General features: G+C 37.8%; 1 protein-coding gene and 3 non-coding genes across 4 annotated transcripts; 2 read left to right on the top strand and 2 right to left on the bottom strand.

The window, feature by feature from the left end:
* Positions 1–2,714: 2,714 nt before the first annotated feature.
* On the bottom strand, positions 2,715–2,822 carry LOC130978289 (small nucleolar RNA R71). Its single transcript, XR_009085941.1, has one exon. It is a non-coding gene; the product is annotated as a small nucleolar RNA R71 (small nucleolar RNA).
* A 29,550-nt stretch (positions 2,823–32,372) lies between these two features.
* On the bottom strand, positions 32,373–44,275 carry LOC130975366 (uncharacterized). The gene is made up of 2 exons (XM_057900174.1): positions 43,998–44,275; positions 32,373–33,219 (listed from the first exon to the last, which is right to left on the bottom strand). The coding sequence occupies exons 1-2, from the start codon at positions 44,273–44,275 to the stop codon at positions 32,373–32,375; spliced, it is 1,125 nt and encodes a 374-aa protein (XP_057756157.1).
* On the top strand, positions 39,993–40,096 carry LOC130978815 (small nucleolar RNA R71). The gene has a single exon (XR_009086428.1). It is a non-coding gene; the product is annotated as a small nucleolar RNA R71 (small nucleolar RNA).
* A 26,191-nt stretch (positions 44,276–70,466) lies between the features above and the next one.
* On the top strand, positions 70,467–70,570 carry LOC130977631 (small nucleolar RNA R71). The gene has a single exon (XR_009085316.1). It is a non-coding gene; the product is annotated as a small nucleolar RNA R71 (small nucleolar RNA).
* Positions 70,571–72,089: the final 1,519 nt, after the last annotated feature.

The following is a 72,089-nucleotide window of genomic DNA, read 5'->3' as shown; positions in this document are numbered from 1 at the left end:
AACTGACAGATGATTAGCCGTGTTGTGACAGAGCATTTGGACTATTTTCACTGAGAGGATGGGATGTAGCCATTGACAACGGTGATGCCCTACATACAGCTTGCCATGGAAAGGAGTAAGAAGGATCAAAGGAAGGCAGTAAGAAAGCAGAGATTCAACAGGGACAAAGCATCTCCACACACTTATCTGAAATTCTCACCAATGATTTACATAAGTATTTATATCCTTATTTTCTATTTATTTATTATTATTATTCGAAAACTCCATAACCATTTATTATCCGCCTAACTAAGATTTACAAGATGACCATAGCTTGCTTCATACCAACAATCTCCGTGGGATCGACCCTTACTCACGTAAGGTTTATTACTTGGACGACACAGTGCACTTGCTGGTTAGTTGTGCGAAGTTGTGAAGAAAGTGCTGAGTTATAAATGCGCATACCAAGTGATCGCCATTGTTAGAGATCACAATTTCGTGCACCAAGTTTTTGGCGCCGTTGCCGGGGATTGTTCGAGTTTCGACAACTGACGGTTCATCTTGTTGCTCAGATTAGGTAATTTTCTTTTCATTTATTTTCAAATTTTTTTTTCAAAAATTTTTCAAAAAAATTTTCTCCCTCTGTTTTCGAAAAATCCTTCAGAGTTTTTAAGAATGAATTCTAGAGTTTCAAAATGGTATGCTGAAACTTGGCTGGCCATCAAGCTTTAGACTAACCTGGTATGATTCCTGGAATTTTGATTGAGGACTTTGAATTCATTACTTCCTTTTTCCTATATGTTTTCGAAAAAATAAAATAAAATACAAAAAATTTAATAAAATCATAAAAACAAAAAATATTTTGTGTTTCTTGTTTGAGTCTAGAGTCAAGTCACAAGTTTGGTGTCAATTGCATGTTTTATTTTTTTTTTAAAAAATAATTTTCGAAAATTGCATGCATGCATAGTATTCTTCATGATCTTCAAGTTGTTCTTGATGAATTTTCTTGTTTGATCTTCATAATTTCTTGTTTTGTGTTGTATGGTATTTTTCATATGCATTCTTGCATTCATGGTGTCTAAACATGAAAAATTTCTAAGTTTGGTGTCTTGCATGTTTTCTTTTGTTGAAAATTTTTCAAAAATAAGTTCTTGATGTTCATCATGATCTTCAAATTGTTCTTGGTGTTCATCTTGACATTCATAGTGTTCTTGCATGCATTATGTGTTTTGATCTAAAATTTTCATGCATTGAGTCTTTTTGTTGTTTTTCTCTCTCATCATTAAAATTCAAAAATCAAAAAAATATCTTTCCCTTTTTCTCTCATAAATTTTGAAAATTTGAGTTGACTTAGTCAAAAATTTTAAAAATTTTGCTATTTCTTACAAGTCAAGTCAAATTTTCAAATTTAAAAATCTTATTTTTCAAAATCTTTTTCAAAAATCAAATCTTTTTCTTTTTTTATTATTATTTTCGAAAATTTTTTTAAAATTTTCAAAATCTTTTTCTTATCTTTATTTCAAAATTTTGAAAACTTTACTAACAATTAATGTGATTGATTCAAAAATTTGAAGTTGTTACTTTCTTGTTAAGAAAGGTTCAATCTTTAAATTCTAAGAATCATATCTTTTAGTTTCTTGTTAGTCAAGTAATCAATTTTAATTTTAAAAATTAAATCTTTTTCAAAATATCTTTTTCAATCATATCTTTTAAAATTATCTTTTTCAAAATTTTATCTTTTTCAAAAATTTGATTTCAAAATATCTTTTCTTATCTTCTTATCTTTTCAAAATTGATCTTCAAATCTTTTTCAACTAACTAATTAACTTTTGTTTATTTTTTATCTTTTTCAAAACCACCTAACTAATTTTAGCTCTCTAATTTTCAAAAATTACCTCCCTCTTTTTCAAAATTCTTTTAATTAACTAATTATTTTAAATTTTAATTTTAATTTTAATTCTTCTCTCCAATTTTCGAAAATCACTAACTCTTTTTCAAAATTTATTTTCGAATTCTCTCCATCTCATCTTCTTCTATTTATTTATTTATTTACTAATACTTCTTTTCATCTCAAGAATCTGAACCTATCTTCACCCTTGTGTTTGGATTCTTACCTTTTCCTTCTTCTTCTACTAACATAAAGAAATCTCTCTACTGTAGTAAAGAGGATCCCTATTATTATTTTCTGTTCCCTTCTTTTTCATATGAGTAGGAGCAAGGACAAGAATATTCTTGTTGAGGCAGATCCTGAACCTGAAAGGACTCTGAAGAGGAAACTAAGAGAAGCTAAATTACAACAATCCAGAGACAACCTTACAGAAATTTTCGAAAAGGAAGAGGATATGGCAGCCGAAAATAATAATGCAAGGAGGATGCTTGGTGACTATACTACACCTACTTCCAAATTTGATGGAAGAAGCATCTCAATCCCTGCCATTGGAGCAAATAATTTTGAGCTGAAACCTCAACTAGTTGCTCTACTGCAATAGAACTGCAAGTTCCATGGACTTCCATCAGAAGATCCCTACCAGTTTTTAACTGAGTTCTTGCAGATCTGTGAGACTGTTAAGACTAATGGAGTAGATCCTGAAGTCTACAGGCTCATGCTTTTCCCCTTTGCTGTAAGAGACAGAGCTAGAATATGGTTGGATTCACAACCTAAAGATAGCCTGGACTCATGGGATAAGCTGGTTGCGGCCTTCTTGGCTAAGTTATTTCCTCCTCAAAAGCTGAGCAAGCTTAGAGTGGATGTTCAGACCTTCAAACAAAAAGATGGTGAATCCCTCTATAAAGCTTGGGAAAGATACAAGTAACTGACCAAAAAGTGTCCTTCTGACATGCTTTTTGAATGGACCATTTTGGATATATTCTATGATGGTTTGTCTGAATTGTCTAAGATGTCATTGGACCATTCTGCAGGTGGATCTATTCACCTGAAGAAAATGCCTGCAAAAGCTCAGGAACTCATTGACATGGTTACAAATAACCAGTTCATGTACACCTCTGAAAGGAATCCTGTGAGTAATGGGACGCCTCAGAAGAAAGGAATTCTTGAAATTGATGCTCTGAATGCCATACTGGCTCAGAACAAAATGTTGACTCAGCAAGTCAATATGATTTCTCAGAGTTTGAATGGTTTGCAAAATGCATCCAACATTATTAAAGAGGCATCTTCTGAAGAAGAAGCTTATTATCCTGAGAACCCTGTAATGGCAGAGGTGAATTACATGGGTGAAGCCTATGGAAACACCTATAATCTCTCATGGAGAAATCATCCAAATTTCTCATGGAAGGATCAACAAAAGCCTCAACAAGGCTTTAATAATGGTGGAAGAAACAGGTTTAGCAATAGCAAGCCTTTTCCATCATCCTCTCAGCAACAGACAGAGAATTCTGAGTAAAGCCTCCCTAGCTTAGCAAACATAGTCTCTGATCTATCTAAGGCCACTCTAAATTTCATAAATAAAACAAGGTCCTCCATTAGAAATTTAGAGGCACAAGTGGGCCAGCTGAGTAAAAGAGTCACTAAAACTCTTCCTAGTACTCTCCCAAGCAATATAGAAGAGAATCCAAAAAGAGAGTGCAAGGCCATAACCTTACTTGGTGTGGCCGAACCTAGGGAGGAGGAGGAGGACGTGAATCCCAGTAAGGAAGACCTCGTGGGATGTACTCTGGACAAAAAGGAGTTCCCAATTGAGGAACCTAAGGAATCTGAGGCTTATATAGAGACCATAGAGATTCTATTGAACTTACTTCTGCCATTCATGAGCTCTGATGAGTATTCCTCCTCTGAAGAGGATGAAGATATTACTGAAGAGCAAGTTGCCAAGTACCTTGGAGCAATCATGAAGCTGAATGCCAAGTTATTTGGTAATGAGACTAGGGAGGATGAACCCCCTTGCTCACCAATGAACTGAATAACTTGATTAGACAGACATTACCTCAAAAGAAAGAGGATACCAAAAGGTTCTTAATACCTTGTACCATAGGCACCATGACCTTTGAAAAGACTCTGTGTGACCTGGGGTCAAGCATAAACCTCATGCCACTCTCTGTCATGGAGAAACTGGGAATCTTTGAAGTTCAAGCTGCAAGAATCTCACTAGAGATGGCAGACAAATCCATGAAAAAGGCTTACGGACTAGTAGAGGACGTGCTAGTGAAGGTTGAAGGCCTTTACATCCCTGCTAATTTCATAATCCTAGACACTGGGAAGGAGGAGGATGAATCCATCATCCTTGGCAGACCCTTCCTAGCCACAGCAAAAGCTGTGATTGATGTTGGCAGAGGAGAGTTGGTCCTTCAATTGAATGAGGACTACCTTGTATTCAAGACTCAAGGTTCTCCTTCTGCACACATGGAGAAGAAGCATGAAAGGCTTCTCTCAATACAGAGTCAAACAAAGCCCCCATATTCAAACTCTAAGTTTGGTGTTGGGAGGCCACAACCAAACTCTAAGTTTGGTGTTGAGAGGCCCCAACCATGCTCTGATTATCTGTGAGGCTCCATGAGAGCCCACAATCAAGCTATTGACATTAAAGAAGTGCTTATTAGGAGGCAACCCAATTTTTATTTATTTATGTTATTTCATATTTTCTTTAGGTTGGTGATCATGTGGAGTCACAAAAACAACTGTAAAAATCAAAGCAAATTCAAAAACAGCATTAAAAATAGCACACCCTGGAGGAAGAACTGACTGGCATTTAAACGCCAGTAAGGGTAGCAGGATGGGCGTTAAACACCTACTCTGGCACCATTTTGGGTGTTTAACGCCAGAAATGGGACCAGACTGGCGTTTAACGCCAGAACAAAGCACCAAGTTGGCGTTAAACATAAGGAAATGTATAAAAGCTGGCGTTTAACGCTAGAAACAGGCAACAGTATGGCATTAAACGCCAGAATTGCACTCTAAGGGCATTTTTGCACGCCTAAATGGAGCAGAGATGAGAAGTCCTTGACCCCTCAGGATCTGTAGACCCCACAGGATCCCCACCTACCCCACCTCTCTTTCTCTCTCTCCCCCTCACACATCTCTATAACACTCTATCCAAAACACCACTCACCAATCAAATCCTATCCTCTTCCCTATATTCTCTTCACCAATCACCTCCATATCTCTTCCCCAAACACCCCACCTACCTCACTTTTCAAATTCAAACACTTTTCCCTCCCAAACCCACCCAATTCCATTCGGCCACTCTTCACTCCTTCATTTTTACACATCACAAACCCTCTCCTACCTCCTTGGCCGAACCTATCTCTCCCTCCATCTCCTCCATTTTCTTCTTCTTCCACTTCTTTCTTTCTTCTTTTGCTCGAGGATGAGCAAACCTTTTAAGTTTAGTATGGTAAAAACATTGCTTTTTTTTTTCATAACCATTTATGGCACCTAAGGCTAGAGAAACCTCTAGAAAGAGGAAAGGGAAAGCAAAAGCTTCCACTTCCGAGTAATGGAAAATGGAGAGATTCATCTCAAAGGTCCATCAAGACCAATTCTATAAAGTTGTGGCCAAGAAGAAAGTGATTGGTGCACGAAATCTTAATCCCAATATCAAAATCAAAATTTCTTATGATCTCGTACCACTAACCAGCAAGTGCACTGGGTCGTCCAAGTAATACCTTACGTGAGTAAGGGTCGATCCCACGGAGATCATTGGTTTGAAGCAAGCTATGTTTATTTTATTAGTCTTAGTCAGAATATTAATTAAAATTATCAGTTGGAATTATTAGAAAAATAAAAGAGTGTAAAATAGTTACTTGTTGTGCAGTAATGGAGAATATGTTGGGATTTTTGGAGATGCTTTGTCCTCTGAATCCCTGCAACATAATGCTTACTCACTTTCATAAATGCAAGGCTCCTTCCATGGCAAGCTGTATGTAGGGAATCACCATTGTCAGTGGCTACCTCCCATCCTCTCAGTGAAAATGGTCCAGATGCTCTGTCACAGCACGACTAATCAGCTGTTGGTTCTCGATCATGTTGGAATAGGATCCATTGATCCTTTTGCGTTTGTCATCACGCCCAGCAATCGTGAGTTTGAAGCTCGTCACGGCCATTCAATCCTTGAATCCTACTCGGAATACCACAGCCAAGGTTTAGACTTTCCGGATCCTCAAGAGTGGCCGCCATCAGTTCTAGCTTATACCACGAAGATTCTGATTAAGGAAGCTAAGAGATACTCATTCAATCTGATGTAGAACGGAGGTGTTTGTCAGGCACACGTTCATGGATTGAGGAAGGTGATGAGTGTCACGGATCATCACCTTCTCTATAATTTAGCGCAAATGAATATCTTAGATAGGAACACGCATGTTTGAAAGGAGAAACAGAAACAATTGCATTAATTCATCGAGACGCTGCAGAGCTCCTCACCCCCAACAATGGAGTTTAGAGACTCATGTCGTCAAAGTGTATAAAATTCAGATCTAAAAATGTCATGAGGTATAAAGTAATCATCTAAAAGTTGTTTAAATAGTAAACTAGTAGCCTAGGTTTACAGAAAATAAGTAAACTAAGATAATTGGTGCAGAAATCCACTTCGGGGGCCCACTTGGTGTGTGCTGGGGCTGAGACTAAAGCTTCTCACGTGCTTGAGCTGTTTCTGGAGTTGAACGCCAGGTTGTAACGTGTTTTGGGCGCTGAACTCCAACTTGTAACCTGTTTCTGGCGCTGGACGCCAGACAGCAGCATGAAACTGGCGTTGAACGCCAGTTTACGTCGTCTATCTTCGTGCAAAGTATGGACTATTATATATTTTTGGAAAGCCCTGGATGTCTACTTTCCAACCCAATTGAAAGCGCGTCAATTAGACTCCTGTAGCTCCAAAAAATCCATTTCGAGTGCAGGGAGGTCAGGATCCAACAGCATCAGCAGTCCTTTTTCAGCCTAACTCAGATTTTTGCTCAGCTCCCTCAATTTCAGTCAGAAAATACCTGAAATCACAGAAAAATACACAAACTCATAGTAAAGTCCAGAAATATGATTTTTGCCTAAAAACTAATAAAATTATATTAAAAACTAATTAAAACATGCTAAAATCTACATGAAAATACCCCCAAAAAGCGTATAAAATATCCGCTCATCACAACACCAAACTTAAACTGTTGCTTGTCCCTAAGCAACTAGATGAATAAAAGAGGATAAAAAGAAATCAAGAAGCAATAATATCTCAGAGTTTTAAGTGAAGCTCAGATTCTAATTAGATGAGCGGGGCTAGTAGCTTTTTGCTTCCAAACAGTTTTGGCATCTGATGAGCGGATAATTTATACGCTTTTTGGCATAGTTTTTACATAGTTTTTAATGAGTTTAAGCTACTTTTAGGGATGTTTTCTTTAGTTTTTATGTTAAATTCACATTTCTGGACTTTACTATGAGTTTGTGTGTTTTTCTGTGATTTCAGGTAAATTCTGACTGAAATTGAGGGATTTGAGCAAAACTCTGAAAAAGGCTGACAAAAGGACTGCTGATGCTGTTGGATTCTGACCTCCCTGCACTCGAAATAGATTTTCTGGAGCTACAGAACTCTAAATGGCGCGCTCTCAACGGCGTTGGAAAGTAGACATCCAGGGCTTTCCAGCAATATATAATAGTCCATACTTTATTCGAAGAATGACGATGTAACTTGGCGTTGAACGCCAAGTACACGCTGCTGTCTGGAGTTAAACGCCAGAAAAACGTCATTATCCGGAGTTGAACGCCCAAAACACGTCATAACTCAGAGTTCAACTCCAAGAGAAGCCTCTGCTCGTGTATTGATCAAGCTCAGTCCAAGCACACACCAAGTGGGCCCCGGAAGTGAATTTATGCATCAATTACTTACTCATGTAAACCCTGGTAGCTAGTCTAGTATATATAGGACATCTATCTATTGTATTAGACATCCTGGATTGTATTTTGAATCCGGTGATCACGTTTTAGGGGGCTGGCCATTCGACCATGCCTGGACCTCTTTCACTTATGTATTTTCAACGGTGGAGTTTCTGCACACCATAGATTAAGGGTGTGGAGCTCTGCTGTACCTCAAAGATTAATGAAGTTCTATTTTCTTTTATTCAAATCTCTATCTTATTCTTATTCCAAGATATTCATTCGTACCCAAGAACATGATGAATGTGATGATTAAATAACCATCATTATCATTCTCACTTATGAACGCGCGTGATTGACAACCACTTCCGTTCTACATGCAACAGAGCTTGAATGTGTATCTCTTAGATTCCCCAACAGAATCTTCGTGGTATAAGCTAGATAGATGGCGGCATTTATGAGGATCCGGAAAGTCTCACCTTGTCTGTGGTATTCCGAGTAGGATCCTGGGAATCCGGAAAGTCCAACCTTGTCTGTGGTGTTCCGAGTAGGATTCCGGTAATGAATGACTGTGACGTGCTTCAAACCTGTAACCTGCTGGGCGTTAGTGACAGACGCAAAAGAGGGATTCTATTCCAGTAGGGGAGGGAACCAACCGGTGATTGGCCGTACTGTGACAGAGTGCGTGAGCATTAGCTTTCACTGCGAGGATGGGATGTAGCTATCAACCATGGGTGATGCCTCCAGACTGGTTAGCTGTGCGAGTGACAGCCGCATAGGATATTTCCCCGAGAGGATGAAAGTAGCCACAGCTGATGGTGAACCCCTATACACAGCTTGCCATGGAAAAGAGTAAGAAGGATTGAGTAGAAGCAGTGGGAAAGCAGACGTCCTTGAGCCATACAACATCTCCATGCACTTATCTGAAACTCTCACCAATGAATCTGCATAAGTTTTCTATCCCTTTTTATTACTCCTTTTTATTCATTATCCATTCCAATAAATCCAATTTTAATCTGCCTAACTGAGATTTGCAAGGTGACCATAGCTTGCTTCATACCAACAATCTCTGTGGATTCGACCCTTACTCACGTAAGGTTATTACTTGGACGACCCAGTACACTTGCTGGTTAGTTGAACGGAGTTGTGACTTCAAATAAAGAAAATAAACAGTGCCCTAAGAGTAAACATCCTTAAAGTATAAAAGAACAAGTGATCACAATTTCGTCCACCAAGTTTTTGGCGCCGTTGCCGGGGATTGTTCGAGTATGGACAACTGACGGTTCATCTTGTTGCTCAGATTAGGTAATTTTCTTTTCAAAAATCTTTTTCAAAATTTTCTTTTATTTTTCGTTTTTCAAACTTTTATTTTCGAAAAAATTAATAAAAATCCAAAAAAATCATAAAATCATAAAAATCAAAAATATTTTGTGTTTCTTGTTTGAATCTTGTGTTAATTTTTAAGTTTGGTATCAATTGCATTTTTTTTTTTAAAAATTTTTTCTTGCATTTTTCGAAAATCCCATGCATTCATAGTGTTCTTCATGATCTTCAAGTTGTTCTTGATAAGTCCTCTTGTTTGATCTTGATGATTTCTTGTTTTGTGTCTTTTCTTGTTTTTCATGTGCATTTTTGCATTCATATTTTCCATGCATTAAAGATTTCTAAGTTTGGTGTCTTGCATACTTTCTTTGTATTAAAAATTTTTCAAAATTATGTTCTTGATGTTCATCATGATCTTCAAAGTGTTCTTGGTGTTCATCTTGACATTCATAGCATTCTTGCATGCATTCATAGTTTTGATCTAAAAATTTCATGCATAAAATATTTTTGTTGTTTTTCTCTCTCATAATTAAAAATTCAAAAATCAAAAAAAAATATCTTTTCCTTATTTCCCTCCAAATTTTCGAAATTTTGGTTTGACTTGGTCAAAAATTTTCAAAATTAGTTGTTTCTTACAAGTCAAAGTCAAAATTTCAAATTTAAAAAAACCTTATCTTTTCAAAATCTTTTTCAAAAATCATATCTTTTCCATTTTTTTTATTTTTTTCGAAAATTTCAAAAATCTTTTCAAACTATTTTCAAAATCTTTTTCTTATCTTTATATGTAATTTTCGAAAATTCACTAATAATTAATGTGATTGGTTCAAAAATTTGAAGTTTGTTACTTTCTTGTTAAGAAAGGTTCAATCTTTAAGTTCTAGAATCTTATCTTGTAGTTTCTTGTTAGTGAAGTAAATAATTTCAAAATTTTTAAATTAAATCTCTTTATCTTTTATTTTATCTTTTCCAAAAAAATTTTATCTTTCTCAAATTTGATTTCAAATCTTTTTCAATCAACTAACTAACTTCTTGTTTGTTTCTTACCTTTTTCAAAACCACCTAACTACTTTTCCCTCTTCTATTTTCGAAAATATCTCTCCCTTTTTCAAAAATTCTTTTTAATTAATTAATTGTTTCATGTTTCAATTTTAATTACAACTTATCTCTAATTTTCGAAAATCACTAACTCCTTTTCAAAAATTATTTTCGAATTCTCTCTTCTCTTTTATTCTTCTATTTAATTATTTAATTACTAACACTTCTCTTCACCTCTCTTCATCCATAAATCCGAATCCATCCTTCTTCTTTCTTCTACCCCTTTCTCTTTCTACTAACATAAAGGAATCTCTATACTGTGACATAGAGGATTCCTTTTTCTCTTCTTGTTTTCTTCTCCTTCATATGAGCAGGAACAGGGATAAAGGCACTCTTGTTGAAATTAATCCAGAACCTGAAAGGACTCTGAAGAGAAAATTAAAAGAAGCTAAATTACAACAATCCAGAAACAACCTTTCAGAAATTTTCGAACAAGAGAAGGAGATGGCCGAAAATAATAATAATAATGCAAGGAGAATGCTTGGTGACTTCACAAAACCAACGTCCAAGTTTGATGGAAGAAGCATCTCCATTCCTGCCATTGGAGCCAATAACTTTGAGCTTAAGCCTCAACTGGTTGCTTTAATGCAACAAAACTGCAAGTTTTATGGACTTCCATCTGAAGATCCTTATCAGTTTTTAACTGAATTCTTGCAGATCTGTGAGACTGTAAAGACGAATGGGGTTGATCCTGAAGTCTACAGACTCATGCTTTTCCCTTTTGCTGTAAGAGACAGAGCTAGAGTGTGGTTGGATTCACAACCCAAGGATAGCCTGGACTCATGGGATAAGCTTGTCACTGCATTCTTAGATAAATTCTTTCCTCCTCAAAAGCTGAGCAAGCTGAGAGTGGATGTTCAAACCTTCAAACAAAAGATGGTGAATCCCTCTATGAAGCTTGGGAAAGATACAAGCAGCTGACCAAAAGATGTCCATCTGACATGTTTTCAGAATGGACCATATTAGATATATTCTATTATGGTCTCTCTGAATTTTCGAAAATGTCATTGGACCATTCTGCAGGTGGATCTATTCACCTGAAGAAAACGCCTGAAGAGGCTCAAGAACTCATTGACATGGTTGCAAATAACCAGTTTATGTACACCTCTGAGAGGAATTCCGTGAATAATGGGGTACCTCAGAAGAAATGAGTTCTTGAAATTGATGCTCTGAATGCCATATTGGCTCAGAACAAAATGTTGACTCAACAAGTCAACATAATCTCTCAAAATCTGAATGGATTACAACATGCATCCAACAGTACTAGAGAGGCAGCTTCTGAAGAAGCTTATGATCCTGAGAACCCTGCCATGGCAGAGGTTAATTACATGGGTGAACCTTATGGAAACACCTATAACTCATCATGGAGAAATCATCCAAATTTCTCTTGGAAGGATCAACAAAAGCCTCAACAAGGCTTTAACAATGGTGGACGTAATAGGCTAGGCAATAGCAAGCCATATCCATCATCTTCTCAGCAACAGACAAAGAATTCTGAACAAAACAATTCTAATTTAGCTAATATAGTCTCTGATCTGTCAAAGGCCACTTTCAGTTTCATGAATGAAACAAGATCCTCCATTAGAAATCTGGAGGCGCAAGTGGGCCATCTGAGTAAGAAAGTTATTGAAACTCCTCCCAGTACTCTCCCAAGCAATACAGAAGAAAATCCAAAAGGAGAGTGCAAGGCCATTGATTTAATCAAAGTGGCCGAATGCACTAGGGAGGAGGAGGACGAAAATCCCAATGAGGAAGACCTCCTGGGACGTTCCTCAAGCAAGAAGGAGTTTCCTATTAAGGATCCAGAGGAATCTGAGGCTCATCTAGAGACCATAGAGATTCCATTGAACCTCCTTCTGCCATTCATGAGCTCTGAAGAATATTCTTCCTCTGAAGGGGATGAAGATGTAACTGGAGAGCAAGTTGCTCAATATTTAGGAGCCATCATGAAGCTGAATGCCAAGCTGTTTGGTAATGAGACTTGGGAAAGTGAACCTCCCTTGCTCATTAATGAACTAGATGCTTGGATTCAGAAAACTCTACCTCAAAAGAAACAAGATCCTGGCAAGTTCTTAATACCTTGCACCATTGGCACCATGAGCTTTGAAAAAGCTCTATGTGATCTGGGGTCAGGGATAAATCTTATGCCACTCTCTGTAATGGAGAAGCTGGGGATCATTGAGGTACAACCTGCCTTGTTCTCATTACAATTGGTAGATAAATCCATAAGACAAGCTTATGGAATAGTGGAGGACGTGCTAGTAAAGGTTGAAGGCCTTTACATCCCTACTGATTTCATAATCCTAGACACTAGGAAGGAAGATGATGAATGCATCATCCTAGGAAGACCTTTCCTAGCCACAGCAGGAGCTGGATAGATGTCAACAGAGGTGAGTTAGTCCTTCAATTGAATGGGGACTACCTTGTGTTTCAGGCACATGGCCATCCCTCTGTGACAAAAGAGAGTAAGCATGAAGAGCTTCTCTCAGTTCAGAGTCAAGAAGAGCCCACACAGTCAAACTCTAAGTTTGGTGTTGTGAGGCCACCACCAAACTCTAAGTTTGGTGTTGAGACCCCATATCCAAACTCTAAGTTTGGTGTTGGGAATACCACACTTAAATTGACCTGATCACCTTGTGGCTCCATGAGAGCCACTGTCAAGCTATTGACATTAAAGAAGCGCTTGTTGGGAGGCAACCCAATTTTATTTATCTAATTTTATTTTATTTTGTTTCTTTGTTATTTTTGTGTTTAATTAGGTACATGATCATGAGGAGTCACGAAAAAAAATCAAAAAAATTAAAAACAGAGTCAAAAACAGAAGAAAAAAATTTTTCACCCTGGAGGACGCACGGGCTGGCGTTCAACGCCCAGAAGGTGCATCTGGCCGGCGTTCAACGCCAGAACAGAGCACCATTCTGGCGCTGAACGCCCAAAACAAGCAACAACCTGGCGTTAAACGCCAGGATGGTGCACAGCAAGGACAAACTGGCGCTGAACGCCAGGAACAAGCATGAAACTGGCGTTCAACGCCAGAAACATGCATTACATGGGCGTTGAACGCCCAGAACATGCACCAATGGGCGTTTGAACGCCAGAATGGTGTACAAAGGCATTTTACATGCCTATTTGGTGCAGGGATGGAATTCCTTGACACCTCAGGATCTGTGAACCCCACAGAATCACCTCAGGATCTGTGAACCTCACAGGATCCCCACCTACCTCGCCCTATCTCTCTATATTCATGGTCATCCCTTCTGTTTTTTATTCACCACCCACATTTATCCACTCTTCCCCATACACCCCATCTACCTTTACAATTCAACTTCTCTTTCCCACCCAATCCCACCCATATAGCCGAATCCATCTCCCCTCACTCACCTCCATTATCTTCTTCTTCTACTCTTCTTTCTTTTTTGCTCGAGGGCGAGCAATATTTTAAGTTTGGTGTGGTAAAAGCATAGCTTTTTTGCTTTTCCATTACCATTAATGGCACCTAAAGCCAGAGAAACCTCAAAGGGAAGACAAAAAGCTTCCACCTCTGAGTCATGGGAGATGGAAAAATTAAAAATATAAGCCGTCATAGCTCAGTGGTAGAACATGTGGCTGCAAATCAAGAGGTCCCTGAGATACCTCAGGGGATAAGTTGTCCTCCACACAAATATTGGAAGCAACTAAGGGGAGAACACAAAATTACTATGAATCATTCAACAAGAAGCAAGGAAGAGACATAGAGGAGCTCAAAGAGCACCATTGGACCTTCAAAAGGCGCCACCCTCACTCAGGTGGATTCATTCCTTGCTCTTTATTTCTTTCTGTTTTCGGTTTTTAATTATGTTTATCTATGTTTTGTGTCTTTGTTTCATGATCATTAGTATGTAACCATGCCTTAAAGCTATGAATAAAATCCATTAATCCTTCTCCTCTTAAAGAAAAATGTTTTAATTCAAAAGAACAAGAAGTACATAAATTTCGAAATTATTATTGAATTTAGTTTTAATTATATTGATGTGGTGACAATACTTTTGCTTTCTGAATGAATGCTTGAACAGTGCATATGTCTTTGGATCTTGTTGTTTATGATGTTAAATTGTTGGCTCTTGAAAGAATGATGAACAAAGAGAAATGTTATTGATGATCTGAAAATCATGAATTTGATTCTTGAAGCAAGAAAAGCAGTGAAAAAAAAAGTGGCTAAAAAGAGTATATAGAAAAAGAATGAGCAATAGAAAAAGCCAATAGCCCTTAAAACCAAAAGGCAAGGTAAAAGGATCCCAAGGCTTTGAGCACCAATGGATAGGAGGGCCCAAGGATTAAAATCCAGGCCTAAGCGCTAAATCAAGCTGTCCCTAACCATGTGCTTGTGTCTGAAGGTCCAAGTGAAAAGCTTGAGACTAAGTGGTTAAAGTCGTGATCCAAGGCAAAAGAGTGTGCTTAAGAGCTCTGGACACCACTAACTGGGGACTTTAGCAAAGCTAAGTCACAATCTGAAAAGGTTCACCCAATTATGTGTCTGTGGCATTTATGTATCCGGTGGTAATACTGGAAGACAAAGTGCTTAGGGCCACAGCCAAGACTCATAAGTAGCTGTGTTCAAGAATCAACATGCTTAACTAGGAAAGTCAATAACACTATCCAAAATTCTAAGTTCCTAGAGATGCCAATCACTCTGAACTTCAAAGGAAAAAGTGAGATGCCAAAACTGTTCAGAAGCAAAAGCTACAAGTCCCGCTCATGTAATTAAATTAATATTCATTGATATTTGGAACTTATAGTATATTCTCTTCTTTTTATCCTATTTGATTTTCAGTTGCTTGGGGACAAGCAACAATTTAAGTTTGGTGTTGTGATGAGCGGATAATTTATACGCTTTTTGGCATAGTTTTTACATAGTTTTTAATGAGTTTAAGCTACTTTTAGGGATGTTTTCTTTAGTTTTTATGTTAAATTCACATTTCTGGACTTTACTATGAGTTTGTGTGTTTTTCTGTGATTTCAGGTAAATTCTGACTGAAATTGAGGGATTTGAGCAAAACTCTGAAAAAGGCTGACAAAAGGACTGCTGATGTTGTTGGATTCTGACCTCCCTGCACTCGAAATGAATTTTCTGGAGCTACAGAACTCTAAATGGCGCGCTCTTAACGGCGTTGGAAAGTAGACATCCAGGGCTTTCCAGCAATATATAATAGTCCATACTTTATTCGAAGAATGACGACGTAACTTGGCGTTGAACGCCAAGTACACGCTGCTGTCTGGAGTTAAACGCCAGAAAAACGTCATTATCCGGAGTTGAACGCCCAAAACACGTCATAACTCAGAGTTCAACTCCAAGAGAAGCCTTTGCTCGTGTATTGATCAAGCTCAGCCCAAGCACACACCAAGTGGGCCCCGGAAGTGAATTTATGCATCAATTACTTACTCATGTAAACCCTGGTAGCTAGTCTAGTATATATAGGACATCTATCTATTGTATTAGACATCCTGGATTGTATTTTGAATCCGGTGATCACGTTTTAGGGGGCTGGCCATTCGGCCATGCCTGGACCTCTTTCACTTATGTATTTTCAACGGTGGAGTTTCTGCACACCATAGATTAAGGGTGTGGAGCTCTGCTGTACCTCAAAGATTAATGAAGTTCTATTTTCTTTTATTCAAATCTCTATCTTATTCTTATTCCAAGATATTCATTCGTACCCAAGAACATGATGAATGTGATGATTAAATAACCATCATTATCATTCTCACTTATGAACGCGCGTGATTGACAACCACTTCCGTTCTACATGCAACAGAGCTTGAATGTGTATCTCTAGATTCCCCAACAGAATCTTCGTGGTATAAGCTAGATAGATGGCGGCATTTATGAGGATCCGGAAAGTCTCACCTTGTCTGTGGTATTCCGAGTAGGATCCTGGGAATCCGGAAAGTCCAACCTTGTCTGTGGTGTTCCGAGTAGGATTCCGGTAATGAATGACTGTGACGTGCTTCAAACCTGTAACCTGCTGGGCGTTAGTGACAGACGCAAAAGAGGGATTCTATTCCAGTAGGGGAGGGAACCAACCGGTGATTGGCCGTACTGTGACAGAGTGCGTGAGCATTAGCTTTCACTGCGAGGATGGGATGTAGCTATCAACCATGGGTGATGCCTCCAGACTGGTTAGCTGTGCGAGTGACAGCCGCATAGGATATTTCCCCGAGAGGATGAAAGTAGCCACAGCTGATGGTGAACCCCTATACACAGCTTGCCATGGAAAAGAGTAAGAAGGATTGAGTAGAAGCAGTGGGAAAGCAGACGTCCTTGAGCCATACAGCATCTCCATGCACTTATCTGAAACTCTCACCAATGAATCTGCATAAGTTTTCTATCCCTTTTTATTACTCCTTTTTATTCATTATCCATTCCAATAAATCCAATTTTAATCTGCCTAACTGAGATTTGCAAGGTGACCATAGCTTGCTTCATACCAACAATCTCTGTGGATTCGACCCTTACTCACGTAAGGTTATTACTTGGACGACCCAGTACACTTGCTGGTTAGTTGAACGGAGTTGTGACTTCAAATAAAGAAATAAACAGTGCCCTAAGAGTAAACATCCTTAAAGTATAAAGAACAAGTGATCACAATTTCGTCCACCAAGTTTTTGGCGCCGTTGCCGGGGATTGTTCGAGTATGGACAACTGACGGTTCATCTTGTTGCTCAGATTAGGTAATTTTCTTTTCAAAAATCTTTTTCAAAATTTTCTTTTATTTTTCGTTTTTCAAACTTTATTTTCGAAAAATTATAAAAATCCAAAAAAAATCATAAATCATAAAAATCAAAATATTTTGTGTTTCTTGTTTGAATCTTGTGTTAATTTTTAAGTTTGGTATCAATTGCATTTTTTTTTTTAAAAATTTTTTCTTGCATTTTTCGAAAATCCCATGCATTCATAGTGTTCTTCATGATCTTCAAGTTGTTCTTGATAAGTCCTCTTGTTTGATCTTGATGATTTCTTGTTTTGTGTCTTTTCTTGTTTTTCATGTGCATTTTTGCATTCATATTTTCCATGCATTAAAGATTTCTAAGTTTGGTGTCTTGCATACTTTCTTTGTATTAAAATTTTTCAAAATTATGTTCTTGATGTTCATCATGATCTTCAAGTGTTCTTGGTGTTCATCTTGACATTCATAGCATTCTTGCATGCATTCATAGTTTTGATCTAAAAATTTCATGCATAAAATATTTTTGTTGTTTTTCTCTCTCATAATTAAAAATTCAAAATAAAAAAAAATATCTTTTCCTTATTTCCCTCCAAATTTTCGAAATTTTGGTTTGACTTGGTCAAAAATTTTCAAAATTAGTTGTTTCTTACAAGTCAAAGTCAAAATTTCAAATTTAAAAAAACCTTATCTTTTCAAATCTTTTTCAAAAATCATATCTTTTCCATTTTTTTTATTTTTTCGAAAATTTCAAAAATCTTTTTCAAACTATTTTCAAAATCTTTTTCTTATCTTTATATGTAATTTTCGAAAATTCACTAATAATTAATGTGATTGGTTCAAAAATTTGAAGTTTGTTACTTTCTTGTTAAGAAAGGTTCAATCTTTAAGTTCTAGAATCTTATCTTGTAGTTTCTTGTTAGTGAAGTAAATAATTTCAAAATTTTTAAATTAAATCTCTTTATCTTTTATTTTATCTTTTCCAAAAAAATTTTATCTTTCTCAAATTTGATTTCAAATCTTTTTCAATCAACTAACTAACTTCTTGTTTGTTTCTTACCTTTTTCAAAACCACCTAACTACTTTTCCCTCTTCTATTTTCGAAAATATCTCTCCCTTTTTCAAAAATTCTTTTTAATTAATTAATTGTTTCATGTTTCAATTTTAATTACAACTTATCTCTAATTTTCGAAAATCACTAACTCCTTTTCAAAAATTATTTTCGAATTCTCTCTTCTCTTTTATTCTTCTATTTAATTATTTAATTACTAACACTTCTCTTCACCTCTCTTCATCCATAAATCCGAATCCATCCTTCTTCTTTCTTCTACCCCTTTCTCTTTCTACTAACATAAAGGAATCTCTATACTGTGACATAGAGGATTCCTTTTTCTCTTCTTGTTTTCTTCTCCTTCATATGAGCAGGAACAGGGATAAAGGCACTCTTGTTGAAATTAATCCAGAACCTGAAAGGACTCTGAAGAGAAAATTAAAAGAAGCTAAATTACAACAATCCAGAAACAACCTTTCAGAAATTTTCGAACAAGAGAAGGAGATGGCCGAAAATAATAATAATAATGCAAGGAGAATGCTTGGTGACTTCACAAAACCAACGTCCAAGTTTGATGGAAGAAGCATCTCCATTCCTGCCATTGGAGCCAATAACTTTGAGCTTAAGCCTCAACTGGTTGCTTTAATGCAACAAAACTGCAAGTTTTATGGACTTCCATCTGAAGATCCTTATCAGTTTTTAACTGAATTCTTGCAGATCTGTGAGACTGTAAAGACGAATGGGGTTGATCCTGAAGTCTACAGACTCATGCTTTTCCCTTTTGCTGTAAGAGACAGAGCTAGAGTGTGGTTGGATTCACAACCCAAGGATAGCCTGGACTCATGGGATAAGCTTGTCACTGCATTCTTAGATAAATTCTTTCCTCCTCAAAAGCTGAGCAAGCTGAGAGTGGATGTTCAAACCTTCAAACAAAAAGATGGTGAATCCCTCTATGAAGCTTGGGAAAGATACAAGCAGCTGACCAAAAGATGTCCATCTGACATGTTTTCAGAATGGACCATATTAGATATATTCTATTATGGTCTCTCTGAATTTTCGAAAATGTCATTGGACCATTCTGCAGGTGGATCTATTCACCTGAAGAAAACGCCTGAAGAGGCTCAAGAACTCATTGACATGGTTGCAAATAACCAGTTTATGTACACCTCTGAGAGGAATTCCGTGAATAATGGGGTACCTCAGAAGAAAGGAGTTCTTGAAATTGATGCTCTGAATGCCATATTGGCTCAGAACAAAATGTTGACTCAACAAGTCAACATAATCTCTCAAAATCTGAATGGATTGCAACATGCATCCAACAGTACTAGAGAGGCAGCTTCTGAAGAAGCTTATGATCCTGAGAACCCTGCCATGGCAGAGGTTAATTACATGGGTGAACCTTATGGAAACACCTATAACTCATCATGGAGAAATCATCCAAATTTCTCTTGGAAGGATCAACAAAAGCCTCAACAAGGCTTTAACAATGGTGGACGTAATAGGCTAGGCAATAGCAAGCCATATCCATCATCTTCTCAGCAACAGACAGAGAATTCTGAACAAAACAATTCTAATTTAGCTAATATAGTCTCTGATCTGTCAAAGGCCACTTTCAGTTTCATGAATGAAACAAGATCCTCCATTAGAAATCTGGAGGCGCAAGTGGGCCATCTGAGTAAGAAAGTTATTGAAACTCCTCCCAGTACTCTCCCAAGCAATACAGAAGAAAATCCAAAAGGAGAGTGCAAGGCCATTGATTTAATCAAAGTGGCCGAATGCACTAGGGGGAGGAGGACGAAAATCCCAATGAGGAAGACCTCCTGGGACGTTCCTCAAGCAAGAAGGAGTTTCCTATTAAGGATCCAGAGGAATCTGAGGCTCATCTAGAGACCATAGAGATTCCATTGAACCTCCTTCTGCCATTCATGAGCTCTGAAGACTATTCTTCCTCTGAAGGGGATGAAGATGTAACTGGAGAGCAAGTTGCTCAATATTTAGGAGCCATCATGAAGCTGAATGCCAAGCTGTTTGGTAATGAGACTTGGGAAAGTGAACCTCCCTTGCTCATTAATGAACTAGATGCTTGGATTCAGAAAACTCTACCTCAAAAGAAACAAGATCCTGGCAAGTTCTTAATACCTTGCACCATTGGCACCATGAGCTTTGAAAAAGCTCTATATGATCTGGGGTCAGGGATAAATCTTATGCCACTCTCTGTAATGGAGAAGCTGGGGATCATTGAGGTACAACCTGCCTTGTTCTCATTACAATTGGTAGATAAATCCATAAGACAAGCTTATGGAATAGTGGAGGACGTGCTAGTAAAGGTTGAAGGCCTTTACATCCCTACTGATTTCATAATCCTAGACACTAGGAAGGAAGATGATGAATGCATCATCCTAGGAAGACCTTTCCTAGCCACAGCAGGAGCTGTGATAGATGTCAACAGAGGTGAGTTAGTCCTTCAATTGAATGGGGACTACCTTGTGTTTCAGGCACATGGCCATCCCTCTGTGACAAAAGAGAGTAAGCATGAAGAGCTTCTCTCAGTTCAGAGTCAAGAAGAGCCCACACAGTCAAACTCTAAGTTTGGTGTTGTGAGGCCACCACCAAACTCTAAGTTTGGTGTTGAGACCCCATATCCAAACTCTAAGTTTGGTGTTGGGAATACCACACTTAAATTGACCTGATCACCTTGTGGCTCCATGAGAGCCACTGTCAAGCTATTGACATTAAAGAAGCGCTTGTTGGGAGGCAACCCAATTTTATTTATCTAATTTTATTTTATTTTGTTTCTTTGTTATTTTTGTGTTTAATTAGGTACATGATCATGAGGAGTCACGAAAAAAAATCAAAAAAATTAAAAACAGAGTCAAAAACAGAAGAAAAAAATTTTTCACCCTGGAGGACGCACGGGCTGGCGTTCAACGCCCAGAAGGTGCATCTGGCCGGCGTTCAACGCCAGAACAGAGCACCATTCTGGCGCTGAACGCCCAAAACAAGCAACAACCTGGCGTTAAACGCCAGGATGGTGCACAGCAAGGACAAATTGGCGCTGAACGCTAGGAACAAGCATGAAACTGGCGTTCAACGCCAGAAACATGCATTACATGGGCGTTGAACGCCCAGAACATGCACCAATGGGCGTTTGAACGCCAGAATGGTGTACAAAGGCATTTTACATGCCTATTTGGTGCAGGGATGGAATTCCTTGACACCTCAGGATCTGTGAACCCCACAGAATCACCTCAGGATCTGTGAACCTCACAGGATCCCCACCTACCTCGCCCTATCTCTCTATATTCATGGTCATCCCTTCTGTTTTTTATTCACCACCCACATTTATCCACTCTTCCCCATACACCCCATCTACCTTTACAATTCAACTTCTCTTTCCCACCCAATCCCACCCATATAGCCGAATCCATCTCCCCTCACTCACCTCCATTATCTTCTTCTTCTTCTACTCTTCTTTTCTTTTTTGCTCGAGGGCGAGCAATATTTTAAGTTTGGTGTGGTAAAAGCATAGCTTTTTTGCTTTTCCATTACCATTAATGGCACCTAAAGCCAGAGAAACCTCAAAGGGAAGACAAAAAGCTTCCACCTCTGAGTCATGGGAGATGGAAAAATTAAAAATATAAGCCGTCATAGCTCAGTGGTAGAACATGTGGCTGCAAATCAAGAGGTCCCTGAGATACCTCAGGGGATAAGTTGTCCTCCACACAAATATTGGAAGCAACTAAGGGGAGGAACACAAAAATTACTATGAATCATTCAACAAGAAGCAAGGAAGAGACATAGAGGAGCTCAAAGAGCACCATTGGACCTTCAAAAAGGCGCCACCCTCACTCAGGTGGATTCATTCCTTGCTCTTTATTTCTTTCTGTTTTCGGTTTTTAATTATTGTGTTTATCTATGTTTTGTGTCTTTGTTTCATGATCATTAGTATGTAACCATGCCTTAAAGCTATGAATAAAATCCATTAATCCTTCACCTCTCTTAAAAGAAAAATGTTTTAATTCAAAAGAACAAGAAGTACATAAATTTCGAAATTATTATTGAATTTAGTTTAATTATATTGATGTGGTGACAATACTTTTGCTTTCTGAATGAATGCTTGAACAGTGCATATGTCTTTGGATCTTGTTGTTTATGAGTGTTAAAATTGTTGGCTCTTGAAAGAATGATGAACAAAGAGAAATGTTATTGATGATCTGAAAAATCATGAATTTGATTCTTGAAGCAAGAAAAAGCAGTGAAAAAAAAAAGTGGCTAAAAAGAGTATATAGAAAAAGAAGGAGCAATAGAAAAAGCCAATAGCCCTTAAAACCAAAAGGCAAGGGTAAAAAGGATCCAAGGCTTTGAGCACCAATGGATAGGAGGGCCCAAGGAATTAAAATCCAGGCCTAAGCGGCTAAATCAAGCTGTCCCTAACCATGTGCTTGTGTCATGAAGGTCCAAGTGAAAAGCTTGAGACTAAGTGGTTAAAGTCGTGATCCAAGGCAAAAGAGTGTGCTTAAGAGCTCTGGACACCACTAACTGGGGACTTTAGCAAAGCTAAGTCACAATCTGAAAAGGTTCACCCAGTTATGTGTCTGTGGCATTTATGTATCCGGTGGTAATACTGGAAGACAAAGTGCTTAGGGCCACAGCCAAGACTCATAAGTAGCTGTGTTCAAGAATCAACATGCTTAACTAGGAAAGTCAATAACACTATCCAAAATTCTAAGTTCCTAGAGATGCCAATCACTCTGAACTTCAAAGGAAAAAGTGAGATGCCAAAACTGTTCAGAAGCAAAAAGCTACAAGTCCCGCTCATGTAATTAAATTAATATTCATTGATATTTTGGAACTTATAGTATATTCTCTTCTTTTTATCCTATTTGATTTTCAGTTGCTTGGGGACAAGCAACAATTTAAGTTTGGTGTTGTGATGAGCGGATAATTTATACGCTTTTTGGCATAGTTTTTACATAGTTTTTAATGAGTTTAAGCTACTTTTAGGGATGTTTTCTTTAGTTTTTATGTTAAATTCACATTTCTGGACTTTACTATGAGTTTGTGTTTTTCTGTGATTTCAGGTAAATTCTGACTGAAATTGAGGGATTTGAGCAAAACTCTGAAAAAGGCTGACAAAAGGACTGCTGATGTTGTTGGATTCTGACCTCCCTGCACTCGAAATGAATTTTCTGGAGCTACAGAACTCTAAATGGCGCGCTCTCAACGGCGTTGGAAAGTAGACATCCAGGGCTTTCCAGCAATATATAATAGTCCATACTTTATTCGAAGAATGACGACGTAACTTGGCGTTGAACGCCAAGTACACGCTGCTGTCTGGAGTTAAACGCCAGAAAAACGTCATTATCCGGAGTTGAACGCCCAAAACACGTCATAACTCAGAGTTCAACTCCAAGAGAAGCCTCTGCTCGTGTATTGATCAAGCTCAGCCCAAGCACACACCAAGTGGGCCCCGGAAGTGAATTTATGCATCAATTACTTACTCATGTAAACCCTGGTAGCTAGTCTAGTATATATAGGACATCTATCTATTGTATTAGACATCCTGGATTGTATTTTGAATCCGGTGATCACGTTTTAGGGGGCTGGCCATTCGGCCATGCCTGGACCTCTTTCACTTATGTATTTTCAACGGTGGAGTTTCTGCACACCATAGATTAAGGGTGTGGAGCTCTGCTGTACCTCAAAGATTAATGAAGTTCTATTTTCTTTTATTCAAATCTCTATCTTATTCTTATTCCAAGATATTCATTCATACCCAAGAACATGATGAATGTGATGATTAAATAACCATCATTATCATTCTCACTTATGAACGCGCGTGATTGACAACCACTTCCGTTCTACATGCAACAGAGCTTGAATGTGTATCTCTTAGATTCCCCAACAGAATCTTCGTGGTATAAGCTAGATAGATGGCGGCATTTATGAGGATCCGGAAAGTCTCACCTTGTCTGTGGTATTCCGAGTAGGATCCTGGGAATCCGGAAAGTCCAACCTTGTCTGTGGTGTTCCGAGTAGGATTCCGGTAATGAATGACTGTGACGTGCTTCAAACCTGTAACCTGCTGGGCGTTAGTGACAGACGCAAAAGAGGGATTCTATTCCAGTAGGGGAGGGAACCAACCGGTGATTGGCCGTACTGTGACAGAGTGCGTGAGCATTAGCTTTCACTGCGAGGATGGGATGTAGCTATCAACCATGGGTGATGCCTCCAGACTGGTTAGCTGTGCGAGTGACAGCCGCATAGGATATTTCCCCGAGAGGATGAAAGTAGCCACAGCTGATGGTGAACCCCTATACACAGCTTGCCATGGAAAAGAGTAAGAAGGATTGAGTAGAAGCAGTGGGAAAGCAGACGTCCTTGAGCCATACAGCATCTCCATGCACTTATCTGAAACTCTCACCAATGAATCTGCATAAGTTTTCTATCCCTTTTTATTACTCCTTTTTATTCATTATCCATTCCAATAAATCCAATTTTAATCTGCCTAACTGAGATTTGCAAGGTGACCATAGCTTGCTTTATACCAACAATCTCTGTGGATTCGACCCTTACTCACGTAAGGTTATTACTTGGACGACCCAGTACACTTGCTGGTTAGTTGAACGGAGTTGTGACTTCAAATAAAGAAAATAAACAGTGCCCTAAGAGTAAACATCCTTAAAGTATAAAAGAACAAGTGATCACAATTTCGTCCACCAAGTTTTTGGCGCCGTTGCCGGGGATTGTTCGAGTATGGACAACTGACGGTTCATCTTGTTGCTCAGATTAGGTAATTTTCTTTTCAAAAATCTTTTTCAAAATTTTCTTTTATTTTTCGTTTTTCAAACTTTTATTTTCGAAAAAATTAATAAAAATCCAAAAAAATCATAAAATCATAAAAATCAAAAATATTTTGTGTTTCTTGTTTGAATCTTGTGTTAATTTTTAAGTTTGGTATCAATTGCATTTTTTTTTTAAAAAAATTTTTTCTTGCATTTTTCGAAAATCCCATGCATTCATAGTGTTCTTCATGATCTTCAAGTTGTTCTTGATAAGTCCTCTTGTTTGATCTTGATGATTTCTTGTTTTGTGTCTTTTCTTGTTTTTCATGTGCATTTTTGCATTCATATTTTCCATGCATTAAAGATTTCTAAGTTTGGTGTCTTGCATACTTTCTTTGTATTAAAAATTTTTCAAAATTATGTTCTTGATGTTCATCATGATCTTCAAAGTGTTCTTGGTGTTCATCTTGACATTCATAGCATTCTTGCATGCATTCATAGTTTTGATCTAAAAATTTCATGCATAAAATATTTTTGTTGTTTTTCTCTCTCATAATTAAAAATTCAAAAATAAAAAAAAAATATCTTTTCCTTATTTCCCTCCAAATTTTCGAAATTTTGGTTTGACTTGGTCAAAAATTTTCAAAATTAGTTGTTTCTTACAAGTCAAAGTCAAAATTTCAAATTTAAAAAAACCTTATCTTTTCAAAATCTTTTTCAAAAATCATATCTTTTCCATTTTTTTAATTTTTTTCGAAAATTTCAAAAATCTTTTTCAAACTATTTTCAAAATCTTTTTCTTATCTTTATATGTAATTTTCGAAAATTCACTAATAATTAATGTGATTGGTTCAAAAATTTGAAGTTTGTTACTTTCTTGTTAAGAAAGGTTCAATCTTTAAGTTCTAGAATCTTATCTTGTAGTTTCTTGTTAGTGAAGTAAATAATTTCAAAATTTTTAAATTAAATCTCTTTATCTTTTATTTTATCTTTTCCAAAAAAATTTTATCTTTTTCAAATTTGATTTCAAATCTTTTTCAATCAACTAACTAACTTCTTGTTTGTTTCTTACCTTTTTCAAAACCACCTAACTATGCTTCATGGTAATGGAAAAGCAAAAAAGCTATGCTTTTACCACACCAAACTTAAAATATTGCTCGCCCTCGAGCAAAAAAGAAAAGAAGAGTAGAAGAAGAAGAAGAGAATGGAGGTGAGTGAGGGGAGATGGATTCGGCTACATTATGTTCTACATGAACACAAGCTTGAATGCAAATCTCTTGGATTCCTGGTCCATGCGTTTGATTGCCTCTCCTGACAACAGAGCCTTCAATTCCTTGAGATTAGAGTCTTCGTGGTATAAGCTAGAATCAATTGGCACCATTCTTGAGATCCGGAAAGTCTAAACCTTATCTGTGGTATTCCGAGTAGGATCTGGGATGGGATGACTGTGATGAGCTTCAAACTCATGACTGTTGGGCATAGTGACAGATGCAAAAGGATCACTGGATCCTATTCTAACAGAAGTGAGAAGCAACAGATGATTAGCCCTACGTAACCCGTAGCTGGACCATTTTCACTGAGAGGACAGGAGGTAGCCATTGACAACGGTGATACCCGAACATACAGCTTGCCATAGAAAGGAGTATGAAGGATTGGATGAAGGAAGTAGGAAAGCAGAGATTCAGAAGGAATAACGCATCTCCATACGCTTATCTAAAATTCCCACCAATGAATTACATAAGTATCTTTATCTTATTTTATGTTTTATTTATCTTTTAATTATCAAAACTTCATAACCATTTGAATCCGCCTGACTAAGATTTATAAGATGACCATAGCTTGCTTCAAGCCGACAATCTCCGTGGGATTGACCCTTACTCACGTAAGGTTTATTACTTGGACGACCCAGTGCACTTGCTGGTTAGTTGTGCGAAGTTGTAAAAATGAGTTGAGATTACAATTGTACGTACCAAGTTGTTGGCGCCATTGAGATCACAATTCCGTGCACCACAACACCAATATAAAAATGCAAGATAAAAGAGTGAAAAAGGAATTAAAAATAACAAAGCTTATATAAAATTAAAAATAAATAAAATAATCAAATGGAATAATTTGTAGAATACTGAAAGAGTAGAAGGGAAGAAAGAGAAACCTTAAAGAGAAGTTAGAAATAGGGGAGTAAATGCGAGTAAGAATGAGAGAATTAGGGTAGGAATGGAGGAAGAAAAAGGAAAGAAAATTGTAGCTGTCGGAGTTGGGGGTCTCTGGTGGTGGTGAGAGAAGGGAGGAAGAAAGAAGGAAAAAGTAGGAAGAAGAAGAATGAAAGAGGGAAGAAGAAAGAAGGAGAATTAGGATTTGAAAGAGAAAAGAATAGTGAAAGGAAACAGAATAAGGGCGGCACGTTGGGTTTAGTGATGCGGCGCGTATGACGCGCACGCGTCGCCCACGCGTACGCGTGGGTGGGCAAAAGTCCAGGTAACGCGTAAGCATCGGTCACATGTACGTGTGACCACTGGTCGTGCTAGACGCACGTTACCAGCACCAAGGCTGCGCAACTCTCGGGCCAAATCTCTCATTTATGCCGATTTTCAGCCCACGCGTACACGTCGCTGAGCTTATGCGTGAATGGCCAAAATTGCAGGTGATGCACACGCATCGCCCACGCGTATGTGTGGGTTGGCTTGTGCGCAAGGCATCCTTCCTGCACGCTTTCAGCGTAACTCTCGGGACATTTTTCACTTTTTCGCACGTATGGATGACGCGTACGCGTCATAGACGCTTGCGCGTCATATGCCCCTTTTTTTAATATAAAAATATAGAAAATTAAACGTAAACATGCAGAACTGGAAATTAACACTAATATAAATAAAATGAAACTAATAAAAAGGGAAGATCATACCATGGTGGGTTGCCTCCTACCTAGCACTTTTCTTTAACATCCTTAAGTTGGACAGTCCATAAGCTCAATCATCTTCTTGTGCTGGATCCTTCAAGAGGAATATCTCCAACTCCTTGTTACTCTTCATCTTCTCACCATGATATAGCTTCAACCGGTGACCATGGACTTTGAAGAAGGTGGAGCTTGAAGGGTGACTCAGGTGGAAGACCCCATATGGCTCAGCCTTTTCCACCCTATAGGGTCCTTCCCACCTTGATCTCAACTTACCTGGCATTATTCTCAACCTTGAGTTATATAGGAGGACTAAATCCCCATCTCTAAACTCTCTTTTCTTGATGTTCTTGTCATGCACCGCCTTCACCTTTTCCTTGTAGAGCCTTGAGTTCTCATACGCCTCCAGTCAGAGGCACTCCAATTCCAGTAGTTGCAGCTTCCTTTCAATTCCGGCTCCTCTCAATCCTGAGTTGCATTCCTTCACAGCCCAGTAAGCTTTGTGTTCCACCTCTACTGGAAGGTGACAAGCCTTTCCGTATACTAGGCGGAATGGACTCATGCCGATGGGTGTCTTGTACGCAGTCAGATAAGCCCAAAGCGCATCTGCAAGTCTAGCACTCCAATCCTTCCGATGAGGTGATGAGCGGATAATTTATATGCTTTTTGGCATTGTTTTTAGTATGTTTTTAGTATGTTTTAGTTAGTTTTTATTATATTTTTATTAGTTTTTAGTTAAAATTCATTTTTCTGGACTTTACTATGAGTTTGTGTGTTTTTCTGTGATTTCAGGTATTTTCTGGCTGAAATTGAGGGACTTGAGCAAAAATCTTATTCAGAGACTGAAAAAGGACTGCAGATGCTGTTGGATTCTGACCTCCCTGCACTCGAAGTAGATTTTCTGGAGCTACAGAAGCCCAATTGGCGCGCTCTCAACGGCGTTGGAAAGTAGACATCCTGGTCTTTCCAGCAATGTATAATAGTTCATACTTTGTCCGAGATTTGATGGCCCAAACTGGCGTTCCAAATCAGCTCAAAACTGCCCGGCGTTAAACGCCGGAACTGGCACAAGAATGGGAGTTAAACGCCCAAACTGGCACAAAAGCTGGCGTTTAACTCCAAGAGAAGTCTCTACACGAAAATGCTTCAATGCTCAGCCCAAGCACACACCAAGTGGGCCCGGAAGTGGATTTTTATGTCATTTACTCATTTCTGTAAACCCTAGGCTACTTGTTCTCTACATATAGGACCTTTTGCTATTGTATTTTTCATCTTTAGATCTTTGAATCTTTTGATCCTTGATCATTTTGAGTCTTTTGATCATGTATTGGGAGGCTGGCCATTCGGCCATGCCTAGACCTTGTTCTTATGTATTTTCAACGGTGGAGTTTCTACACACCATAGATTAAGGTGTGGAGCTCTGCTGTACCTCGAGTATTAATGCAATTACTATTGTTCTTCTATTCAATTCGGCTTATTCTTATTCCAAGATATTCATTCGCACTCAAGAACTTGATGAATGTGATGATTATGTAACGCTCATCATCATTCTCACTTACGAACGCGTGCCTGACAACCACTCCCGTTCTACAAGCAAACAAGGCTTGAATGTTTATCTCTTGGATTCCTTAATCGGAATCTTCGTGGTATAAGCTAGAATTGATGGCGGCATTCAAGAGAATCCGGAAGGTCTAAACCTTGTCTGTGGTATTCTGAGTAGGATTCAATGATTGAATGACTGTGACGAGCTTCAAACTCCTGAAGGATGGGTGTTAGTGACAGACGCAAAAGAATCAATGGATTCTATTCCAACCTGATTGAGAACCGACAGATGATTAGTCATGCCGTGACAGGGTGCGTTGAACATTTTCACTGAGAGGACGGGATTGTAGCCACTGACAACAGTGATGCCCAACATACAGCTTGCCATGGAAAGGAGTAAGAAGGATTGGATGAAGACAGTAGGAAAGCAGAGAGACGGAAGGGACAAAGCATCTCCATTCGCTTATCTAAAATTCTCACCAATGAAATACATAAGTATCTTTATTTTATGTTTTATTCATATATCATCCATAACCATTTGAATCTGCCTGACTGAGATTTACAAGGTGACCATAGCTTGCTTCATACCAACAATCTCCGTGGGATCGACCCTTACTCGCGTAAGGTTTATTACTTGGACGACCCAGTGCACTTGCTGGTTAGTTGTGCGAAGTTGTGATAAAGAGTTGAGATTGCAATTGAGCGTACCATGTTGATGGCGCCATTGATGATCACAATTTCGTGCACCATGAGGCTTCACAATCTTCTCTAGTATGCGCTTGATCTCCCTATTGGACACCTCGGCTTGTCCATTGGTCTGAGGATGGTAAGCCGCTGCCACCTTGTGAATGATTCCTTGTTTCTTCAGTAAACCTGTCATTCTTCTGTTACAAAAATGAGAGCCTTGATCACTCACGATTGCTCGTGGTGACCCAAAGCGACAAATAATATTATTCCTAACAAAAGAAACAATGACGTTAGCATCATCAGTATGAGTAGGAATTTCTTCCACCCATTTAGAAACATAATCAACAACTAACAAAATGTACAAGAAACCATTCGAGTTTGGAAATGGACCCATGAAGTCAATACCCCAAATATAAAAAATTTCACAAAACAACATAAGTTGTTGGGGCATCTCATCCCTCTTGGAAGTATTTCCAAACCTTTGGAATTGGTGGCAAGAGTCACAGAAAATTTTAGCATCCTTAAAAAGTGTGGACCACCAAAATTCGCAGTCTAAAATTTTTTCAGTAGTTCTTTGAGGGCCAAAGTGTTCACCACTCTCAGAAGAGTGGTAGGCATCCAAAATTGATTGGATTTCGGATTGTGTCACACACCTTCTAATTATTTGTTCTGCACCACATCTCTACAAATATGGGTCATCCCATATGTAATACTTGGACTCGCTTTTAAGCTTGTCCTTTTGATGCTTAGTAAAATTAGGAGGAAATGTATGACTAACCAAATAATTAGCTATAGGTGCATACCAAGGAACCACCCCAGATATTGCTTGCAAGCTATCTAATAGAAATGCATCATTGATAGAAGTGGACTCACTTTTAATATGTTCTAGGCGACTCAAGTGGTCCGCCACTAAATTCTCAGAACCACTCCTATCTTTGATTTCTAAGTCAAATTCTTGCAGTAACAATATCCAACGGATTAACCTTGGTTTTGACTCTTTCTTAGCTAATAAATAATTTAAGGCTGCATGGTCTGAATATACTACCACCTTAGTTCCAAGTAAATAAGCTCAGAATTTATCCAGAGTAAAAACAATAGCTAACAATTATTTTTCAGTGGTAGTACAATTAGACTGTGCACCATCTAGAGTTTTAGAAGCATAAACAATAATATATGGATCCTTACCTTCGCGCTAAGCCAGCGCCGCTCCTACTGCATAGTTTGATGCGTCACACATGATCTCGAATGGCCTACTCCAGTCGGGCCCTCTTACAATAGGAGCTTGGGTCAAGGCAATCTTCATCTTGTCAAATGCCTCCATGCAATCTTCACTCAACTAGAACTCTACATCCTTCTGCAGCAGTCGGAACAAAGGCAGTACAACCTTACTAAAGAGGGGTAAGGTAAACCAGAAATAACATCTACCTCTGTAGGATCAATAGATATACCAGTATTAGAAACAACATGGCCTAGAACAATACCTTGTTTTACCATAAAATGACATTTTTCAAAATTAAGTACAAGGTTTGAACTAGTACATCCTTTTAATACTCTAGCTAAACTATCCAAACGAAGGTTAAACGAATCACCATAAACACTAAAGTCATCCATAAAAACTTCCATACAATTCTCAAGAAGATCTGAGAAAATATTCATCATGCACCTTTGAAACATAGCCGGTGCATTACATAAGCCAAAAGGCATTCGTTTATATGCATACGTTCTAAAGAGGCATGTAAAAGTTGTTTTTTCCTGATCTTCTGGAGCAATATGGATTTGAAAATATCCAGTATAACCATCTAGAAAATAGTAGTGGGATTTACCTGACAAGCGATCAAGCATTTGATCGATGAAAGGCAATGGGTAGTGATCCTTGCGAGTGGCCTGGTTCAAGCGCTTATAGTCAATACACACTCTCTAGGAATTCTGCACTCTAGTAGCCATAAGTTCCCCATGCTCATTCTTCACTGTTGTGACACCAGACTTCTTCGGAACCACCTGCACTGGGCTAACCCCATTCACTATCCGAGATAGGATAGATGATGTTAGTTTCAAGTAGTCGGGTCACTTCCTTCTTGACAACTTCCAAAATGGTGGGGTTCAACCGCCTTTGAGGTTGATGGATAGGCCTTGCTCCCTCCTCTAGAAAAATCTGGTGCTCACAGACTTGATGGCTTATACCTACTATGTCCACCAAAATCCACCCAATAGCTTTCTTGTGTCTTCTAAGCACACTAAGCAAACGCTCCTCTTATTAGAAAGTAAGTTCTTTTACAATTATGACCGGGAGCTTCTGATTATCCTCAAGATAGGCATACTTGAGGTGAGGTGGAAGGGGTTTCAACTCTATTTTCATCTCATGGCTTGGCAGTTGATCATTCGGAGCCATCGAAGGTAGCAAGGTGTCTTCAGTATCCTCGGAGTGCTTCCCTACACTTGCACCTTGCTCCATGTTCTTCGCTTCTACTGTCTCTTGGTGAACTTCAGCCACAGTCTCATTAATAATGCCATACTAAAAGATGGATTGGTCTTCCAGTGGGTGCTTCATAGCTTCATCAAGGTTGAAGCTCACTACTATTCCATCTATCTCAAAAGAATAGGTACCTGAGAAGGCATCTAGTTTAAACTGCGAAGTCTTCAAAAATGGCCTTCCAAGCAAGATGAATGAAGGTCTTCCTGAGTCACTAGGGGGCATCTCTAGGATGTAGAAGTCAATAAGAAACGCCAGCCCCTTAATGCTCACCAGGACGTCTTCCGCAATGCCAACCACCGAGATTATGCTCTTATCTGCCAAAACAAAACGTGCTACCGACCTTTTTAAGGATGGGAGCCTCAGAGCATCATATACAGATAATGGCATAATACTAAGACATGCACCTAAATCACACATACAGTCAACAAATTGAACACCCCCTATAGTACAAGTAACTATGCATGGACCGGGATCACCATATTTCTTCGGTATAGCACCCATAAGAGCAGAAATTGAGCTACCCAAAGAAATAGTTTCTAAATCATGTATCTTATCCTTATTCATGCATAAATCTTTTAGAAACTTAGCATATTTAGGCATTTGGCAAATAGCATAAAAAAGGAGAATGGTTACCTCAACCTTTTTGAAGATCTCCACCATCTTGGGATCTAGCTCCACTTGCTTCTTAGTCCTCCTAGCAAGGTGTGGAAAAGGAATGGGAATGGCTTTTCTCACAACATCATCTTCCTTAGGTACTCTACTTCTTGGTTGAGCAACTTCTTCTTCACCCACATTTTGTACCTCATCCTCTTCTTCAACATCTTCTACCTCAACAATGTCTTCAACATGAATGTCTTCTCTTGAGCTGGCTCCTCGGGACTCCTCTCTTGCAATGTAGTTCCGGACCTCAAAGTGATGGTATTGATTCCACCCTTGGGGTTGGGTAAAGGTTGAGAGGGAAGTGTCCTAGAGCTTAAAGGTTGATTGTTGGGGGTAGAGGGTGGTTTCATTCGTAATATGAGAGCTTGTAGAGTGGAGGTAAGACCGGTAAGGCTAGAGGTAAGTGAATTCTGAAGCTCTTTTTGTCCTTGAAGGATAGAACGGAGTATTTCATCTTGGTTGGAGGAAGAAGGAGGGTAGGTAATTTGAGGGGCTTGTGATTGGTTGAATTGAGGTGCTTGGGCTTGCCTTTGGTGAGGTGCTCGGTATGGAGGGTTTTGTGGATACCAGTTCTGTTGATAGTTATTGTTATTCCACCTTTAATTTCCACTGTTGTCTCTGCCTCCTTGGTTGTAGTTGTCCCTCCATCCTTGGTTAGAATTATCTCTCCATCCTTGGTTGGGATTATCTTGCCAACTGGTGGACAAAATTGTGATCCTCAAAGTTGGTCTCTTTGTACTTGTATGAAGTTTAAATATTGGCTCTATCAAAAATACCCCAAAGAGATCATGGTATGATGAATTGGGATCTTAATAATCCCTGGTAATGGCACGTGTGATCATAACTCCGTTCAACTAACCAGCAAGTGCACTGGGTCATCCAAGTAATATCTTACGTGAGTAAGGGTCGATCCCACGGAGATTGTTGGTATGAAGCAAGCTATGGTCACCTTGTAAATCTTAGTTAGGCGGATTAAGTTGGTTTATGATAAGTTCGAAAATTAATAATAAACAGAAAATAAAATAGGATAGAAATACTTATGTAAATCAATAGTGGGAATTTTAGATAGGCGTATGGAGATGCTGTGCTCCTCTTGAATCTCTACTTTCTTATTACATTCATCCAATCCTTCTTACTCCTTTCCATGGCAAGCTGTATGTAGGACATCACCGTTGTCAATGGCTACATCCCATCCTCTCAGTGAAAATGGTCCTATGCTTTGTCACAGCACGGCTAATCATCTGTCGGTTCTCAATCAGGTTGGAATAGAATCCCTTGATTCTTTTGCGTCTGTCACTAACGCCCAGCCTTCAGGAGTTTGAAGCTCGTCACAGTCATTCAATCCCGGAATCCTACTCGGAATACCACAGACAAGGTTAGACTTTCCGGATTCCCATGAATGCCGCCATCAATTCTAGCTTATACCACGAAGATTATGGTTAAGGAATCCAAGAGATATGCGCCCGGCCTAAGGTAGAACGGAAGTGGTTGTCAATCACGCGCGTTCATAGATGAGAATGATGATGAGTGTCACGGATCATCACATTCATCAAGTTGAAGTGCAACGAATATCTTAGAATAGGAATAAAGAGAATTGAATAGAAAATAATAGTAATTATATTGAAACTTGAGGTACAGTAGAGCTCCACACCCTTAATCTATGGTGTGTAGAAACTCCACCGTTGAAAATACATAAGTGAAAGGTTCAGGCATGGCCGAATGGCCAGCCCCCAAAACATGATCAATGGCCTCCTAAGATGAAGGATAAAACAAAACTGAGACCAAAGATGTAACGTGGTCAAAAGACGCTGAATACAATAGTAAAATGTTCTATTTATACTAAACTAGCTACTAGGGTTTACAGAGGTAAGTCAGATTCCAACAGCATCAGCAGTCCTTTGTCAGCCTCCTATTAGAGTTTTGCTCAAGTCCCTCAATTTCAGCCAGAATTTACCTGAAATCACAGAAAAACACACAAACTCATAGTAAAGTCCAGAAATATGAATTTAACATAAAAACTAATGAAAACATCCCTAAAAGTAGCTTGAACTTACTAAAAACTACCTAAAAATAATGCCAAAAAGTGTATAAATTATCTGCTCATCACAACACCAAACTTAAATTGTTGCTTGTCCCCAAGCAACTGAAAATCAAATAGGATAAAAAGAAGAGAATATACTAGAAATTCCAAAATATTAATGAATATTAATTCTAATTAGATGAGCGGGACTTGTAGCTTTTTGCTTCTGAACAGTTTTGGCATCTCACTTTTTCCTTTGAAGTTCAGAATGATTGGCTTCTCTATGAACTTAGAATTTCGGATAGTGTTATTGACTTTCCTAGTTAAGTATGTTGATTCTTGAACACAGCTACTTATGAGTCTTGGCCGTGACTCTAAGCATTTTGTTTTCCAGTATTACCACCGGATACATAAATGCCACAGACACATGACTGGGTGAACTTTTTCAGATTGTGACTCAGCTTTGCTAGAGTCCCCAGTTAGAGGTGTCCAGAGCTCTTAAGCACACTCTTTTTGCTTTGGATCACGACTTTAACCACTCAGTCTCAAGCTTTTCACTTGGACCTTCATGACACAAGCACATGGTTAGGGACAGCTTGATTTAGCCGCTTACATTGATGCTCAAAGCCTTGGATCCTTTTTACCCTTGCCTTTTGGTTTTAAGGGCTATTGGCTTTTTCTGCTTGCTTTTTCTTTTTCTTTCTCTCTTTTTTTTCGCCATTTTTTTTTCGCCATTTTTTTTTCGCAAGCTTTTGTTTTTCACTGCTTTTTCTTGCATCAAGAATCAATTCCATGATTTTTCAGATTATCAATAACATTTCTCTTTGTTCATCATTCTTTCAAGAGCCAACAGTTTTAACATTCATAAACAACAAGATCAAAAATATGCACTGTTCAAGCATTCATTCAGAAAACAAAAAGTATTGTCACCACATCAATATAATTAAACTAAATTCAAGGATAAATTCGAAATTCATGTACTTCTTGTTCTTTTGAATTAAAACATTTTTCATTTTAAGAGAGGTGAATGATTAATGGAATTATTCATAACTTTAAGACATAGTTACTAACTACTAATGATCATGAAGTAGAGACACAAAACATAATTGAACACAACATAAAAACCGAAAAGCAGAAAGAAATAAGAACAAGGAATGAATCCACCTTAGTGGTGTCTTCTTCTTGAAAAACCAACAATGTCCTTAAGCTCTTCTATGTCCCTTCCTTGCCTTTGTTGCTCCTCCCTCATTGCTCTTTGATCTTCTCTTATTTCATGGAGAATGATGGAGTGCTCATGATGTTCCACCCTTAATTGTACCACATTGTAGCTCAAATCTTCTAAGGAAGTGTTGAGTTATTCCCAATAGTTGTTGGGAGGAAAGTGCATCCCTTGAGGCATCTCAGGGATTTCTTGATGATGAGCTTCCTCATGCATATCTTGAGATCCATGGAGGGTCTCTCTTGCTTGCTCCATCCTCTTCTTGGTGATGGGCTTATCCTCTTCAATGGGGATGTCTCCTTCTATGATAACTCCAGCTGAGTAACATAGATGGCAAATAAGGTGAGAAAAAGCTAGCCTTGCCATGGTGGAGGGCTTTTCGGCTATTTTGTAGATTTCATTGGAGATGACTTCATGAACTTCTACTTCCTCTTCAATCATGATGCTATGAATCATGATGGCCCGATCCACAGTAACTTCAGATCGGTTGCTAGTGGGAATGATGGAGCGTTGAATGAACTCCAACCATCCTCTAGCCACAGGCTTGAGGTCTAGTCTTCTTAGTTGAACTGGCTTGCCTTTGGAGTCTCTTTTCCATTGAGCTCCTTCCACACATATGTCCATAAGGACTTGGTCCAACCTTTGATTAAAGTTGACCCTTCTAGTGTAGGGGCGTTCATCTCCTTGCATCATGGACAAGTGGAACGCCAACCTCACATTTTTCGGACTAAAATCTAAGTATTTCCCCCGAACCATTGTGAGATAATTCTTTGGACTCGGGTTCATACTTTGATCATGGTTCCTAGTGATCCATGCATTGGCATAGAATTCTTGAACCATTAAGATTCCGACTTGTTCCATGGGGTTGGTTAGGACTTCCCAACCTCTTCTTCGGATTTCATGTCGGATCTCCGGATACTCATTTTTCTTGAGCTTGAAAGGGACCTCAGGGATCACCTTCTTCTTTGCCACAACATCATAGAAGTGGTCTTGATGGCTTTTGGAGATGAATCTTTCCATCTCCCATGACTCGGAGGTGAAAGCTTTTGTCTTCCCTTTTCCTTTTCTAGAGGATTCTCCGGCCTTAGGTGCCATTGATGGTAATGGAAAAACAAAAAGCTTATACTTTTACCACACCAAACTTAAAATATTGCTCGCCCTCGAGCAAGAGAAGAAAGAAGAGAAGAAGAAGAAGAAAATATGGAGGAGAGTGAGAGATGGTGTTTCGGCCAAGGTGTAGAAAAGGGGGTTTGTGTTTTGTGAAAATGAAGTAGAATGGAAGGGTATATATAGGGAAGGGAGAGGGTGTAGTTTCGGTCATTTAGGGTGGGTTTGGGTGGGAAAGTGTTTTTGAATTTTGAAGGTAGGTGGGGTTTTTGGGGAAGAGTGGATGGATGTGAGTGGTGAAGGGGGTAATTGGGAAGAGAGATTGAAGTTGTTGGGAAGTGTGATATGGGAAAGAGTGTTATAGGATTAGGAGGTAAGGTGGGAATATGTTAGGTGGGGATCCTGTGGGGTCCACAGATCCTGAGATGATCCTGTGGGGTCCACAGATCCTGAGGTGTCAAGGATTTACATCCCTGCACCAATTAGGCATGTAGAATGCCTTTGCACACCATTCTGGCGTTTAAACGCCAAGATGATGCAAACTCTGGGCGTTCAACGCCCATGGGTAGCATGTTTCTGGCGTTGAACGCCAGTTCCATGCTTGTTACAGGCGTTCAGCGCCAGCTTTCCTCAAGGCACATTCCTGGCATTCAAACGCCAGAATGTTGCTTGTTTTTGGTGTTCAGCGCCAGATTCATGCTCTGTTCTGGCATTGAACACCAGCCAGATGCTCCTTACTGGCGTTGAACACCAGTCTGTCCTTTCTCTAGGGTGCGAATTTTTTTCTGCTGTTTTTGATTCTGTTTTTAATTTTTATGATTTTTTCGTGACTCCTCATGATCATGTACCTAATAAAACATAAAATAAAAATAAAAATAAAAATTAAATTAGATAAAAATTGGGTTGACTCCCAACAAGCGCTTCTTTAATGTCAATAGCTTGACAGTGGGCTCCCATGGAGCCACAAAGGTGATCAGGTCAATGTTGTATAGTCCTAACACCAAACTTAGAGTTTGGATATGGGGTCTTAACACCAAACTTAGTGTTTGGTTGTGGCCTCCCAACACCAAACTTAGAGTTTGACTGTGGGGGCTCTTCTTGACTCTGAACTGAGAGAAGCTCTTTGTGCTCACTCTCTTTTGTCACAGAGGGATGGCCATGTGCCTTAAACACAAGGTAGTCCCCATTCAATTGAAGGAATAATTCACCTCTGTTGACATCTATCACAACTCCTGCTGTGGCTAGGAAAGGTCTTCCAAGGATGATGCACTCATCCTCTTCCTTCCTAGTGTCTAAGATTATGAAATCAGCAGGGATGTAAAGGCCTTCAACCTTTACTAACACGTCCTCTACTACTCCATAAGCTTGTCTTAATGACTTGTCTGCCAATTGTAATGAGAACAAGGCAGGTTGTACCTCAATGATCCCCAGCTTCTCCATTACAGAGAGTGGCATAAGATTTATCCCTAACCCCAAATCACATAGAGCTTTTTCAAAGGTCGTGGTGCCTATGGTACAAGGTATTAAGAACTTGCCAGGATCTTGTCTCTTTTGAGGTAAAATTTGCTGAATCCAGGTATCTAGTTCATTAATGAGCAAGGAAGGTTCACTTTCCCAAGTCTCATTACCAAACAACTTGGCATTCAGCTTCATGATAGCTTCTAAATATTAAGCAACTTGCTCTCTAGTCATATCTTCATCCTCTTCAGAGGAAAAATAGTCTTCAGAGCTCATGAATGGCAGAAGGAGATTTAATAAAATCTCTATGGTCTCTATATGAGCCTCAGATTCCTTTGGATCCTTAATAGGAAACTCCCTCTTGCTTGAGAGACGTCCCAGGAGGTCTTCCTCACTAGGATTTTCGTCCTCCTCCTCCCTTGTGCATTCGGCCATATTGATTACATCAATGGCTTTGCACTCTCCTTTTGGATTCTCTTCTGTATTGCTTGGGAGAATACTGGGAGGAGTTTCAATGACTTTCTTACTCAGCTGGCCCACTTGTGCCTCCAGATTTCTGATGGAGGATCTTGTTTCACTCATGAAACTGAAAGTGGCTTTTGACAGATCAGAGACTAGATTGGCTAAATTAGAAGTGCTTTGTTCAGAATTCTCTGTCTGTTGCTGAGAAGATGATGGAAAAGGCTTGCTATTGCTCAGCCTATTGCGTCCACCATTGTTAAAGCCTTGTTGAGGCTTCTGTTGATCCTTCAATTCCATGAGAAATTTGGATTATTTCTCCATGATGAATTATAGGTGTTTCCATAAGGTTCACCCATGTAATTTACCTCTGCTATTGCAGGGTTCTCAGGATCATAAGCTTCTTCAGAAGCTGCCTCTTTAGTACTGTTGGATGCATTTTTCCATCCATTCAGACTTTGAGAAATCATGTTAACTTGCTGAGTCAACACTTTGTTCTGAGCCAATATGGTATTCAGAGCATCAATTTCAAGAACTCCCTTCCTCTGAGGTGTCCCATTATTCACGGAATTCCTCTCAGAAGTTTACATGAATTGGTTATTTGCAACCATGTCAATGAGTTCTTGAGCTTCTGCAAGTGTTTTCTTTAGGTGAATGGATCTACCTGCAAAATGACATTTTCAAAAACTCAGATAAACCATAATAGAATATATCTAATATGGTCCATTCTGAAAACATGTCAGATGGACACCTTTTGGTCAACTGCTTGTATCTTTCCCAAGCTTCATAGAGGGATTCACCATCTTTTTGCTTGAAGGTTTAAACATCCACTCTAAGCTTGCTCAGCTTTTGAGGAGGAAAGAATTTATCCAAGAAAGCCGTGACCAGCTTATCCCAGGAGTCCAGGCTATCCTTAGGTTGTGAATCCAACCATATTCTAGCTCTGTCTCTTACAGCAAAAGGGAAAAGCATGAGCCTGTAGACTTCAGGATCTACTCCATTAATCTTAACAGTCTCACAAATCTGCAAGAACTCAGTTAAAAACTGGTAAGGATCTTCAGATGAAAGTCCATAAAACTTGTAGTTCTGTTGCATTAAAGCAACTAGTTGAGGTTTAAGCTCAAAATTGTTGGCTCCAATGGCAGGAATGGAGATGCTTCTTCCATCAAATTTGGACGTTGGTTTTGTGAAGTCACCAAGCATTCTCCTTGCATTATTGTTGTTGGGTTCGGCTGCCATCTCCTTCTCTTGTTCAAAAATTTCTGAAAGGTTGTTTCTGGATTGTTTAGCTTCTCTTAGTTTCCTCTTCAGAGTCCTTTCAGGTTCAGGATCAATTTCAACAAGAGTGCCTTTTTCCTTGTTCCCGCTCATATGAAAGAGAAGAAAACAAGAAAAGAAGAGGAATCCTCTATGTCACAGTATAGAGATTCCTTTATGTTAGTAGAAGAAGAAAGGGGGGAAGAGTGAAGAAGAATGGGTTCGGATTTTTAGATGAAGAGAGGTGAAGAGAAGTGTTAGTAAATAAATAATTAAATAGAATAAGAAAAGAGAGGGAGAATTCGAAAATTAATTTTTGAAAAGGAGTTAGTAATTTTGAAAATTAAAGATAAGATATGATTAAAATTAAAATTTAAAACAATTAAAAAGAATTTTTGAAAAAGAGAGAGGTATTTTCGAAAATTAGAGAGGGAAAAGTAGTTAGGTGGTTTTGAAAAAGATAAGAAACAAAAAAGTCAAATAGTTAGTTGAAAAAGATATTAAAATCAAATTTGAAAAGATTAGAAGATAAGAAGTTAGATAAGATATTTTGAAATCAAATTTTGAAAAAAAAATTTTTGAAGAAGATATGATAAAAGATAAGATAAAAAGATGTGATAAAAAGATATGTTTGAAAAAGATTTAATTTTTAAAATTAAAAATAATTACTTAACTAACAAGTAACTACAAGATATGATTCTAGAATTTAAAGATTGAACATTTCTTAACAAGAAAGTAACAAACTTCAAATTTTTGAATCAATCACATTAATTGTTAGCTAATTTTCGAAAATATGATATAAAGATAAGAAAAAGATTTTGAAAAGATAAGATTTTTAAATTTTTGAAAATTTGACTTGACTTGTAAGAAATAACTAATTTTAAAAATTTTTGACTAAGTCAACTCAAATTTTCGAAAATTATGAGAAAAATAAGGAAAAGATATTTTTTGATTTTTGAATTTTTAATTATGAGAGAGAAAAACACAAACATGACCCAAAACATGCAAATTTTGGATCAAAATACAAGATGCATGCAAGAACAGTATGAATGTCAAGATGAACACCAAGAAGACTTTGAAGATCATGATGAACATCAAGAACATAATTTTGAAAAATTTTTGATGCAAGGAAAACATGCAAGACACCAAACTTAGAAATTTTTAATGCATGGACTCTAACAAACGAAAAATGCATATGAAAAACAACAAACAACACAAAACAAGAAATCATCAAGATCAAACAAGAAGACTTGTCAAGAACAACTTGAAGATCATGAAGAACATTATGAATGTATGAAATTTTTGAAAAATGCAAGTAAAATTTTTAAAACATGCAATTGACACCAAACTTAAAAATTGACTCAAGACTCAAACAAGAAACACAAAATATTTTTTATTTTTATAATTTTATGATTTTTTTGTATTTTTATTAATTTTTTCGAAAATAAAGTTTGGAAAAATGAAAAAAAGAAAAGAACAATTTTGAAAAAGATTTTTGAAAAGAAAATTATCTAATCTGAGCAACAAGATGAACCGTCAGGTGTCCATACTCGAACAATCCCCGGCAACGGCGCCAAAAACTTGATGGACGAAATTGTGATCCTCAAAGTTGATCTCTTTGTACTTGTATGAAGTTTAAATATTGGCTCTATCAAAAATACCCCAAAGAGATCATGGTATGATGAATTGGGATCTTAATAATCCCTGGTAATGGCACGTGTGATCACAACTCCATTCAACTAACCAGCAAGTGCACTGGGTCGTCCAAGTAATACCTTACGTGAGTAAGGGTCGATCCCACGGAGGTTGTTGGTATGAAGCAAGCTATGGTCACCTTGTAAATCTCAGTTAGGCGGATTAAGTTGGTTTATGATAAGTTCGAAAATTAATAATAAACAGAAAATAAAATAGGATAGAAATACTTATGTAAATCAATAGTGGGAATTTCATATAGGCGTATGGAGATGCTGTGCTCCTCTTGAATCTCTACTTTCTTATTACATTCATCCAATCCTTCTTACTCCTTTCCATGGCAAGCTGTATGTAGGGCATCACCGTTGTCAATGGCTACATCCCATCCTCTCAGTGAAAATGGTCCTATGCTCTGTCACAGCACGGCTAATCATCTGTCGGTTCTCAATCAGGTTGGAATAGAATCCCTTGATTCTTTTGCGTCTGTCACTAACGCCCAGCCTTCAGGAGTTTGAAGCTCGTCACAGTCATTCAATCCCGGAATCCTACTCGGAATACCACAGACAAGGTTAGACTTTCCGGATTCCCATGAATGCCGCCATCAATTCTAGCTTATACCACGAAGATTCTGGTTAAGGAATCCAAGAGATATGCGCCCGGCCTAAGGTAGAACGGAAGTGGTTGTCAATCACGCGCGTTCATAGGTGAGAATGATGATGAGTGTCACGGATCATCACATTCATCAAGTTGAAGTGCAACGAATATCTTAGAATAGGAATAAAGAGAATTGAATAGAAAATAATAGTAATTATATTGAAACTTGAGGTACAGCAGAGCTCCACACCCTTAATCTATGGTGTGTAGAAACTCTACCATTGAAAATACATAAGTGAAAGGTTCAGGCATGGCCGAATGGCCAGCCCCCAAAATGTGATCAATGGCCTCCTAAGATGAAGGATAAAACAAAACCGAGACCAAAGATGTAACGTGGTCAAAAGACGCTGAATACAATAGTAAAATGTTTTATTTATACTAAACTAGCTACTAGGATTTACAAAGGTAAGTAATTGATGCATAAATCCACTTCCGGAGCCCACTTGGTGTGTGTTTGGGCTGAGCTTGATCTATCCACAAGCTGAGGCTTCTTTTGGAGTTGAACGCCAAGTTGTAACGTGTTTTGGGAGTTCAACTCCGGGTCGTGACGTGTTTCTGGCGTTTTACTCCAGACAGCAGCATGGAACTGGCGTTGAGCGCCAGTTTACATCGTCAATTCTCAAATAAAGTATGGACTATTATATATTGCTGGAAAGCTCTGGATGTCTACTTTCCAACGCCATTGAGAGCGCGCCATTTGGAGTTCTGTAGCTCCAGAAAATCCATTTCGAGTGCAGGGAAGTCAGATTCCAACAGCATCAGCAGTCCTTTGTCAGCCTCCTAACAGAGTTTTGCTCAAGTCCCTCAATTTCAGCCAGAATTTACCTGAAATCACAGAAAAATACACAAACTCATAGTAAAGTCCAGAAATGTAAATTTAACATAAAAACTAATGAAAACATCCCTAAAAGTAGCTTGAACTTACTAAAAACTACCTAAAAATAATGCCAAAAAGCGTATAAATTATCCGCTCATCACCAACCTTGATTGTAACTACCAACCTTGATAGTTCCCTTGATTCGGACAGTTGTAATAGGCATTGGTGGCTTCCAAGGTGTTGTCTTCTTGGAGTTATGGACACTCATCAGTGTAGTGAGAGTAGCAAGCACAAATTCCATAAACTCTTTGAGGGACTAACTGTTGACATTGCTGCTGTGGAGGAGGAGGAGGTTGTTGTTGATTCAGCTGGAGCTGCTTGAGTATATTGGTCATCTCTCCCAGAGTCTTGGTGAGAGCAGCAGTCTCACTACTGGAAGAAACTTCTGCAATAGCCTTGGGATGATTAGTCCTTTGCCTTGCATTGCGGGTAGACTCAACTAGATCGGTGATCAGTTGCCACGCTTCTGTCACCGTCTTGTACTTCGTCAGAGAGCCATTACTCGCAACATCTAATAGGGTCTTCTCTTGAGGCTTCATGCCTTGGCAGAAATAGCTAATCAACACCAACTGGTCAATCTTGTGGTGGGAACATGAGTCTAGGAGATTCCTGAAGCGTTCCTAGTACTCGTAAAGAGTCTCTGATTCTCCTAGAATGACACAGGAAATCTCCTTCCTCAATCTATCTATAACTTCTGCTGGAAAGAAATTGTCCAGGAACTCCCTTCTGAGCGAGTCCCAATTAGTAACAACAACTTCCAGTTGAGTGTAGAACCACTCCTTAGCCTTTTCCTCCAGAGAAAATGGGAAGGCGTATAGCCAGACGGCAGTCTCATCAACACCATGCCGCCTAGTAGTTGAGCAAGCTGTTTGAAAATCCCTAAGGTGCTTGATAGGCTCTTGAGCAGGTAAGCCATGGAACTTAGGCAGCAGATTGATCAGTGCGGTCTTCAGTTCAAAATCTGCAGTCAGATTCGGATGACGCACTCGATATGATTGTAGTGTAAAATCCGGAGCTCCCGCTTCCTTGAGAGTAATCCGTCTAGGCTCTGCCAAAGTATCTGCACTTAAATCAATAGAAGATGTGTCAATAAAATTAACAGGAGAGGAACTAGTTTCTTCCTTAAATGACGCTTCAGATTTAACCTCAGATAAGACTGGTGAATTGGTAGAAACCCCTTCACCACCCTCAGAGGCTAACCGACGCCGAGCTCACCTAATATGTGAAATAGTTTTTTCAATCTCAGGATCAAATGCGGCTAAGCTCGGATCTGGTAACGAACGCGTCATTCAATGAAAGAAACATATAGCTCATGGTAATAAAATATCTCAAGAAAATTAAATAATAAAAACTACTGATAAACAGAAAGAACACAAATAAAATAAAATAAAAGATACAATTATGTAAATATAAAAATATTTACACCAACAAATAAATTAGCACACTGTTGCAACTCCCTGGCAACGGCGCCAAAAATTGATGGGTGAAAAAATGCCGATATAAGAGTTTCTAAAAGTTGTTTTCTAAAATGGTGTTGCAAGCACAGTCTTAACTGACAAAATTCTCACTCTCAATTTAATTTGTATCACAATTAAGATCAAATAACTAGGAGTAGAATTCTCAGGTTGTTTCTCAAAGAGTTGACACTATGTGCGATTTATTGGTCAGGAATTTTCTGAGGAATTTTTGAAGTGGAGAATGGAAAAATAAATGGTGAGAAATTAAAGCAATAAAAATGACAAAAGGTTTTATAAATTTGAAATAAAAGGCCTTGGCTAGGAGAAGATTAATCAAAGTTTCTATCCTTGTTGATTTTTTCAAGTATAATAGTAAAAGGTTGTTGCTCCCACTTAGTTATCCTCTAACTAATAAAGAAAAGTCAAGTAAGTGACACTAGCTCAGATTCACAAGTCCTAATCACTCTCAGAGAGGGATTAGAGTTAGTGAAAATTGAGTTAGCCAGCAATTTCCAATTACAGATTAATACTTGAGTATTCTAACTCAAGGATTACAATTAATCAACTCCAGAGCCAAGTTGGGAGCTCTACTCCATTAACATGAATGTCATTTTCACAAACATATTAAGGGAGTAGATATAAGACATGGCAATTAAAATAAATTAATAAAATTAAATTTAGTACTAATAATTAATTAAAAGAGATTCAACAAGTAATGGAATTAAATATAAAAATAGTTCTTTGCATTAATAAATTCAAAACTGACAAAATACAAACGTGAGTACCAATAACTAATGGAAAACAAATGAGTAGAGTGATAGAAAGGCAAACTATAACGACGAAGACTTTAATCGAGGGTAGTAGCAGCTCTCTCCAAATCCAATCCAAAAGCAGAACTAAGAAAGTACTAAGAACCCTAGGAGAAGTAGTGTTTTTCTCTCTCTAAAACTTCAAAAACTAAAAACAAAACTAAAGTCAAAAGTAAAGTGAAGTGTCTCCTCAGTCCCAGCTACACCCCTACCTCTAGTCTGTGTTTTTGAGCTTGAAACTAGGTCCAAAACAGCCCAGAAATCGCCCTCAGCGAGTTCTGATAGTGCAGCACGTGACGCTCTGTCACGTGTACGCGTCAGCCACGCGTACGCGTCGCTGGTCATTTACGCTTATCACGCGTACGCGTCGGCCAAGCGTACGCGTCGCTGTGAAATGAGCCAATGCGCGTGCACACGTCAGCCATGCGTGCATGTCGCTGCTCGCTTGTAACCTCTTCAGTTTCTTGTGTTCTTTCCACTTTGACATGCTTTCTCTTCATCCTTTAAGCCATTCATGCCCTGTAAACCTGAAAACACTTGACAAATACATCACGGTATCGAATGGTAATAAAAGAGAATTAAAAATTAACAATTTAAAGGCTTAGGAAGTAAGTTTTCAATCATGGAACAAAATTAGGAAGGAATTGTAAAACCATGCATTTTGTATGAATAAGTGTATGAAGAATTGATAAAATCCACTCAATTTAGTACAAGATAAACCATAAAATAGTAGTTTATCACCAGTCTTCGCTTTGAATCCCGTATCTTTCAAAAGACACTTAATCTCATCCCATTTAGGGTTGTATGTTATGGTGATAAAGTAACTTGGGTTACCCGCATACTTGCAAATTGAAAAGGAATCTTTACAGTTATTAAACATGTATCTAAGTCTTCCAATGAAGCTGCTAGGAAGGATTATCCTCTTCCCAATTGACACAGCATTTGCCTCTCCCCGAACCAAGACTCATGTAGTGCATTATACTTGTCAACCCTTAGTTTTGGTTGATTGTGTCTAATGAAGCTAAGTCGTTCTGCCTTAATCATAGTATATGCATCAACTGAGAATTGCTAAAATAATCTCCATGATTATAAAAGTATTGGTGATTCATTGCATCACATTTGTATTCGGCATGTAAAAAAACTCCCTCATGCTTATAATATTCCTTTTATTATTAGCATCAAGTCCATAACGAATGGATGTCTGGATGCCAACACTAAAACCATCTTCTCCGTAAGGGAATAATAACGGATATTGAAGAGCCAAATACAACGGATGTAGAACATCAATCCTTTGCAACTTGTTTGACATGAATTGTACTATAATATCCCTCTCAATAATTGAGTCATCAATGTCCCCTACAACTAAAATTGCAACATTAGACATAGTTGGTAAGTTATATACTCTTCCATCCTTATCCCGCTTTCTGATTAGCTTCAATTTGATTTTTGGGTTTGAGCCTTTTGCAAATCTATCTCTAGCAAATTGAAAGGTCTTTGCAAGAGGATTGTGCACATCTAACATCTCTTTAAGAATAGTCACAATCTGATAGTCAACAATATTTGATGCTTTTATATAGCTGAAATTAGAACAAACGTGTTTGGTGTGCAAAAAGTGATTTCGTACAGCTTAACCGACAAGTGCACCGGGTCATCCAAATAATACCTCAAATGAGTACGGGTCGATCCCACAAGGATTGTCAGATTAAGCAAGCAATGGTTGTTTGGTTGGACTTAGTCAGGCAAATAAAAAAGGGTTTGTTGATGGTAAAAATGCATAAACAATAGACAAGGAAATAAAGAAAGCAAATAAACAGTTTGGTATGAAAACAGAGTGAGAAAACAGTTAAGGTCTCGGAGATGTTTGTCTTTTTGGATTAAAATGTCTTACCAGCTATTTTAACAATAAATGATTCATTCTATGGTAAGCTGTAATTGTCTAAACCCTATTCTCTTAGTGATTTAGCCTCCTCTAACCTTCATTAACAGCCACTCTCGTGGTCACTTAATTTCGATTAGAGGGTAAAGTTCAGAAAACTAGTTTAGCGCCATGAAAATCCTAATTACTTAAGACTAACAGGATTATATGTCACATATCCAAATTAGTTCATGCAATTAGCGATTTAAGAGGAATTATTTTTCAAGCTATAGTTCAAGCGAGATAACTCTCTCGAGAATCACAAGAACTCATGTAGAAAAGGGTCATACTCTTGTTCCACCTAGTTCATAAGATTAAGAGTGAAAACAATCCTTAGAATTGAATCAAACATAAATTAAAATAGAAGAATAATAGTTCTAATCTATAGAAATAAACAGAGCTCCTAACCTTAACCAGCAGGTTTAGTTGGTCATGACTTACAGAAAAAACAGGGTTCTGAAAAGTGCAGACGAAAGAAGATCTCAAATACAAGTGATCTTTTCCTTTAAATACTAACCTAATAATAAATTGTAAACCTAAAAGATATTGTTTGTAAATAAAAATTATAAAAACAAAATAAAATAAAATTAAGAAGTGCTAAGTCCACTTGAAAGCCCAAAGAGAAGGTGACTTCGGCCTACTGCTGGTGTTTAACGCTAGATATGGACGTTAAATGCCCCAAGGGGAGTGCACGTTTCTGGCCTGAGTCTCCTACTGGTGCTAAACACCAGTTAGACACTTAGTGCCCAGGGTGGGTGCTGCCAGCATTTCTTCCTTTTAGCTCCAAACTCTGCCAAATTGCTCCGAATTTTACCTGAAATCATAAAAACACTAAAACAACTCAAAGTAGCATCCAAAGGGAATTTTTACACTAAAATCAAGCAAAACTAAATAAAATCTAACTAAAATCAACTAGAAAATGCTAGTAAAAAGGGTATAAGATGCTCACGTATCAGTGTTGTATAATGTATTACACGTAGAGATGAACAATTATATTGCACTTTAAGCTGTGTGGATAATAAATTATTTTAACTGCAGATTTATAACATTAAATAGGAATTACCTCATGGCAGTTATCTTGTTTTGCACTTCATTCTTAGTGTCATATATATACAATTGAGCAAACCTTGGCCTATTATTGTCAGAAGGAATTAAGCTTCCAATGGAATGGTAGTTTTGACCACTCAATGAAAAAGTTGGTGATACTGACCCGTTATTGATAGCATGATTGACTTTTCTAGCCATTGATGTAAATGAATAACATGGAGTTCGATTTTTTTATATTTTTTTGGAAGTACCTTGCTTTGAGGTTATTCATATTGCATAGGTCCTGCAGAGTTTGTGGTACCATTTTTAGTATTGGTAGTTCTACTTTACCATCCATGCAACATAGTCCAAATTTTGGTACAATATTTTTCCTACTTTTTTATAGTCTCTCACCTTTTCACATTGATGCATTGTAGTACAAACAACGGTGCATTGGATCACCTACATCCCACGCATCTGAAATTTGAAATGGCATGTTACATGATGATGAATTTCACATCTAAGTTTCATGTGTCAATATAAGTGAATTATATGCTAATTACATCTGCATAAATAGTAAAACTATCGTCAAACCTTCTTTGTGAAAAGCTGCCACATTGTGCACCGAGTGTTGACGGTCTTGATCTGTTGACAAATTTTTTGAACGGGGCAAAAATATATTAAAATACATTTTGTTGAACATTGATATATTTATATTTTGAGATACACAAAAAGTATCTATAATTTGAAACTAAAATTATGTATGTGCATTAGGAAAAAAAGAGTTGAAATAAAGAATATTAATTAAAATTTACTATAGAGGTTAACTTCTTTCAACTAATATAATTATTTTTTTAATTATTTTATTTATCTTAAATTTAAACTCTCAATTCTCTAAAAAATGAGAAATTTTACAATTTAAAAAAATTAATTAATATTAATATTGGTTAACTTAAAGTTGATTCTTATAATTTTTTTCTATTATTTAATATATACTTAATTTTTTTCTTCTCTCAATAAATTTTGGAAAAAAAAAGTTAAAGATTTCACTTATATTTTAAAAATTAAGTATCAGTTTAGTGATTAACTATAGTCATTAGCTAATTGACTAATTTTAAAAAGAACATTATCACTACTTATTATTTTGTTTATTTTACATTGTGATACTAAATTAAATTTAATACGATATACATAACTGCATATTAAATTTAACAAAATAACATAATTATCAACATAGTAATTTATAATTCAAGGTGGTGACAAAGATAATTTAAAAATTAGGTCAAATATATTCATTTATGTATAATTATTAACATTTGTTTTTTCATAACCTAGTGGGGGCAAGTGCCCCCTCTGGCTAAACTAGGTCTTCTTATAAGTATATTCTTTTTTAGATGGATAGTCTTTCCTATTTAAATAATGAACTAATGTACTAATAAATAGAAAGGTACTTACTTTCCAAATGAGCATAATAATGCTCCACGAAGTCAGAGTCTAGCCTAATATTGCCAAAGACATCGGTTGCTGCATTATTAACGGTATCTTGTGGTCACCATGCTAACCTTTTGGTGATGAAATTTAAGGGTAAAATACAATTTAAAGGAGTTAATTGGAGGACCTACTTTGATCTTCCTTCATTAAATAATTGGTATTTTGGGTACAATCTATTGTAGCTGATGCCTCGGGTGCTCCATAAGAAAGGTGTGTCTCTTGTGATAGTGATCCATTTTGCACATTCCCTGCAAGTTTAATACTTAATTATTATGATCCATCAATATAACATTCTACCACACAGAATTTTACACCTAGGATGTAAAACAGAGGTGGCGAGGCGGTACGACCTCTAAAAGAAAATATATTTATATAATATAGTAAGGACATTTTCTTTCTAGGAGCCTTTGAAGAAAAAAGGGGTAAAGCAAAATTCGGTAAAACGAAATGCGCAATGCTTACGAAGCGATAACGTAACGAAACAAGATAGAGCAGGCTAACAAGATTATATCTTAAGAGTTCTAAAATACAGATAACAAAACTCAGGACTCGGCTCGCCAAGGTAAACTGGCCTGAGCACATAAGTATATCTAAACATATACATATATAGGAAATTCAAAAGAACCCAACATATGAAGTAATAGAGCCTGTTTCTCCAAAATAACCTCTAAGAGAAAGCTAATACATCAAATACATAAGCAGTGGAGATATTAAGCATCTAAATGAATACATATAACCAAAATAGAGCTCCAAACGATAAGGATCTTCGCTAATTAGAAGCTTCCAGCATGCCTCAGCGAGGTGTCACCTGTCCTACATCTGAAAATCACAAAATCTGCGTGGGTGAAAACCAGAGGTTCTCAGCATGGTAACAGTACCCACATATCTAACAGATAATGTCCTGGGAAAGCCGAAGGCAATCATAGAACTTCTGACAATAGATTTAAACTTAAAACTAACATTTAAGATCATAAAATAAGGCAAGGTATCTAAAGAGTTCTAACTTATCTCAATTCTAACTTAACCCCTAAATCATCACCTTTTCTCCAATCCTCCAAAACTCCGATAGAACCTCATAGACAAACAAAACAGACAAAGTAAACACAAGTAGAAGGCAGGTACAGCAAAAAGATCATATATCAACTAAGTATAGTAATTTCACAAAGACAATCCCAAATAATTTAAACTCAAACAAGAAAAATAGATGCGTACGATGCATGTTTTTTTTACTGGCCGTGAGCTCATATGTCAGCTACTTTGCCAGAATCTGACACACCCGGCAGTTAACCCGGATATCATCTCTCTATGCCTCCTCACTCTTGGGATATAGTGCTCGTTGCATTTCCTGGGATAAAGTGCTCCCACACTCTTGGGATATAGTTCCCGTCACACTCATGGGATATAGTGCCCGACACACTTTCTAGGATAAGGTGCTCCCACACTCTTGGGATATAGTGTCCGTCACACTCATGGGATATAGTGCCCGACACACCTTACAACAAAGAGAAACTTACACATTCACATCATGAATGAAGTCTCAATCATCAGATTCATTCACAGTCATTCATAATCATTTTACAACCATTCATCATTGCTATGGCATCACATATAATTCTGTATTCACATTTTCCATATATAAGTCATCACTTACCAACCTTACTTGACCATCAAGATACTTCCTCTTCCATAGCTTCATCTCATTACTAGATTTACTACTAAGATCTAGAGCTAAAAGAGTGACAATAGAAGCTTAGAGGTTTGAAATTTGGTTTTAAAAATACAAAACTCATATTTGCTGAAAACTAGGTCATGTGTACGCGTGAGTGCGCGTTTGGACCAAGTCGCGTACACATGCGCACCAGGCAGAAACGACTGGCCACATATGAGGGAGTTCGTGTACGCAAAAACCTCAGGTCACGCGTATGCGCAGACCACGCTTATGTGTGAGCGTACATTTTTGCCCTTTTCGTCCGCGTATGGAATGTATGCGTACGCATACAATGCAGCAGCACCAAAAAGCTGCTAAGTCCAGATTTTTCAGTTTGCACACTAAACTTTGATCGAGCATAACTTCCTCATGTTAAAACATTTTTACTCCGTTCTTCAAACGGCATAAACATCTTAGACCATATTTTATTTCTAAACAAGTTTGACACAAATCGGAGGTCTGGAAACCAAGTTATGCTCTTCCAAAGTTGGGCCAAAATCACAATTTTCACAAAATCAACCAAGCCTCAATTTTCAAACATACACTTTCCAAACCCCTTTAAATTCAACCAAAACCTTTCCAATTCAGCTTCAACCACATTTCAACTTCCTCATTCAATTCACAACACATCAATTATCTATTTTTATCAATCTTATCTCAATAATCCAAGTTCAACAATTCACAATATACATTCTCAATTACCAACCTTCCATTTTCATCTAACCCCGAAACCAAGACTTCCAACTCCACAATGTTCAACATACAAAACCAGTTATCCATATCAAGCACAATTTCAACTTCAAATCAACCCTTATACATACCAAATATCATCATACACAAATCACACGCATCATCAACAAAGACATCAATTCCACTTTCAAAAACCAATAACTACATAATCCATACAATCCATTATAACCAATCAACAACATCTCAAATTCAATTCCTATCCTAGGGTCTCTAGCCTAAGTTTTCACATTACATTACATTTTAGATACAGGAAACCAAAATCATACTTTGGCCGATTCCTTGCTCAACCCGGAACACCTCCAATTCACTTTTTTCTCAAGCTTTCAAGGCTTAACACCTCCCAAATAGATTTTCCAGCACCAAAAGTCTACTTTTAAGCTTCCAAAAACTCAATCAAGCTCCAAACCACTTACATACATATTACCTAACACACATCATAAACACCCACATATACAAACTCAACACCCAAACACAACAAATCAAATATTTCACTAGGGTTGAGAATTCTTACCATACCCAAGGATCAAAAGGGCAAGATTAAGCCTTTCTCTCAAGCTAATTGGATTCTATAACATCAAAGTGCTCAAAATCTCAACACTTTTACCTAAACCTGCAACAATTTTCCCCTTACCTTTGTCACTCATAATTTGTTCTGCTGCATCTATAACATCCTAACTTTTAGCACGTCATGATCGTACCAAAAATAAGGCGTTATTAACTCGTTTTCCTTATTAACTATTTAATATTGAGCCTTTAGTTTGATGTCGCGTTTCAATTTTTAATAAATTGCCTGAAAATTTTATTTTTATTAATTAAAATCATATATCAAATATCACCAAGTAATAGTAATCACATAGTTATTACTAATAATAAATGCTCTATAAATAAATTTAATATAAAACTCGAATACATTACCTATCCCTCTAGGTAAAATAAAATTCTAATCAATAAAGGCGAGGGAACTCTATAAAAATAACTTAACTTTTAAACAATTCCAACTATTCGTCTGCGGCCTCATACTGAGTCTTCGAACCTGTGTCACTGAAAGGGTGGAAGATGTTGGGGTAAGAACAAACCAGACGTTCTCAGTAAGGAATTGGAATGCCATAAAAGTAATGAATCAAATGCGAATAATTAACATACTCAAGGGAACTATAGTTTTATCAAACCTTTTGAAAATACTCTTGGTTTTACTTTAACTAATTAATTACCTCTTTCAAAATCTCTAAGCCCAAAACGAATTTTAAATCTAAGACTAGTCACATTAACCATTTCTCAGCCACATAATTAATTCTCAATCAAAACGTCAATTCCTAATCACATTGATATATTCACAAACTAATAGTATAAGCAAGAGATTCAGTTCAACATACAGGCAAGTCGCAATAAGACAAACAGCACAATTACAAAGAAGTAATACAAGCAAACACAATCAAATACATATGCGCAAACACTATGTTACATGCTTGTCCTAAGCAGGCCATGAGCTCATGTGTCGGTTGCCTACCCGCTCCCGACATTACCCGGGCACGAGTTCCAGATATGACTTTCCAAATGCATACAGTGTGCTTATGCGTCTTACGGCTAGGCCGCATACAGTGTGACTTTCAAATCAATGAGCTTACATTTGGAAAACAGTTCTTAGTGTGTGGGCATCCCACTATACATTTGGCACTAAGGCCCAAACAAAGTCGCATCTGCTCTCTTGTGGCAGACATTCCTTTAATTAATATATTCCTTTAATCTTTGCTCTTTGCTCTCCTGTGGCAGAGATTCCTTTAATTATCTCTCTTTCCTTTACTTTTCGTTCTTCTTCTTTTCTTTCTTATCAAACCAAACTCAAAACATAATTTAAACAAAATTCCTTCTCAAAAGTTTGAGTTTAAAACATTATACTTTTTTTAATAAATTGAATTGAAAACAAAACTCTTTTCGTAATAAATCGAAATAAAATAATATTCTTAAATCAGATTTACTTTTAAATAACACTTTAAATAAATTTTAGAGTTTTATAAAAATTTGGCAACATTTCCTCTAAAATTTGGGCTATGCCACCCTTTTAGGGTCCCAACTAAACAATCTCTCAACCATTTCGAATATCAAATCCTTTGCTCTTGAATCAAACCAATAATTACTAATGAATCAAACTAATATTTTTCTCAACTCTTTTCAACAGTTTCAAATCCAAGTCACCCCGTAATATAATTGTATAACTCAAATTCTGAATACAGAATCCTTTGCTCAGTATGACTAAGTGTACAAACTAGGTCTTTTCCAACATAGAATTATTTCTCAAATCAACAATCCAACCAAGACATTGACATAACCAAAGTTTCCAGCATTAATTACAGCCTCAATTCAAACTCAGTTTATATTTCCCATTCAACAAGCAATACCAAATCTATCACCATTCACAACCACAACATAACAAATATTCATTATAACCAGCTAACAATATGAATTTCCAACATTCCTAAACAATATGAAATCAAACAATTATTCATCAAATTCAATCACAAATACAATTCAAACTTATCATTCAGTTATTCCAAACAATCATAAATTATTTACAAATACCCACTAGACTTCCATGGCATAAAACAGATAATTTCAAGATAAAATCCCTTACCTCGAATGATCGAACCTGAAAGTTATAAAACACACAAAACACCCTTTTCTTTTGGCCTGCAGTAAAAGCAGCCATAATCACAGCTCCATTTCATCTTTACAGCGACAATGATAACTCTAAACACGACATGCAATCACTGTAATTCAACCTATAGCAAAAACACTGCAGAAACCTCAATAATATTTAACGAAAAAGCGATAGAAGAGGTTTTGGAAGCAAGATAGCTTACTCTATTCAGAAAAAAACCAAGGAACGGAGCAGCTGCAGCTCTGGTGATGATTTTCGGTGAGCTAAACAGTGGCAGAAGCTTGCGACAGTGGCAGCTCCAGCAGTTTTGGCATCTCCGATCGACGGCAGCAGCGCTATGTCAGATTCTAGAAACTCGGAGCAGAGGCAGAACAGTGTCTTCTTCCATTGATTCTCGTGACGCTCCTCTTCTCTGTACACATAGTGGAAGTGGCTTCCTCTAGTGGCATAGCATCGGTGACGAGCTTCACAGCGGCCGTTACTAGCATGATGACGGCGTCTGAGCGTAGCTCTTCCAGCTCGCGTCTTCTCCCTTCTCTCGACAGCACTGACGCGACTCGTGGCTCTGTAGACGGCGGCGACGGGGCGTAGGCTCTCTCTCTCTTCTTGTGTGCGACGACAGTAGCGACTCAGTGGAACGGTGGCGACGGCTCCACGGCGATGACCTAAGTGCGACAGGATGCGGTGGAGATGTGAACCCCTCTTCTCTTCTCCCTTCTTCTCTATTCTCTCTTTCCCTCTTCTTTCTTCCCTCTTATTTCTCTTATTCACAGTGTATTTTGTGTTGTTGAGTGCGGTTGAAATTGTGAAGAAAAGAGGGTTGGGGTGGCGGTAGGTGAGGCGGCTAGGTTAGGGTTAAATTTAAATTAGGGTTTTGATTTGGGAATTAAGGTTTTATGTATAAAATTGGAAATTTTGGGTTTAAGTAGAATATTAATTAAAACCAAATTTAATCTAATAATAATATTTATAAAAATACTATTTAATTATCAACTTAAAATTTATTTTCAAATAAATATTCTAATTCAATAATTAGAGATAGTCAAATTAATTTCTCTTAAAATCATAAAATAGAGTTTAAAGTCTAATTATTTAAATTAAACCATATATCTAAAATCCTCATTATTTTTTAATTACTCAAGCTTTAAAATTAAAAATAAGAAAATATCCAATTAATATAAAAGTTTCTGCAAACAATATCCTGAATAAATAAAATAAGTCATAATTAATTTATTATTTAATTTCTAAAGATCTGGGATCTTACAGCATCTGTTTGGGTTTAAGTTGGTGCAGCCTCAAATCCATTTCCTCGGCTGATGTGGACATCTACTAACCCCTCTGCCCCTTCCTTGTCATCATCATTGTCACTAAACACAACTTCAGTTAGGGGTGTTCATGGATCGGATCCGATCCGTATATCTGCGATGTTTATCCGAATCCGATCTGAAAATTGCAGATATGGATCCGGTCCGCACGGTGACGTCGGGATTTTTGCTAGTAAAGAATTTTATAAAAATAGTCGCGCTGTAGATATAGATTCTAAACCAACAGAAATCCCTTCGTGCAAACGTTTTGGTTGTCACAAGTAACAAACCCATTTAAAATTGATAACCGAGTATTTAAACCTCGGGTCGTCTTCTCAAGGAATTGCAGGGAGATATGTTTTTATTATTGGCTATGAAAAAGGTAAAATTGGGATTTTTGGAATTTGGGCAATGGGCACAGGTATATTTTCAAAGCAATAAAAAATAAATAAATAACTGTAAAATAAACTCTTGGCAAGGTATAAGAACTGGAAGTCCTATCCTTATCAATTGTGATGAGAATTGGATTTTAATCCCACTTAGTTAACCTTTACTAGACAAAGGAAGGTCAAGTGGACTAATTAATTTGATACCTAAAGTCCTAGTCTTTCCTTTGGAAAGGCTAGACTTATTGGAACTCAAATTAATTAGCAACTCCCAATTTCAACCGCTGCTTTATTTGACAGCTCAAGCGTCGCCAATTACTCAACCAAAGCCAAAAGGGATAACAGAAAAATCTAAATTATTTATATAAATAAAAGACAGCAATCATCAATCTGAAATACCTCAAAATCATAAATTAATAACTCAATCAAATGTAACATGGGCAGTTATAGCCAAATAAAGAAGTTGAGTTGAACATAGAAATCCATAAATTAAATTGAGAAAATAAATAAAAGGAATATTGAACCTGTAATTGAAGATGAAATAATCCTGAAGTGATAAGAAATCCTAATCCTAAAATAAATTCTAATCCTAATCCTAATCCTAAGAGAGAGGAGAGAACATCTCTCTCTAAAAACTACATCTAAAACTAAAATTATGAATTATGAGAGCATGATCTGAAGTGTCCTTTATTTCTCCACTTTGTAGCCTTTAATCTGTGTTTTCTAGGCTTGAAACTGGGACGAAAATAGCCCAGGATTCGCTGTTTGCGAAATCTGCCATGCTAATTTTCGCAGATGCGACGCGTCCGCGTGGATGACGCGTTCGCGTCACCTATCTGTACGTTCACTATGGCAAATTATATATCAAATCGAAGCCCCGGACGTTAGCTTTCCAAAGCAAGTAGAACCGTGTCATTTGGACCTCTGTAGCTAAAGTTATAGCCGTTTGAGTGCGAAGAGGTCAAGTTGGACAGCTTAACAACTTCTTCAACTTCTTGTATTCCTTCCACTTTTGCATGCTTCCTTTCCATCCTCCAAGCCATTCTTGTCCTATAATATCTGAAAATACTTAACACACATATCAAGGCATCTAATGGTAATAAGAGAGGATTAATAATAAGCAAATATAAGATCAAAGAAGCATGTTTTCAATCATAGCACAAAATCAGGAAGGAAAATGTAAAACATACGAATTGTATGAATAAGTGAGTAAAGAGTTGATAAAAACTACTCAATTGAGCATAAGATAAACCATAAAATAGTGGTTTATCACACGGCTTTTGGATCGGATCGGATCAGATCCGCACACTAATCGGATCGGATTGCAGATTTTGTGTTGGTATCCGCATATCCGCATATCCACAAAAATAAAGAAATAAATAAATAAATATTCTTTTTATATTTTATTTCAACTAATAATTATCATATATGTTGTATTATTTTTTTAATTTATTATTTAAGAAAAGTATGTTTAATATTATTTTAATATTATTTTAAGAGTAAATATATTTAAAAGAATAGAAAAAATGAATTTTATTGATATGTTTTTAATAAAAATAAGCTTTTAAAAATATTTTTGTATTTTCCAGATATATCCGATATCCGATCCTATTTGCGGATCGGATCGGATCGAATCAAACCTTAAAAACTGCGGATATTGGATCCGATCCAATGATTTTAGTGCGGATCAGATCGAAATTTTGGCCATATCCGATCTGATCCGATCCGCGTTCACCCCTAACTTCAGTAGCACTATCATTTGAACCATAACCATTTTTAGAATCAGAACTCCATGAATCATAACTTTCATCTTCATTACCCTTGGGTCCATAGTCCTCGTCCTCACTGCCGTCACTACCCTCTTCTTCCTCATTTGATTCATTTGTTCTATCTTTCTTAGTTTCAATCTCTTCCTTCACATTTGGGCTAGCATTTGTCTCCACTTGTCCAACAGCATGGGCCTCATATGTAACAATTGGGCCTAGCCCATCAGATCCACTAGTTTTCACTTGCATGGTAGTTTTAGTACTCCCTAACATGTATACATCCTCAACCTCTTCATGGATATCACTAGTTTTGTGAACTACATACAGCTCCACTATATCCTCCCTAACCCCAATATTGGCCATATCCATTGCATCTTTGTCGCTTCGCAGCATCCTTAAACCTTCTTCTATACTCTCATCCTGTGATTTGTACCACATTGCTGTAATATCTTTCTTCAAACATCCTTGTTTGCTCACTAGGTCATAAACCTCAATCAGGCTCCACTCATCCTCATTGCAGTAGTCTATCACATTTGTCTCCCCACCCAAATACTTCAAATGCCCTCCTTGAAGTCCAAACCTACCTTAGTGGTAAACTTTGACACTAAAATAACTCATCCTAAACCATGGACCCTGTTACATTAGGTAAACATAGTCAAACAACATAAACTAAATTGTTTGAACAAAAGAGTAAATATTGGTCATCACAAAATACTACTAAATCCCTACAACTGTAAGCAAAGATTGAATCACTAAAAAAAAGAAACGGCATGCCCTAACTAACATAACCGAGGAACATTTTTCTGGGAATACAAAAGATCAACTAAACCCTACAATACGAAAATCTCATATATGGACATCGTTCTTCATGGAAATATTGCATAAAACCCCAAAAAAAAAAAATTTCCTTCATACATACCTTGTTGAACAAAATCACTGTGTCACAAAAAAAAAAGGCTAAGCAATCATGCTACACAACAAACAAGGATCCACTAATTACCTTCAATTTGCAACCCCTCCCTGCGATCAGCCTCGAAAAAAAGTAAAACAGGTATGGTAAAGAGAACTGGAATGGCAAACGTTGCATTGAAGTGTTCTGTTTTTTCAAAATTTTGTGTTTGCTACAGTGAATGTTATAATGGGCACGAAGATTCAGCCATGTCCATGTTAACCTTTGGGCTCATTAACTTAACCTCCACATGTCAAAAGGCATTAACGAAATGTTAGACATTTTGACGGAGGGACAACATTGATTTAATTTAGAAACGTTAGGGATACAAATAGGACGTTTAAAACGTTAGGGATAACTTTGAGACTTACTGATAAACCATTATTTTATGATTTATATTGTGTATAATTGAGTGGTTTTATCAAGTCTTTATCCACTTATTCATATGATTAGCATGATATTACAATTCCTTCCCAAAGTTGTTCTATGGTTGAAAACTTGCTTCCTAGAGATCTTTTTATTATGTATTTTAATTCTCTTTTATACCATTCGATGCCGTGATCCATGTGTTAAGGGTTTCAGGTTTCATAGGGCAGGAATGGCTTAGAGAATGGAAAGGAAGCTTGCAAAAAGGGAAGGAGCACAAGAAATAAAGGAGACAACCAGCGAACAGCGACGCACACGCATGGCTGACGCGTGCGCGCGATTTGGACAAAATCACAGCGACGCGTGTGCGTGCTTGACGCGTACGCGTGAATTGGAGTTTGCACAAACGATGCGAGCGCATGCCTGACGCACACACGTGGAGAGGAAAATCATCAAACGACGCATACGCATGACTGACGCGTACGTGTGACATGCGCGATCTGCAGAAAATTCAAAAAATGCTGGGGGCGATTTTGGGCCGCGTTTTGACCCAGTTTTTAGCCCAGAAACACAGACTAAAGCCGGGGAACATGCAAAGACTCAAAAGAGATTCTCATGAGGATAGTTTTTAGTTTTTAGATCGGATTTTACTCCTCCTCTAGGTTTTCTCTACACATTCATAGTTCTTAGAATTTTATTTGCTTTTGGATTTGGATATTGAGAAGAGTTGTTACCTCCACCAAGACTTCGTCATTTTAGTTTGTTTCTTACTTTTTACTTACTCTTTCATATCCTTAATTTGTCCAGAGTTACAATTGGATTATTTTTAGAGTTTATTAATACAAGAACTATTTTTATTTTTAATTGATCTTTTTTATTATTGTTTATCATGACTTTCTTTATTTTCCCTCTTAATTTTGTGAAGTCTACATTCATGATAATGGAGTAGTTCCCCAACTTGATTAGGAGTTGATTAAAAGGAGAACCTTGAGTTGGAATACTCAAGAGTCAAATTATAATTGGGTTTATTGTTGGTTGACTCTCTAGTCACTAACGCTAATCCTTCTCAAGGGAGAGGATTAGAACTTGTGAATAGAAGTTGACTCCCAACTTACTTGACTTTCCTTTATTCAGTAAAGGATAACTAAGTGGAAACAACTACCAATTATCAATTGATCTTGATAAAAATCCAACAAGAATAGAACTTCCAATTAATCTTCTCCCGGTCAAGATCTTCATCTAAATTACATAAATTCTCTTATTTATTTTTCTGTTTCTCAAACTCAAAATTTCTTGGAAAATCTCTGACCAATAAGCTGCACTCTTTTGTCAACTCGTTGGGAGACGACCTGGGATTCATACTCCCAGTATTTTTATTCTAATTTTGTGACAACCCTTTTAAATTGATAAGCGGATTTTCACTGGTTAAGAATTGTACTTGCAACGTATTTATTCCATTAAATTCTTAATCGGTCAATTTCTGCCTCTGTCAATTTTTGGCACCGTTGCCGGGGAGTTTCAATAGTGTGCTAATTCATTGGTTGGAATTTATTTATTTGAATTTTATTTTATTTTGTTTTGTTACCATGAGCTCTATGTTTTTCTCATTGAATGACGCGTTCATTGCCTGATTCGAGCTTAGCCGCTTTTGATCCTGAAATTGAAAGAACTCTTTCACGTATTAGGCGAGCTCGACGTCGATTAGCCTCTAAGGGTGGTGAAGTGATTGTTATCGATTCACCAATCTGATCTGAAGACGAATCTGAACCGCCATCTGAGAGCGAAATAAGCTCATTTACTACTGATTCAGTTGATTCACGTGCAGGTAACATGGCAGCACCTAGGAGGATTACTCTCCAGGAAGCTGGAGCCCTAGATTTTACACTGTAGCCGTATCAAGTGATGCACCCAACTCTGGCTGTAGATTTTGAACTGAAAACTGCACTAATTAACTTGTTGCCCAAGTTTCATAGCTTACCTGCTCAAGAGCCTATTAAGCACCTTAGGGATTTCCAGACAGCCTGTTCTACTGTTAGGCGTCATGGTGCAGATGAAACTTCTATTCTGTTAACCGTCTTCCCGTTTTCTCTTAAGGGAAAGTCAAGAGAATGGTATTACACTCAACCTGAAGCGACTGTTACTAACTAGGATACGCTTAGAAGAGAATTTTTGGAAAAATACTTTCCAGCTAAAGTTATTGATAGATTGAGGAAAGAAATTTCTATGATTATTCAAGGCGAATCCGAGACTCTCTACGAATATTGGGAGCGCTTCAACAATCTCCTGGACGCATGCCCCCATCACATGATTGGCAAGATGGTGTTGATCAGCTACTTCACACAAGTCATGAAGCCTCAGGATAAGACCACATTGGAAGGTGCTAGTAATGGATCTATGAAAAAGTACAAGACCAAAGATGAAGCATGGCAATTGATCAGCGACTTAGCTGAGTCCACTAGGAATCACAGGGATAGGCACAGCCACTCAAAAGATGTTGTTGAGGTTTCCTCTAGCAAAGAGACTACTACTCTGATCCAGAGTATATGTGAAATGACCAACCTACTGAAACAGATGTAGTTGAATCAACAACAAGCATAACAATCTCAGCCTCCCCCACCACAACAAAGCCAACAGTTGGTTCCATAAAGAGTATGCGGGATCTGCATTGATTATAGTCATTATAGTGATGAATGTCCGCAGCTCCAACAGGAAGACAACACTGTGGCAGCCACTCACAACTTCTATGAACGCCCAAATCAAGGATACAATCAAGGTGGCAACTAGACCAAGGTGGCAACTATAATCATAGATGGCAGGATGATTCCAACTAAGGTTGGAGAGATAATTCTAACCATGGTTGGAGGGACACCTATAACAGAGGAGGAAGAGATAACAATGGAAACCAGAGGTGGAATAACAGTAACAACAACAGACAGCAGAATCAGAGCAACCTTATAGAGCACCTCACCTAAGATAGCCTCAAGGACCCCAGTACAACCAACAACAAGTACCTCAGATCACTTATTCTAATTCTTCATCAAATGACGAGATGCTCCGTTCTCTCGCACAAGGACAACAAGACATGCATACGCAGCTGAATTCTACTTTGAATGGTCTAACTGCCACTTTACAAGCTCTTGTCTCCCGGTTAGATTCATCACCTAACTGCACCAATCAATCTTCAAGCTCTAATGGAATTCCTTCTCAACCCCTACCTAATCCTAAGGGTGGCATCAATGCCATCACTTTGAGGCCCGAAACCACATTGCAGGAGAGAAACCAGGAGGAGCCAAGCTCAGCAGTACACATCCCAGCTGAGGATGTGGTGGAAGTGGAAGATGTTGAAGAGAAAGAGGACATACAAAACATAGTTGAAAAAGAAGTAGCTCAACCACAGAATAAAACACCAAAGGATGCAGAAGCTGCAAGCAACGCCCTCCCTATTCCCTTCCCACAACTTGCAAGGAAGCCCAGAAAGCATATGGAACTTGATCCCAAAATGGTAGAAATATTCAAAAAGGTTGAGATAACTGGTGGACGAAGTTGTGATCCTCAAAGTTGGTCTCTTTGTACTTGTATGAAATTTAAACATTGGCTCTATCAAAAATACCCCAAAGAGATCATGGTATGATGAATTGGGATCTGAATAATCCCTGGTAATGGCACGTGTGGTCACAACTCCGTTCAACTTAACCAGCAAGTGCACTGGGTCGTCCAAGTAATACCTTACGTGAGTAAGGGTCGATCCCACGGAGATTGTTGGTATGAAGCAAGCTATGGTCACCTTGTAAATCTCAGTTAGGCAGATTAAATGGTTTATAATAAGTTCAAAAATAAATAATAAACAGAAAATAAAATAGTAAATAGTTACTCATATAATTCCATGGTAGGAATTTCAGATAGGCATATGGAGATGTTGTGCTCCTCTCGAATCTCTACTTTCTTATTATATTCATCCAATCCTTCTTACTCCTTTCCATGGCAAGCTGTATGTAGGGCATCACCGTTGTCAATGGCTACATCCCATCCTCTCAGTAAAAATGATCCTATGCTCTGTCATAGCACGGCTAATCATCTGTCGGTTCTCAATCAGGTTGGAATAGAATCCCTTGATTCTTTTGCGTCTGTCACTAACGCCCAGCCTTCAGGAGTTTGAAGCTCGTCACAGTCATTCAATCCCAGAATCCTACTCGGAATACCACAGACAAGGTTAGACTTTTCGGATTCCCATGAATGCCGCCATCTATCTAGCTTATACCACGAAGATTCTGTTGGGGAATCTAAGAGATATGCGCCCGGCCTAAGGTAGAACGGAAGTGGTTGTCAGTCACGCGCATTCATAGGTGAGAATGATGATGAGTGTCACGGATCATCACATTCATCAAGTTGAAGTGCAACGTATATCTTGGAATAAGAATAAGGAGAATTGAATAGAAAATAGTAGTAATTGCATTGAAACTTGAGGTACAGCAGAGCTCCACACCCTTAATCTATGGTGTGTAGAAACTCCACCGTTAAAAATACATAAGTGAAAGGTTCAGGCATGGCCAAATGGCCAGCCCCATGAAGGTCTAAGGACTAGGCGTCCAGAGATATCTAATACTCTAGTAAAAAGTCCTATTTATAATAAACTAGCTACTAGGGTTTACAGGAGTAAGTAATTGATGCATAAATCCACTTCCGGGGCCCACTTGGTGTGTGTTTGGGCTGAGCTTGATCTATCCACGAGTTGAGGCTTTTATTGGAGTTGAACGCCAAGTTATAACGTGTTTCTGGCGTTCAACTCCGGGTCGTGACGTGTTTCTGGCGTTTGACTCCAGACAGCAGCATGTACTTGGCGTTGAGCGCCACTTTACATCGTCAATTCCCGAATAAAGTATGGACTATTATATATTGCTGGAAAGCGCTGGATGTCTACTTTCCAATGCCATTGAGAGCGCGCCATTTGGAGTTCTATAGCTCCAGAAAATCTATTTCGAGTGCAGGGAGGTCAGATTCCAACAGCATCAGCAGTCCTTTGTCAGCCTCCTATCAGAGTTTTGCTCAGATCCCTCAATTTCAGCCAGAAATTACCTGAAATCACAGAAAAACACAAAAACTCATAGTAAAGTCCAAAAATGTGAATTTAACATAAAAACTAATGAAAACATCCCTAAAAGTAGCTTGAACTTACTAAAAATTACCTAAAAACAATGCCAAAAAGCGTATAAATTATCCGCTCATCACAACACCAAACTTAAATTGTTGCTTGTCCCCAAGCAACTGAAAATAAAATAGGATAAAAAGAAGAGAATATACTATAAATTCCAAAATATCAATGAATATTAATTCTAATTAGATGAGCGGGACTTGTAGCTTTTTGCTTCTGAACAGTTTTGGCATCTCACTTTTTCCTTTGAAGTTTAGAATGATTGGCTTCTCTAGGAACTTAGAATTTCGGATAGTGTTATTGTCCTTCCTAGTTAAGTATGTTGATTCTTGAACACAGCTACTTATGAGTCTTGGCCGTTGCCCTAAGCACTTTGTTTTCCAGTATTACCACCGGATACATAAATGCCACAGACACATAACTGGGTGAACCTTTTCAGATTGTGACTCAGCTTTGCTAGAGTCCCTAGTTAGTGGTGTCCAGAGCTCTTTAGCACACTCTTTTGCTTTGGATCACGACTTTAACCACTCAGTCTCAAGCTTTTCACTTGGACCTGCATGCCATAAGCACATGGTTAGGGACAGCTTGAATTAGCCGCTTAGGCCTGGATTTTATTTCCTTGGGCCCTCCTATCCATTGATGCTCAAAGCCTTGGATCCTTTTTACCCTTGCCTTTTGGTTTTAAGGGCTATTGGCTTTTTCTGCTTGCTTTTTCTTTTTCTTTCTATTTTTTTTCGCCAAATTTTTTTTTCGCAAGCCTTTGCTTTTTCACTGCTTTTTCTTGCTTCAAGAATGAATTTTATGACTTTTCAGATCATCAATAACATTTCTCTTTGTTCATCATTCTTTCAAGAGCCAACAGTTTTAACATTCATAAACAACAAGATCAAAAATATGTACTGTTCAAGCATTCATTCAGAAAATAAAAATTATTGTCACCACATCAATATAATTAAATTAAATTCAAGGACAATTTTCGAAATTTATGTACTTCTTGTTCTTTTGAATTAAAAACATTTTTCATTTAAGAAAGGTGAAGGATTAATGGAATTTATTCATAACTTTAAGACATAGTTACTAAACACTAATGATCATGAAGTAGAGACACAAAACATAAATGAACACAACATAAAAACCGAAAGGCAGAAAGAAATAAGAACAAGGAATGAATCCACCTTAGTGGAGTCTTCTTCTTGAAGGACCAACAATGTCCTTAAGCTCTTCTATGTCCCTTCCTTGCCTTTGTTGCTCCTCCCTCATTGCTCTTTGATCTTCTCTTATTTCATGGAGAATGATGGAGTGCTCATGATGTTCCACTCTTAATTGTTCCACATTGTAGCTCAAATCTTCTAAGGAAGTGTTGAGTTGTTCCCAATAGTTGTTGGGAGGAAAGTGCATCCCTTGAGGCATCTCAGGGATTTCTTGATGATGAGCTTCCTCATGCATCTCTTGAGATCCGTGGAGGGTCTCTCTTGCTTGCTCCATCCTCTTCTTGGTGATGGGCTTATCCTCTTCAATGGAGATGTCTCCTTCTATGATAACTCCAGCTGAGTAACATAGATGGAAAATAAGGTGAGGAAAAGCTAGCCTTGCCATGGTGGAGGGCTTTTCGGCTATTTTGTAGATTTCATTGGAGATGACTTCATGAACTTCTACTTCCTCTCCAATCATGATGCTATGAATCATGATGGCCCGATCCACAGTAACTTCAGATCGGTTGCTAGTGGGAATGATGGATGTTGAATGAACTCCAACCACCCTCTAGCCACAGGCTTGAGGTCCAGTCTTCTTAGTTGAACTGGCTTGCCTTTGGAGTCTCTTTTCCATTGAGCTCCTTCCACACATATGTCCATTAGGACTTGGTCCAACCTTTGATTAAAGTTGACCCTTCTAGTGTAGGGGCGTACATCTCCTTGCATCATGGGCAAGTGGAACGCCAACCTCACATTCTCCGGACTAAAATCTAAGTATTTCCCCCGAACCATTGTGAGATAATTCTTTGGACTCGGGTTCATACTTTGATCATGGTTCCTAGTGATCCATGCATTGGCATAGAACTCTTGAACCATTAAGATTCTGACTTGTTGCATGGGGTTGGTTAGGACTTCCCAACCTCTTCTTCGGATTTCATGTCGGATTTTCAGATACTCATTTTTCTTGAGCTTGAAAGGGACCTCAGGGATCACCTTCTTCTTTGCCACAACATCATAGAAGTGGTCTTGATGGCTTTTGGAGATGAATCTTTCCATCTCCCATGACTCGGAGGTGGAAGCTTTTGTCTTCCCTTTTCCTTTTCTAGAGGATTCTCCGGCCTTAGGTGCCATTGATGGTAATGGAAAAACAAAAAGCTTATGCTTTTACCACACCAAACTTAAAATATTGCTCGTCCTCGAGCAAGAGAAGAAAGAAGAGAAGAAGAAGAAGAAGAAAATATGGAGGAGAGTGAGAGATGGTGTTTTTGGCCAAGGTGAAGAAGAGGGGGTTTGTGTTGTGTGAAAATGAAGTAGAATGGAAGGGTATATATAGGGAGGGGAGAGGGTGTAGTTTTGTCATTTAGGGTGGGATTGGGTGGGAAAGTGGTTTTGAATTTTGAAGGTAGGTGGGGTTTATGGGGAAGAGTGGATGGATGTGAGTGGTGAAGGGGGTAATTGGGAAGAGAGATTGAAGTTGTTGGGAAGTGTGATATGGGGAAGAGTATTATAGGATTAGGAGGTAAGGTGGGAATATGTTAGGTGGGGATCCTGTGGGGTCCACAGATCCTGAGATGATCCTGTGGGGTCCACAGATCCTGACGTGTCAAGGAATTACATCCCTGCACCAATTAGGCATGTAGAATGCCTTTGCACACCATTCTGGCGTTTAAACACCGAGATGATGCACACTCTGGGCGTTTAACGCCCATGTGTAGCATGTTTCTGGCGTTGAACGCCAGTTCCATGCTTGTTACTGGCGTTCAGCGCCAGCTTTTCTCAAGGCACATTCCTGGCGTTCAACTGCCAGAATGTTGCTTGTTTCTGGCGTTCAGCGCCAGATTCATGCTCTGTTCTGGCGTTGAACGCCAGCCAGATGCTCCTTACTGGCGTTGAACACCAGTCTGTCCTTCCTCCAGGGTGTGATTTTTCTTCTGCTATTTTTGATTCTGTTTTTAATTTTTATATTTTTTTCGTGACTCCACATGATCATGTACCTAATAAAACACAAAATAACAATAAAATAAAATTAAAATTAGATAAATAAAAATTTGGGTTGCCTCCCAACAAGCGCTTCTTTAATGTCAATAGCTTGACAGTGGGCTCTCATGTGGCCACAAGGTGATCAGGTCAATGTTGTATAGTCCCAACACCAAACTTAGAGTTTGGATATGGGGTCTTAATACCAAACTTAGTGTTTGGTTGTGGCCTCCCAACACCAAACTTAGAGTTTGACTATGGGGGCTCTTCTTGACTCTGAACTGAGAGAAGCTCTTTGTGCTCACTCTCTTTTGTCACAGAGGGATGGCCATGTGCCTTAAACACCAGGTAGTCCCCATTCAATTGAAGGACTAATTCACCTCTGTTGACATCTATCACAGCTTCTGCTGTGGCTAGGAAAGGTCTTCCAAGGATGATACACTCATCCTCTTCCTTCCCAGTGTCTAAGATTATGAAATCAGCAGGGATGTAAAGGCTTTCAACCTTTACTAACACGTCCTCTACTATTCCATAAGCTTGTCTCAATGACTTGTCTGCCAATTATAATGAGAACAAGGCAGGTTGTACCTCAATGATCCCCAGCTTCTCCATTACAGAGAGTGGCATAAGATTTATCCCTGACCCCAGATCACATAGAGCTTTTTCAAAGGTCATGGTGCCTATGGTACAAGGTATTAAGAACTTGCCAGGATCTTGTCTCTTTTGAGGTAAAATTTGCTGAATCCAGGTATCTAGTTCACTAATGAGCAAGGGAGGTTCATTTTTCCAAGTCTCATTACCAAACAACTTGGCATTCAGCTTCATGATAGCTCCTAAATATTGAACAACTTGCTCTCCAGTCACATCTTCATCCTCTTCAGAGGAAGAATAGTCTTCAGAGCTCATGAATGGCTAAAGGAGATTTAATGGAATCTCTATGGTCTCTATATGAGCCTCAGATTCCTTTGGATCCTTAATAAGAAACTCCCTCTTGCTTGAGAGACGTCCCAGGAGGTCTTCCTCACTAGGATTTTCGTCGTCCTCCTCCCTTGTGCATTCGGCCATATTGATTACATCAATGGCCTTGCACTCTTCTTTTGGATTCTCTTCTGTATTGCTTGGGAGAATACTGGGAGGAGTTTCAATGACTTTCTTACTCAGCTGGCCCACTTGTGCCTCCAGATTTCTGATGGAGGATCTTGTTTCACTCATGAAACTGAAAGTGGCTTTTGATAGATCAGAGACTAGATTGGCTAAATTAGAAGTGTTTTGTTTAGAATTCTCTGTCTGTTGCTGAGAAGATGATGGAAAAGGCTTGCTATTGCTCAGCCTATTGCGTCCACCATTGTTAAAGCCTTGTTGAGGCTTTTGTTGATCCTTCCATGAGAAATTTGGATGATTTCTCCATGATAAATTATAGGTGTTTCCATAAGGTTCACCCATGTAATTTACCTCTGCTATTGCAGGGTTTTCAGGATCATAAGCTTCTTCAGAAGCTGCCTCTTTAGTACTGTTGGATGCATTTTGCTATCCATTCAGACTTTGAGAAATCATGTTAACTTGCTGAGTCAACACTTTGTTCTGAGCCAATATGGCATTCAGAGCATCAATTTCAAGAACTCCCTTCCTCTGAGGCGTCCCATTATTCACAGAATTCCTCTCTGAGGTGTACATGAACTGGTTATTTGCAACCATGTCAATAAGTTCTTGAGCTTCTGCAGGTGTTTTCTTTAGGTGAATGGATCCACCTGCAGAATGGTCTAATGACATTTTCGAAAACTCAGATAGACCATAATAGAATATATCTAATATGGTCCATTCTGAAAACATGTCAGATGGACACCTTTTGGTCAACTGCTTGTATCTTTCCCAAGCTTCATAGAGGGATTCACCATCTTTTTGTTTGAAGGTCTGAACATCCACTCTAAGCTTGCTCAGCTTTTGAGGAGGAAAGAATTTATCCAAGAAGGCTGTGACCAGCTTATCCCAGGAGTCCAAGCTATCCTTAGGTTGTGAATCCAACCATATTCTAGCTCTGTCTCTTACAGCAAAAGGGAAAAGCATGAGCCTGTAGACTTCAGGATCAACTCCATTCGTCTTAACAGTCTCACAAATCTGCAAGAACTCAGTTAAAAACTGGTAAGAATCTTCAGATGGAAGTCCATCAAAACTTGCAGTTCTGTTGCATTAAAGCAACTAGTTGAGGCTTAAGCTCAAAATTGTTGGCTCCAATGGCAGGAATGGAGATGCTTCTTCCATCAAATTTGGACGTTGGCTTTGTGAAGTCACCAAGCATTCTCCTTGCATTATTGTTGTTGGGTTCGGCTGCCATCTCCTTCTCTTGTTCTAATATTTCTGAAAGGTTACCTTTAGATTGTTGTAATTTAGCTTCTCTTAGTTTCCTCTTCAGAGTCCTTTCTGGTTCAGGATCAATTTCAACAAGAGTGCCTTTTTTCTTGTTCCTGCTCATATGAAAGAGAAGAAAACAAGAAAAGAAGAGGAATCCTCTATGTCACAGTATAGAGATTCCTTTATGTTAGTAGAAGAAGAAAGGGGAGAAGAGTGAAGAAGAATGGGTTCGGATTTTTAGATGAAGAGAGGTGAAGAGAAGTGTTAGTAAATAAATAATTAAATAGAATAAGAAAAGAGAGGGAGAATTCGAAAATTAATTTTGAAAAGGAGTTAGTAATTTTGAAAATTAAAGATAAGATATGATTAAAATTAAAATTTAAAATAATTAAAAAGAATTTTTGAAAAAGATAGAGGTATTTTCGAAAATTAGAGAAGGAAAAGTAGTTAGGTGGTTTTGAAAAAGATAAGAAACAAACACAAAGTCAAAGAGTTAGTTGAAAAAGATATTAAAATCAAATTTGAAAAGATAAGAAGATAAGAAGTTAGAGAAGATATTTTGAAATCAATTTTTTTGGAAAAAGATAAGATATAAAAGATATGATAAGATATGTTTGAAAAAGATTTAATTTTTTTAAAATTAATTACTAACAAGAAACTAAAAGATAAGATTCTAAAACTTAAAGATTGAACCTTTCTTAACAAGAAAGTAACAAACTTCAAATTTTTTAATCAATCACATTAATTGTTAATGAATTTTTGAAAATATGATATAAAGATAAGAAAAAGATTTTGAAAAATATTTTGAAAAAGATTTTTGAAATTTCGAAAAATAGGAAAAAAATGAAAAAGATATGATTTTTGAAAAAGATTTTGAAAAGATAAGATTTTTTTAAATTGAAAATTTGATTTGATTTGTAAGAAACAACTAATTTTGAAAATTTTTGACTAAGTCAACTCAAATTTTTGAAAGTTATGAGAAAAATAAGGAAAAGATATTTTTTTGATTTTTGAATATTTCAATTATGAGAGAGAAAAACATAAAAATGACTCACAACATGAAAATTATGAATCAAAACTCATGATGCATGCAAGAACACTA

This window comes from Arachis stenosperma, chromosome 4 (genome assembly GCF_014773155.1).
Source record: "Arachis stenosperma cultivar V10309 chromosome 4, arast.V10309.gnm1.PFL2, whole genome shotgun sequence".
In the NCBI taxonomy this organism is placed as follows: Eukaryota; Viridiplantae; Streptophyta; class Magnoliopsida; order Fabales; family Fabaceae; genus Arachis; species Arachis stenosperma.
The sequence above is the reverse complement of the archived record's forward strand: the minus strand, read 5'-3'. Positions and strand labels throughout refer to the sequence as shown.

Excerpts from the sequence above, each read along its gene's own strand:
- LOC130975366 (XM_057900174.1), bottom strand. The coding sequence starts at position 44,275 with ATGAAGCCTCAAGAGAAGACCCTATTAGATGTTGCGAGTAATGGCTCT. Across the intron at positions 33,220-43,997 it reads CCACAGCAGCAATGTCAACA|AGAGGAGTCCCGAGGAGCCA; the intron begins GTTAGTCCCTCA and ends CTACATTGCAAG.